At 34.1% G+C, this 72089-nt stretch overlaps 3 protein-coding genes across 3 annotated transcripts; 1 reads left to right on the top strand and 2 right to left on the bottom strand.

Annotated features, from left to right (window-relative positions):
* Nucleotides 1-9713: 9713 nt before the first annotated feature.
* LOC131625722 (peroxidase A2-like) lies at nucleotides 9714-11160 on the bottom strand. The gene is made up of 4 exons (XM_058896564.1): nucleotides 10911-11160; nucleotides 10634-10825; nucleotides 10392-10557; nucleotides 9714-10314 (listed from the first exon to the last, which is right to left on the bottom strand). Exons 1-4 carry the CDS (start codon nucleotides 11145-11147, stop codon nucleotides 9827-9829), a joined length of 1083 nt encoding a protein of 360 aa, XP_058752547.1. The 5' UTR covers nucleotides 11148-11160; the 3' UTR covers nucleotides 9714-9826.
* A 39753-nt stretch (nucleotides 11161-50913) lies between these two features.
* Nucleotides 50914-52487, bottom strand: LOC131625723 (peroxidase E5-like). The gene is made up of 4 exons (XM_058896565.1): nucleotides 52207-52487; nucleotides 51936-52127; nucleotides 51687-51852; nucleotides 50914-51563 (listed from the first exon to the last, which is right to left on the bottom strand). The coding sequence occupies exons 1-4, from the start codon at nucleotides 52426-52428 to the stop codon at nucleotides 51070-51072; spliced, it is 1074 nt and encodes a 357-aa protein (XP_058752548.1). The 5' UTR covers nucleotides 52429-52487; the 3' UTR covers nucleotides 50914-51069.
* A 17494-nt stretch (nucleotides 52488-69981) lies between these two features.
* LOC131625695 (zinc finger CCCH domain-containing protein 62-like) lies at nucleotides 69982-70867 on the top strand. Its single transcript, XM_058896533.1, has 3 exons — nucleotides 69982-70177; nucleotides 70323-70442; nucleotides 70578-70867. Exons 1-3 carry the CDS (start codon nucleotides 70142-70144, stop codon nucleotides 70686-70688), a joined length of 267 nt encoding a protein of 88 aa, XP_058752516.1. The 5' UTR covers nucleotides 69982-70141; the 3' UTR covers nucleotides 70689-70867.
* Nucleotides 70868-72089: the final 1222 nt, after the last annotated feature.

Here is a 72089-nt window from a genome sequence, read left to right as displayed (position 1 = left end):
GATTTTCATATCGGCTTGTAGAGTGAGGATTGCCCCCACTTATAAGGACATGTTTAGGCTATATATTGTCCGATGTGGGACTCTTAACACACCCCCTCACGCCCAGGACTAGACAATTGGAGTGTGGAAATAAATGGTGGGTGGGTGGCCCGCTAGCGGAAATCCCCCTCACGCCCAGGACTAGACAACTGGAGTGTGGAAATAAATGGTGGATGGGTGGCCCGCTAGCGGAAATCATAGAAGGTGACCCACCGGATCTTAAACGAGGCTCTGATACCATGTTAAGAAATGTGGTTTGGCCTAACTCAACCCTACAAAACCGGCTTGTAGAGTGAGGATTGCCCCCATTTATAAGGACATGTTTAGGCCATATATTGTCCGATGTGGAACTCTTAACAGTTATCCAATGTGTTGTAAATTGTAATTTATCAGCTTCAAACGAGTTAGATAGATTAGGCACGTATCCTTTTGCTATTGGCTGGTCAAAAGTAGGGTCTCAAATAAGGAAAGGAATTGAACTTATTTATGAGTTTCAGATGGCTGTTCAACGAGATAATCACCAAAGTGGTTTGTAGTAAAAAACACGATAGAATAGGTGAAAGATCAGGTCTGTGCACATGACTTTTTAGACGTGCACAGTGGAAAAACGTTAGGTTTTGCTTTGAAAGGATAGTTTCTTGCAAAGTTGGGGCGAGCTGTCCAAATCCTTTAGCTTTCTTTCCTATTTGTGTGCAACCAAGTAACTATAGGTTCACATAATTCTAAACCAAAGTCTAGTTAAGTTGCCATGCAACCTAGTTACTCTATTGTACCCTTGACAAAAGAGTGAGAGAGGGTCGCTTTTATGTAGGAAAGATCGGAAAATACATAGAAAGAATCATAGCATATAAATTTACACACAATTAATCACAATTTTTTTATTAATAAAATATTAAAAATAATTTTTTTTCTCTTTTTCGTTATCAAAACCATCACATATTACCAATTAAAAACGAAATTAAATTTTAAATACGTTCCTTTATACTGTTCGATATCTCACCCCTTCTGTTTGAATGTTACCCATAAGTTGGTAACGTGCAGGTAATTAGAAATGAAGACTAAGTACCTTTGGTAGTTCGAGTCGGTGTCGTTGTTCTGATACGTAATACCCGGGGGGATGAACGCTAAACGTTTTTCTATTTATCTTATTGTTGGATTTCTAAATTGTCGTTGAAGTATTTTCACGACTTGATGCCGATTATGTTGGATTAAGATGTTATGATGTTTTAAAAGTTGAATCATGATGAATTCCGCTGCCTAATTAAAGTTGTTTTTAAAAAATTAATTATGTTGTATTCGGTTCATCAAAGTTAATAGTGTTAGGTATCTATTTGTTCAAAAATGTGAGCACTTGTATGATGTTGTTTTGAATGTAGCATCCCATTTGATGTTGTTTGATATTTAATTACTTTGATTGTTTATTTAAATATAACAATGGGAAAATAGGGTGTTACAATTGGTATCAGAGCAGGTTGTTCCGTTCAGCCAAGTTGTCGAGTCAGTAGAGTAGTGTGACAGTTGAATACTGTCGATGTGTTGTTTCTTAGTACGCGACAAGTGTGTGACGAAACACTGTCGGTGCTTTCATGTCGTTCTAATCACTTGTTTGCAGGAGTGCGATTGAAACAAGTGGGGGAGAAGTTCGTGCTTCTCTGAGGTGGTTCATGTAATAGCCCGGGCCCATCGCAAGGCAATCCCGACACTGCCACCTCACGATCTTCTTTACCCCCTCTCTAGTAAATTTTTTACCTTTCTTGGGAATCGAAATCTGTACCCTGGGGTTCAAGTACATGTTCAATCCATTTCCACTACCAATTGAGCTAGTAGTGGGAAAAATAAGCAATCTACATAATAATAAACTCAGGGTACTTTTCACAACAGTTATCTTCTCTAACTGTGGTGAAATGTTAATTTATATTCCAAATAAATTACTACGACTGAGTTTCGAACCCATGACCTAAATATATATCACAACGGTTCTATTATACAACCATTGTGATAAGTAGAACACTACCTATCTTTCCACCACGTTCGCACAACCGTGATAATAAACGTTATGCATACAACCACCCCTTACCTCACAATGATTGGTAAGCATTGTAGTATGACTTTTCCGTGGTAGTGAGTGCACTAGAATAAATGTATATTATTATTAGCTCCATATCATTTTTCTAATATCTTCATCACGTTTGTATCCTTCATGCATATATTAATGTCTGTTTAGAGTTTTAGTTGGTTAATCTCTTTCTATAGTTTTCTTTTGGTTTTCTTTAGTGCTTTAACTCGTCAATTATGGTTCTTAGAGGAGAACCTAACGATATTACCTCATTTTATATCACTAATGAAAATGCTTCAGATCAGTGCATTTATTTAAATACCAGTGGAATCGATTTTATAATCTTAGAGTTGTATGTTGACAATATCCTTCTGGTTAGCAGTTGTATTAATCTTTTGAATGAGGCAAGATTGATGTTAAGGAACCACTTTGATATGAAGAATCTAGGCGATGCTTCCGTTGTTTTAGGAATCCAAATTACGTGATAGGTCACATGGTCTTTTTGGTTTGTCTAAAAATGATATATGGGTTAAATATACGATTGCCCTCTGCCATTAGGGCGAGTTTTGGTTTTTCCCCCCCTGAAGTTTTTTTTTTTTGTGATCCGCCCCCTATAAAACAAAGATTCTGTTTTCAAAAGCCCCTATTCCTTGTTTGGCTGACTAGGCGTGAGAAATCTGCATAGGTGGCGTCCAGTTGGATTTTTCATTTATTTTTTATTGAATTTTTAAATTCCACGTTAATTTAAAATTTTTTTTATTATAAATTTATTTTTTGTGAATTATTATTTTAAATTAACCAAAATATTACATTTGGGCTTAAACCCACTTTTAGTTAGTTTAATCCATATGGCCTATTCAGTCTCAACCCACTTTCAATTCAATATTATTATATTTGTGTTTGGTATATAAAGAGTGTTATTGTGTCTATAATAATCGATGTGGGACTCCAAACCAAAACCCAAAACCAAAATCAAAACCAAACCTTTCTCTCTCAATCACTCCTTTCGTCTTTGAGTTCGTGATTACTCTTGCTGAAGCTAGGGAGCGTGCTCCTGGTATGACGAGGAAGATGCCACAGTTTATTAGCAGGTTTTTTGTTATTCTTATGAAGATGCTTATGAATATTGAAGATGATCCAGCTTGGCACACTGCGGAGACTGAAGACGAGGATGCATGTGAAACTAGCAATTATAGTGTTATTCTTATGAAGATGCTTAACTTTTGGTGAAGCTTCTTATTTCTTTGGAGAAATAAATAAGATCCTAACTTCAAAATGACTTCTCTCTAAAGTATGTGTACATGATATTTTTGAGGAACAGTATGGTGAGTACATGATTTTCCAATTGGAAATGTATCAAATTTCTTTGGCATTATTGATCTAGTTTGCACAAAAATCATGCAAATAAAATTCAACAGAGCAATAAACAAACAAATGATAGTTACTCTGTTTTGATTCATAAAACAAACAATGTGTCTATGACTTCGAACGAAGACTTTGATTTATCAAAAGGAAAACAACAACAATCACTAGAGATGAGATGATAACAAGAGCCAACACAGGTTTGGAGTAGTTATCTGAGGGAAAACACCGCTACCATATTTAATCACACTAGCTCCACCAAAAGAACCCACCACTAGTTTTGCCACATACACTAAATCCTCCTATTTTACATCAGTCAAACAAAAAGTACTATTAGTAGTTGCATTGCAGAAGAAAGAAAATTAATAGTAAATTAAAAAAGGTTGATTGAATTTACTTTAGCTGAAGAAGTAGTAGAGTTTTGTTCTCCTGTTTTGGGATCCAGAGCTCGAGTAACAACACTAGACAATCTCGTTGTAGTTGTTGCAGGGAAGAGCAGTAATGTTAAAGGCGTGTTTGGTGAAGTAGCAATTGTAGTGTTTGGAGCAAGTGGTGGCTATGGTATTGAAGTTGAGTATTAGCTTAATTTCACCTTTCTCAGTAGGCTTATTCTTTAGCTATATCAATATTTGACTATTAGCTTAATTGAACAGACCACTGGACTATTACAAAATCTTACATGTTATGTTGAACCATGTGCATGTGATCTTCATTGGCACCTGTCTTTGTATTATTGCATAACTATCTCTTGGAATTGTTAGCAGCATAAACATTCCCTCCATCCAAACTAGGTGTTGCTCTTTAGTTTTCAGGTTCTGGAATGTACAAAGAGTCCCACATCGAAATATCAATAAGAATGATAAGTGTTTATAAAGCTCTTTGCAACCATTAATATCAAAAATTTAGATAATGGGCTGCTATATGATGGGAACTTACAAAATCTTTATTTTATAGGGGGCGGATCACAAAAAAAAAAACTTCAGGGGGGCAAAACCAAAACTCGCCCTAATGGCAGGGGGCAGTCGTATATTTAACCCATGATATATTGAAAGGATCTTCAAACAGTTTAATATGCAGTCTTGCATTTTGTGTATTATTTCAGTTAGGAGTGGAAATATGTCAGATCAACTAATATTTAAGGACATACGACTTAGCCTACACAAGCTCAAATCATACCAGACTTTTTTAAAATAGAAAAGACTTAAACTTTTTATAAGCCTATTTAGTTATAGCTAGAGACTAGGCCACATACCATAAAAAAAGTCTTTTAAGCCTAATATTAGATTCAAACCTAATACGATAAAATGAGCATATTCTCAATATCCAAGTTGTTTTCACGACTATGCCAACTCCTGGGATAAGGTTTTACAAAATGAGTATAAGCACTACAAAAAAAAGCTCTGCAGCGACGTGGATACCACATCGCAACATTAAAAAGCACGTCACAACCAAACAATAGCGACGTGTGCTGCTATGTCGCAGGAGCACGTGTGACAACTCGGTAGCGACGTGGACACCACGTCAGAACGTAGCGACGTGACTCCTACGTCGCAATAAAGTTATATGGGAAACATCTCCCTGCACGCAGAGCAGGTGTGGCAGGTGTGGGGAAGTGTGCTTTTGACTTTTATAGCGACGTGGGCCACGTCGCTACTTTGAATATTATGTTTTTTTAAAAATTAAATAACGCAGGATTAATTGTATTTTTATATAATAAATTAATTAATTTATATAATAAAATTTAAATAATAAAATTTATATATAATAAAAAATATATAATAAAACTTATATATAATAAAATTTATATAATAAAATCTATAAAATATAATTTATATAATAAAATTTATATAATAAAATTTTATAAAATAAATTCATATAATTAATAAAATTAATTCTATATTGAACTGGTCCACCAAGAAAATCTTCATATGCAAGATGCACAGGTAAATGTTCCATGGAGTCAAAGAAACCAGGCGGAAATACTTTTTCCAACTTACACAGAATGATTGCAATGTTTTGGTCCAACTTCATGATGTCTTCCACTTTTAAAGCTGACGCACAAATATCTCTAAAAAACTGACTAATTTCAGTTAGTGGATCAAGAACATGTTTGGGTAGCGAGCCAAATGCAATTGGTAGCAATTGTTCCATAAAAATGTGACAATCGTGACTTTTCATTCCATGCAACTTCCCAATGTTAGGGTCAGCACACCTTGATAAATTTGATGAATACCCATCGGGCATTCTCAAATCTTTTAGCCATCGACAAACAGCTTTAGCTTCTTGGGAAGTCAGAGTGAAACAAGTCTTGGGTTTTAATAACTTCCCATTGGGTGGAGGCTTCAACTCCAACTCTCTTCTGTTACACCATTGTTCCATGTCTTGTCTGGCCTTCTCATTATCTTTTGTTTTGCCTTTCACATCCATCACTGTGTTAAATACATCAAAAAAATTCTTCTCAATATGCATAACATCTAGATTATGGCGCAACAAGTTATCTTTCCAATACGGGAGGTCCCAAAATATACTTCTTTTTGTCCAATTGTGCGTGACTCCGTATCCTTCAATTCGTCATGCTCTGCCAATATCTATAAATTTCGGTAGCTCACTAACTTGTTCCCATATAGCCCATGGTGGTAATCGAGGCGGAGGCAAATCTTTCACTCGTACATCTTTTTTAAAGTTTGTCATGTTTCTTATATAGGAGTGATTTCGTGGTAGGAATCTACGGTGACAGTCAAACCAAGAGCTTTTCCCACCTTCAGCCAACGTGAACCCTTTGTTGTTTCCCATGCAATGCGGATAACCCATTTTGCCATGCGTACCCCAACCAGACAACATGCCATATGCTGGAAAGTCGTTGATGGTCCACATCAAGGAAGCTCGCATTATAAAGTTTTGTTTACGTGATACATCATAAGTCCATTCTCCAATCCACAATCTCTTCAAATCATCAATTAAAGATTGTAAATACACATCAATTCCTGCTTTTGGACTCGAAGGTCCTAGAATGACGCACGTCAATAACATGTATGGTTTTGTCATGCACATCTCAGGAGGGAGGTTGTAAGGGGTTACAATAACTGGCCAACAAGAATACATACTTCCCGACGCTTGAACATAAGGAGTAAAACCATCTGAGCATAATCCAAGCCTGGCATTTCTAGGTTCTGCGGAAAAATCAGGATGTATTCGATCAAAGTGCTTCCATGCCTCGCCATCAGATGGATGCCGCATAGTGGCTGGACTTGTTTTATTTGTGTGATGCCATGTCATTTGACTTGCACTGTGCATTGAAGCAAACATTCTTTTTAACCTTGGTATTATCTGAAGATAAAACATGGACTTTACTGCTACACGGTCTTGATTAGTGTTAACGGCTCTACTGCAAACTTTATATCTTGAACTCATACAAAACTTACATTCCTCCAACAATCCATCTTGAGTACCAAACTCATTGTCGTAAAACAACATACAACCATTAATGCAACAATCAATCTTTCTTACTCTTAAGCCCAACTTCGACACCAACTTTTTTGCTTCATAAAATGTTGTAGGCAAGTTGTCTTTCATTGCAGTTGAGTCCAACATCATTTTTACGAAAAATTCCAAACACTGATCAGGAACATTCCAATTTGACTTGGCGGCCAATAATCTCACACACATTGATAACTTTGAGTCAGACGATCCATCAAACAACGGCGTATTCATCTCATTCAACAACTGATAAAATTTCTGCGATTCCTCATTCGGCAACTCTTCCCCACCAAAATCTTCAGGTTGATCATAGGTCACGTTCACACCAAAAGCATCCTCAACCATGTCACCAATCAGATTAAAGTTTTCCTCATATTCCATAGGCGGCCGACTACTTGACGCATGCGCGTTGCTAGTCTCTAGTACGTTACTAGGAAGTTCTTCACCGTTAAACGTCCAAACCCAATAATTTGCAATGAAACCCCTTCTATGCAAATGAGATGTTATTTCCTATGGGTCACTAATTATTGGTCTACATTCACATTTAAGACAGGGACACCTAACTCCTCCTTTGCTTCGACATAATTCCTGAGCAAACGCCCAACTGATAAACCCTTCAACTCCTACTATAAAATTGGGTTTAACTCCCATTCTTCCTGGAAATGTTCTATCATACATCCAACTACGATAATACCGATAAGATTCCATACTGCATATTTATACAATCATTGTCATTTTGAGTTAGTAATATTAATCAACTTAATATTATTCTTAGACGTATACTAGTTAATATTTACTATTCTTAAAAATATTATTTAATAACAATACTACTAATATTTTTAACTACACATGTTATATTGAACATATTTAACCATAAAGTTATTATTTTTTTAACTACACATTTTAAACTACACATATTGGAAATATTATTTAATAAAAATACTACTATTATGTTTTTGTTACATATATAGTAATAAAAATAAGAAATAAGAAATATTACTATATATAATAGATTTAAAACTGAATTTATATATATATATATATATATATATATATATATATAAATTCCTTTTAAAATATATAAATATAATATATATTCTGTTTTTTTTAAATATAGTATAATATTACTCATTATAATAAATAATATATATAATAAAAATTAAAAATGAAAACTTTATAATATATATAACTATTATATTAGTTTTGAATATATTAAATTTGTTTAAGTTATAATAATCTATTTTTTAAAGTGAGAACTTTATAATATATATCTATATTATATTCTTAAAAATGAAAACTTTATAATATATATAATTATTATATTCGTTTTAAAATATTATTAATATTTATAATAAGCTATTTTATATATTGTAAAATATTAAACAAAAAATTCGTTTTAATAATATTAATATGTAATAATTTTAATGATAGTTTTAATATATCAGTTTTTTTCTAATAGTTTTAAAAATATTAATAAAAAATATATTTAATTTTCGTTTTTATTTTATTTACTATATTCTGTTTTATTTTTTAAGTTTTTATAAATAATTATTTAATTTATAATTTCGTTTTTATTTATAAAATAACCTAATTAAAAAATAACCTAATAAATCTATTAATCTATACAAAAAACAAAAATCTATTAAAAATATCCTAATAAATCTATTAAAAAAAATCACATTATAATCTACACAATAAAACTTATCTCTTTAAAATCTATACAAAAATAACCTAATAAATCTATTAAAAATATAATACATTAGAAAAAAAATAACTTACCTCTTCTTCAATCTACTACTCCTTCTTCAATCTACTCCACCTTCTTCAATCTACTAAATCTATACAAAAAAAATCAAAAATTAAAAACAGAATATAGAATGAAATTATAAGACAATCCTAATGTAACCTTAATTACCTTTGATATAAGAAAAATATTTGGATTGAATTAGTATTGCAATTGGATTTTGGGAGAGAAGGTTTGTATTTTTGGTTTTGTGAGAGAAGGTTCTGGTTTTGCAGAATTGAAACGAAAATGAATTGTTTTGTTGTTCTGATGAATGGTGGTGGAGTGAAGTCAATTGCTTACATAAATATACAATGTAGCGACGTGAACATAACCTCGCTATTTGCCACGTGATAAACACGTCGCAACATGAAAACGGTAACATTTAATTAATGTCTCTGTCATAAATGTTGTCACCTAGTCATTCAGTGTAACGTTGTGTTTTCCTTTTAAATGTTGCGACGTGTTTGTAATGTCACAACTGAATTTTTTAAAATTTGAATCTTCCCCCCATGTGAACGTTATAGTTTTTTAAATTTTAATTTATAAATTTAATGTAGCGACGTGTATCCCACGTTGCAACTTTATTCACGTAACCCAATGCCTGACTTTTGATTATTTTATGGCTATAAAGTTATTTAAAATTTAAAAACACGTTGCGAAGTGTATTTCACGTCGCTACAGGTAATAATGAGCCACATGTTTTTCACGTCGCTAAAATATGTCGCTGGGGAGATGATTTCTTGTAGTGAAGTAACCTAGTGTTAATACGAGGGTTTAATGACTTAATGTTTTGTTGCTATCATGATATGATAAGTAGCGTTTAATGTTTAGTATTTGGGTGACAAGAATCTGTTAGTGGAAGTCAATATGGCTGACTATGTTAGATTTGGAGGCCGTAGAAATATCTATGTGGTTTGGGATTACTAATTCATACGAGTCTTGCAAACGCATATAGAAAGAAATTAAAGGATATTATTATGAACGTTATATGAAACACACAAAGCACGTAGTACACAACTAACATGGCATTAATGTACTTAGCTATCACTTATTTATTTATTAGTAAATGCCAATCACCACATTTAAAGTAAAGCAACACCCATTCATTAGATCGAAATCACTAAATCCTCATCTAACGATTCTGTGGAGGTCACAGTGTCAAGATCCAATTCAGAAGATTCCTTGTTAACAAAATTGCATTGTGTTCTAATTTCACCTCTCTTTCCCGTAAGCACACCCATATTTCCCATTTTAATCATTGACTTCTTAAAATTCTCAAAGAAAACAATTTGGTTATTGGCAAAACTGTTGACAATGGCAGTAGTATCTGCACCTGGTGTTGAGAACAATTCTTGATCACTTTGAAGCAAACCTTTTTTACCTTGAAGATTGTTGTAGTAGTTCTTGTCCAATATATCCGGAGTCGTTGGATCCAAATCGACACGGTTAGTTCCAGTTCCATTCTCAGGACACTCTTTCTGCAATTCTTTCAAGTATGTCGTATCAAGAGTTGGATCCGGTTTTCCAGTATTATTGAAGTTGTATAATCGATCGACAAATTTTGAGCAATGTGCTCTTCCAAATGTATGAGCACCTGCAATTGAAGCACATACGTAAATCATATAACTATATTGTCACTAAATGGTTGCATTGCATGTATATTATATATACCTGAGAGTGCTACTAGATCATTGGTGTTGAGGCCTTGAACAGCGAAAGAAGATTTAAGTTGACTTAGATTGAAGGAAGCAGATGGAAGATTTTGATTTGCAAGAGTTTGATTTGCTGTTAAACTATCCCTTCTTCCTAATGGAACAATCCAACACGGACCTCGAGTCTGTGATCATATATAATAAAGATTATATAGAAATAAAAGACAAACAGACAGCAAACTTCAGCGCTACCATATTTACCAGAATAGATGATACTCCAGCAGCAAGTGCGAGAATATCAGCACAAGAAACTGTATTAGGGCAAGCATTTTCGACTGCAGTTTTGATTCGATTGACAACATCTAAACCTCTTAACGAGTTGGTATTCGGAAAAGCTCCTTGTTCGCTCACGATGGTATCAGTGGTGTTCAGTAAAACTGATGCATCACAACCCTATATTAACATTAGCACAAAATCTTAGAAACATTCATAGATGATGTTGAGTTCGAGAAAATTATTCGATATAAATATTACATACTTGCACAAAACAGTCATGAAAGTGAAGCCTAATGAGACTCGCAGGCATGCGTGGATCCGTCTTAGAAACATTTCGTAAAATTTGATATACAATAAAAGGCAGTTGAGGACATGTTTCACTGTAAAACAATGGATCAAGCTGTGGTTCTGAGAAGAATGATGGTACTGGTAGTCCTCTTAACACAACCGCAACAAAGCAAAGAGCTATTGCTATGAGAAGACAGAAGTTCATTTTCATATCTGAGTGATATTAGAGCTATTGGTTGTTTGAAGTTGTGCTTAATATGAGCCACTATTTATATGGCAATAACATGACTATGTGTATGTGAAACGGCTTGCTTTTGCTAAGAATGTTACTAGTAATTGCTAAGAATATAACATGCATGCATCCATACTTAAGATTAAGACACACTTGTAGGTTAGTGATCATATTTCAAAAGATTAACAATTAAGTCTTTGAAAAATAACTTGTCAAAGAGGTTTCAAAAAACTAATAAATAAATCATAATCTTGTTCAAAGTATTTCTATCAATTTAGGGTGATGTTACTAGTTAGTAATATATAGTTGAAAAAGAGGGATATAGACTTAATATCGAAGAAGATAAAACATTGAATAAAAATGAAAATTGGGACCACATCGTTTGGAATCTTCACGTTTTAAATGTAGTATAATTCCTCCTCTCTATTTCTACTTTGTTGTGAAAAACGATACCAATAACAAAGTATAATAGGGAATTATAGGGAGATAAGAAGAACACGAGAATTGGTTATAACTGCTATTCTTTTACTTTCTCTTAAAACAAGATTACAAGTTTACAAGAATAACAAATAACCTCTCTCACCCCAAATTAGGATTTGCAGCTTAGCAATGATGAGAGACTAGTATGCTATTTATAATAAAACCTAACATACTAACTAATGGGCTTTTTCCACAAGGCCCATTACACAAGTCAACTTAATAAACAAGCTAACTTAACAAATTAGGGTTTAAACACTAAAACCTAATTTAACATGCTAACAACCCTAGCATCTTCGACACAAGCATGTGAACAACCTTCGACTTCATGCTTAACCCTGTCGAACCAAGAAGCTACCCTTCGGCCATACTAGAGTTCGATCCAAAATCTCACAAATCTCCACCTTGGATCTAACTCTACAACATCAAGGGAACAAACTAGCTTTCTTCATGCAGCTTTATCAACTGCATACAGTGGAAAAACTTGCAACTCGGCAATGTCTTGGTGATCATATCAGCAACATTGTCTTCAGTCGAAACCTTCAGCACTTGGACTTCTCCACGCTCGATTACTCCTCTAATGAAATACAGCCTCACATCAATGTGCTTAGTTCGCTCATGATAGGCTGAATTCTTCGACAGGTGTATTGCACTTTGACTATCACATTTAACAGTGATACCTCGACCTTGAAGTTTCAGCTCCTTCGCAAAACCTTCAAGCCACAATGCTTCTTTCACAGCTTCAGTTAGGGCAATATACTCCGCTTCAGTGGTTGATAGAGCAACAACCTTCTGAAGTGTTGCTTTCCAACTAATTGCAGTGCCAAACATAGTGAAAACATATCCAGAAATAGATTTTCTGGAATCCATACAACCTGCATAATCAGAGTCGACATATCCTTCTATTACTGCTTTACTATCTTCACCCAAGGCTCCACCATAAATTAGGACTCTATTCAGAGACCCATTTATGTACCTTAAAATCCACTTCAATGCTTGCCAGTGAGCCTTTCCAGGATTCGCCATGTACCTGCTTACAAGACTTACTACGTATGCTATGTCGGGTCTAGTACAGACCATAACATACATCAAAGAACCAACTATATTAGCATATGGGATGCTATTCATATAGGCTCTTTCGACATCAGTACTGGGACACTGATCAATACTCAGCTTGAATTGAGGGTTTGTTGGAGTCACAACTGGCTTCGAATTCGACATACCAAACTTTTCAAGAATCTTCCGTAGATATGCCTCTTGAGATAGGCATAACTTCGACTTCTTTCTATCTCTTCGAATGTCAATTCCAAGAATCCTGGAAGCAGCTCCCAGATCCTTCATATCGAACTCCTTATTGAGTTCAGCCTTCACCCTCATCACATCTTCAACGCTGTTGCTTGCTATGAGAATATCATCCACATAAAGCAACAAAATAACAAATGAATTACCAGGTCGAAATCTGAAGTAAACGCAGTGGTCGAACTGACTTCTAATGAAACTTATGCGTGCCATGAACTTGTCGAATCTCCTATTCCACTGTCGAGGAGATTGTTTCAGCCCATACAAAGATCTCTTTAACTTGCACACATAATCTTCCTTCCCATTTTCGACATACCCTTCAGGTTGCCTCATTAGGATCGTTTCATCTAAATCACCATATAAGAACGCAGTCTTCACATCCATCTGTTCCAGTTCAAGATCGAACTGTGCCACCATGGCAAGCAACATTCGAATGGACCTATGCTTCACAACAGGAGAAAACACATCATTGAAGTCGACACCTTCTTTCTGAGTGAAACCCCTTGCAACTAACCTTGCCTTGTATCTTTTCGACGTCACTCCTTCAATTCCTTCCTTAACTTTGAAAATCCATTTACAGCTGACTAACCTTGCCCCAACAAGTTTCTTGATCAGTTCCCAGGTATGATTATCATGAAGAGATTTCATCTCATCATCCATGGCCTTCAGCCATTCAGTCTTATTTCGACTCCTCATAACTTCCTTATAGTCTCTAGGTTCTTCGTCTAGAACCTCACTTGCAGAGATTAAGGCATAAGCTATAAGATCTGCATATCCAAGTCTCTGAGGTGGCTTGATGACTCTTCTCGACCTATCTCTCGACAATAGGTAGTCATTGTCAGTTTCCTCAACTTCAGCATCTTCTGCTTCTTCTTCGACTTCATTTGGGATATGCAATTCAGCATCAACATGCTCCACCTCAACAGGAATCTCTACCTGTTCCAGCTCTTCGTCAGATGTTTCTGTACTTCGACCAACATCATCAGTTTTCTTAAAAGCCATTTCAGCTTCATTGAAAACTACATCTCGACTGGTGATACACCTCCTGTGACTTGGCTCTAGGCACCATAGCCTATAAGCTTTGACTCCTTCAGGGTATCCCATGAACATGCATTTCAGAGCTCTAGGTTCGACCTTGTCTTGCCTAATGTGAGCATAGGCTACGCAGCCAAATACTCTCAGTTTGTCGGATCTGGTGGATGTCCCGACCAAACTTCTTCAGGTGTCTTCATATCTAACGCTGTCGAAGGACATCTGTTTATCAGATATGTTGCTGTCGAAACAGCCTCAGCCCAGAACACCTTTGTTAACCCCGCACTAGTCAACATGCATCTGACTCTCTCCAAAATAGTTCGATTAAACCTTTCAGCCAAACCATTTTGCTGTGGAGTACCTGCAGTAGTTCTATGCCTTGCAATACCAGAGGCAGCACAAAAACTGTCGAATGCCTCATTGCAAAATTCAAGGCCATTGTCGGTTCTCAACCTCTTGACCTTTCTGCCAGTCTGATTTTCAACCAGAGTCTTCCAACTTTTGAAATTCTCAAAAGTTTCATCCTTAGTCTTCTGGATGAATACCCATAATTTTCTGGAATAATCATCTACTATGGATAGAAAATACCTTGCTCCTGAATGTGATGAACACCTTGCAGGCCCCCAAAGATCAGCATGGATGTAATCAAGGGATCCATGTGTTCTTTGTTTGCCTTTGTTGAACTTCACTCTGCAAGATTTTCCAAATACACAGGGTTCACAAAACTTCAGCTTTTCGACTTTGTCTCCACCAAGCAGATTTTGTTTCCCTAATTCGACCAGACCCCTTTCACTGACATGGCCTAATCTCATGTGCCAGATTTCTGTTTTCGACAAAGGTTTCGTGGATGCAACATTTGTCGAACCACTTACAACTTCAGCCTCAAGGGTATACAAGCCTTGTTTCTTCACGCCTCTCAAGACTTCCTTTGAACCCTTCATGACTCTTAGGATACTTTTCTCTCCTTGGAAAACATATCCTTTCTTGTCGAATTCACCAAGAGAAAGCAGATTTCTCTTCAAATCAGGAACATACCTGACTTCAGTCAACAACCTTATTGACTCATCATGGAGCTTGAATCTCACAGATCCAACACCTGCAATCTTGCAAGCCTTGTTGTTTCCCAGCAATACTGATCCACCATCTTGATCACATAATTCCTCGAACAAGTCTTTGTTTGGAGTCATGTGCCAAGTGCAACCTGAATCCATAATCCACTCCTTCTTAGAGTCACTGCTTGAAACCACAAGAACATCAGATGATTCGAAATCATCTTGAACAATGGCAGCGTTGCCATTATCCTTACCTCCATGATATTTCAAGCGTTCAGGGCACACCTTTCTTGTGTGACCCTCCTTCTTACAATGGTAGCATCGAATGCCAGATGCTTCGCCACTGTAAGTCTTCGACTGGCTTTTGCCTTTCTTCTTGTCGAACTTACCATCCTTTCGTAAGAGTTTTCCTTTAACGGCCAAACCTTCGCCAACAGTCGAAGGTTTATGCTCCTTTCGTTCATTCAAGTCTTTAGAGTACAAGGCTGATTGAACTTCTTCAAACGTCAGGGACTCCCTTCCATACAAGAGAGTTTCTTTGAAGTGAGCATGTGATCGAGGCAAAGAACACAATAGTAACAGCGCTTGATCTTCATCATCGATCTTCACATCAATATTTTCAAGATCAAGAATCAGCTTGTTGAACATATCCAACTGCTCAGCCAATACTTTGTCTTCAATCATCTTGAATGAATACAAAGCTTGCTTCAGGTAGAGTCGATTTACCAGCGATTTGGTCATATACAAACTTTCAAGTTTCACCCATAACCCTGATGCTGTCGTCTCCTTTGATACCTGCCAGAGAACCTTATCACCAAGGCTCAGCAAAATTGCGCTGTGTGCTTTCTCGATCATATTCGTCTTCTCCGCTGCCGTCAATTCTGCATTCATGGCTGCCTCTCCCTTCAACGCTTCCAAACAACCCTGCTGAACCAGTAGAGCTTTCATCTTCAAGCGCCACAGACCGAAATCATTCACTCCGGTGAACTTTTCAATCTCATACTTTGTTGAAGGCATCTTCTCCACGCTCACCGCACCAATTTGTTGTGAATTCAATACCAAGAACAAAGTATAATCCAAGGGAAGAATAAAGGACAAGGAAGAAGAGGAACACAAGAATTGGTTATAACTGCTATTCTTTTACTTTCTCTTAAAACAAGATTACAAGTTTACAAGAATAACAAATAACCTCTCTCACCCCAAATTAGGATTTGCAGCTTAGCAATGAAGAGAGACTAGTATGCTATTTATAATAAAACCTAACATACTAACTAATGGGCTTTTTCCACAAGGCCCATTACACAAGTCAACTTAATAAACAAGCTAACTTAACAAATTAGGGTTTAAACACTAAAACCTAATTTAACATGCTAACAACCCTAGCATCTTCGACACAAGCATGTGAACAACCTTCGACTTCATGCTTAACCCTGTCGAACCAAGAAGCTACCATTCGGCCATACTAGAGTTCGATCCAAAATCTCACATACTTGCTAATAAAAACAATTAGATTTTGAGAAAAATCATTAGGTTGTTTATAAAAAGTCCTAAACATTCTTCTTCAACAATCTTCAACTAGCAATAAATATGAATGAACTTTAAAATAATTACGAGTTTGCACTTTAACAACACATGGATATAATATTTCTAAGCAATAAATATGAATGAACTAGCAAATATTCATTTAGTTGGGATAATGAAGACATATAATCTTAGTTTCATTAAATGAGATTACATTATATATATATCAAGTAATTTGGATATCTTTGTTTTTAATTATGTTTGATTTCCCTTACCTTTTTATTTTCTCAAACTAGAGACATATTATTTTTAACGTTACGAATGAGAAGTCCTTTATTCCTTAGAATACATTTTGTTTTGTTTATGTACCAAGAAAATTCATGGTTTCCGACGATGCTATATGATTGAATATGTATTTATATTTGTATATAAGTTTTACATCGATTATAAAATGTAATGTACTATAAATCTCTATATATAAAAACAGTCTTTGTAGTACTATTCTCATACGGTTGATCTCAATATCTTACATGATATCAGTTGAGGATAAGATCCAAACCTAATCTAAATTGTCGCCGCAGTAGCTCCTCCCTGAGCGCTGTTACCACCGCCACTTCTCATCAAAAGCTACTGCCGTCACAGTAGCTCATCCTCCACTACCGCCGTCGTCGTAACTCTTCTTCCAACAACGACGCTTATCCCATAGCTTATCCTCCAGCATTGTCCTCGCCTCCATAGCTACTTTTCCAACACCGCTGCCGCCATAGCTCCTCTTCCAACACCGCTGCCGCCACAGCTCCTCCTCCTGCACTATCGTCGCTTCCGTTGCGCCTCCAACACCACGTCTTCCTCTTCCGGTGATGATTCTGAGCATATTTCTACCAAGGTCGACAACCCTACCAAGTCATTCTCTTCTCACAATAGACAAGAGTTCCACGTAGCCCTTGCTGTCACTAACATAATAAACAACATTCCCTTTATTCTATAGATAGAGAAAGATCACTACATCATGTGGGATGAACTATTTAAAGTTCACACTCGTGCACACAAAGTGTACCATCACATCATTCTGCAACTAGGAAAAGAAAAACCTGCCTCCATTGATGTTGATTTTGAAATGGGGACAACCCTTGATTCCACTGTGCTCCAATGAATTTATTCTACCATCTCCCTTGATCTCTTTACCACTATTTTGGAAAAGGGATCCACCGCCATGGCTTCCTGGCAGCGTTTAGCTGATACTTCTTAGGACAGTCAAAACTCACGTGTCGTTTCTCTTGAGCAACACTTCCTATCCACCCGCATGGAGGCTTTTTCTAATGTCTACCTATTGCCAACGTCTCAAGCAAATTTCTATTTAGTTCAAGAACGTTGGAGCACCTGTTAGCAATCACTGTTTAGTTATTCAACTGGTGTCTGGTCTTTCTGGGCCGTATCGTGGGGTTGCTACCCTAATCCTCCAAAGCAATTCACTGCCATCGTTCTTCCAGGCTCGCTCTATGCTCAGGTTGGAGGATTTCGGTTTGGAGAAAATGCACAACACTAGTTCTCACCGAACATACTCGGATCACAAGCATCAGTATCCTCAAACATCATCATGAATTACTTTTCCTTGTATATTTAGAGGTATACATCTTGCTTTGCATAACTTCATTTAATATGCATTAAGGCTTCATTAAAGCTGCAAAGTAATCCTGCCAAATAAATTAGGTTTTCACCACTAGTACTCAAATCTTATTAGGTCCTGGTGCATTAGTAGCTCTGAGAGGTCTAGGATTTTACCTCCATACCTTCCATGTTTATCATAAAAAATGGATCTATATAGCAAATCTTATCACAAAACAAGAATTTATAAATAAGAGATTTAATTTATTCCCAATTAGGCTTTTACTATGTGATCGACTCGATTTAAAATCTGATCCAATTTTATTCAAGGAAGGCCTTTGAATTGATAGATTCAAATCTAGTTTTTCTTCCCCCTTAGTAAATTTACTTAAGTTTCCTGCATATCTTTCACATCCCTTTTCATCGAGATACTAGTCTCACATTTACTAGCTTAATTTCTAAGATTAGTCATTTCATATCTTAATGATTCATTGCTATTTGCTAGAAACTCAATATAATCGTTAAGATCTAATTTTTTTCTTTTCAATCTTATCATGATCCTGAATCAACTCAGTATTCAATGTAAATTGTTGCTTGTATAAATGTTTTTTACCTTACAATTATCTTCTTCATTTGAGAATTATAAGAAAACTTTTTCATCTGATGAAGGGTCTTTGAAGATTCTACCAGAGTTTGATTCTTCAAGATTTCTACTTAATGTTGATTATTAAACTGTATTCCTTGCTGTGACTCCTTTTTTGTTTTTTTCCAAAGATTCCACTGGATGAAACTGCTTTATATTTTTTGTATGTTCTCTTTGATGAAGTTTTTCTATTTTTAGACGTTGAATCATCCAAGGACCGTTCGTCCACCGAGATTTTTCTTTCAAATGAAAATGCCAAAGTTGAATTTTATTCTTCTTCAAAAGAGCTCTTTGACGAAGTTACTAAAGATTCCTTTAGAATTTTTGAAGTCGTTCATTCATATTTTAATAGTTGAATCAACTAGCAAAGTTTCTCAACGATTTCCTCCTTTTTGGATTTATCTTAAAAGTTGCAAATATTTATGTCTCTTGATTTAAAGATTGGATCATATTTCTAATTCCAATTCTTAATTCTCATACATGTGTTAGTTGTGAAGGTTTAAACATGGTTTCCAATATTTAGAATGGTTGAACATTATATGTAAAGATAACATTCACATTCAACTAATGTTTCAACTTTTATACCTCTTGTGTTCATTCCCTCTTGTTAGATACTTAGAGAGACTTCATATATTATTTCTAGAGTGTCTCACATTTCCTTGACATGGTTACATTTAGGGACATAAAGAAATTTATTTTAACTTAAAAGAGATAACCAAAAATTTTCCAGCTTTAAAATCAAATTCAAACTTTCTCTTATCTTCTTTAGTTCAAAGGAAATCAGGTTTATCTATTACTTCATCATTTAAATAGGGAGTAGTGATAAACAGACCATTGGTTATTGTTTCCCATGATTTAAGATTAATAATTTGAATGAAAATTTTAATTCTAGCTTTCCACGAGTCAAACTTATTACCATTAGACGGTAGACGTGCGTTTAGGAAAATCCTCTTGTTATAAGAAGTGTTGAAAGTCATTTTTCTCCTGAGACGATTAATCTTTAAATAGGAGTTATACTCTGATACCACTCATTAGAAATGTGAATCCATACACAAGAGGGAGTGAATTGTGAAGGGTTTTAAATACTTTGGTTTAAAAAAATCATTTGGAAAATCAACTTTTAAAAACATTTTAAACAAGTGATTGAATAAGGTAGTGGAAAACCAAAGAAAAGACTACACAATAAAGAGATAAGGGATAGAGAGAAACACCATATATTTATACATTTTCGGGCTTAAATAACATTTTTTTCTATAAAAATTATTCTTAAAAGTAACCAATAAACTTGAGAGCTTTAAGAAGGATATGCCCACAAACCTCCTTATATAAGAAAAAGAGATTTTAAGACTAATTTCACACCAAACAATAAACAAGGCTTAAAGTGGTTATCCTCTAAATCAAACAAATATTTTCCACAAGCTGATCCTTAAATCAAGATGGAGTTTTGAGTTGGCTAGCCTTCGAACTGAAATAGAGTTTTGCATAGGCTAACCACGAACCAATTGAGATTTTAACCAGATTAATCCCGAACTAATAAAGTTTTTAACCGGGATGAGTTCAAGAACCATTACGGATATTTTAATGGCTAACTTTCATGAATCAAAATAGAGTTTTTCTTTTTGGCGAAACTCACGAACCAAACGAAGACTTCCTAAGACAATCCCCAAATCAAACAAGAGTTTTTACTAGTTTATAGTAACCAAAATAACTTTCTACAAAAAATGTAGTCAAGAGATAATACAATATTGATAAATTACAATTAAACCCTCGTCAAGAACAGAGATCCTCAACTAGATACTCTCAAAGCACTATGGCTAAATATATGTGAGAAAAACAAGAGATTTTTTAAGTAAAAATAATGAGAAATTAAAATAAAAGTGAGACCAAACCTCAATTTATGAATGTGAAAAACTGATAAAAAAGCTCTCTATTTATAGGATAAGGTGTAATATGAATTTGGAAACATTTCATAGGGAAAATCAATGTCATAATCGATTAGGTCAATTGATTATCGACCTCCAAGAATCGATTGTTCAAACCACAAATGGCAGGTTTTAATATTTAGATGTTACCAAATATCATTAAGAGAATGTCCCAATTGATTTTAGACTCAAATTAGAGAAAATAATCTATCATGACACAGGTCTAATTAATTATTAATTTAAAAAAAGTTTTCCAATCAACCAGATACTCCCATAATCAATTGGCTAGGCATTAAAAATATTTTTAAGTGGTTTATATAAAATATGAGAGACTTTTCAAAAATATCCTTGTGTCTTTACAAGACACTATAACTCTAAAATACACTATCAAACTAGAGTTTAGTGTCATAAGAATTGTGAATCTAGGTTTATGTTATTTTCATGTTGATTATCTTCATCTAAGAGTTGGAGGTTAAACAAGATGAATTCCTCGAAACAGAAGTGTTTATTTGAATGTCGTTTGATTAAAGTGTTGATTTCAAAGAGATGTTTTGATCTTTAAGAGTATCTTCAAGAGAATAACTTGATTTAAGAGGATAGCTAAATCAACAATCTTGAGCATCTTCAACTGCTTGAGTTATCTTCAACAAACCCTGATTTTACTGGATATTGTTTGATATTAAATGTTGTCATCATCAAAACTATACAACAACTCAATTAATTTGTAACTTTGCCATCATAAATTTCATAATCTTAAATCATCTTGATAATAGGTGAAGCACGTGGATCCATATTTTTATTATAATTTTTTTTTTGAAGTGTAATATATAGAGATGGTTTATGGTTGAATTGTGTGGTTTAGTTAGCGTGAAAAAAGAACAAGAATGTCATTTTAATTTCTTTGTTAAGATTTGATTGTATTGTTTGAGTTTAGGAGCTCAAATCTATAAACTTTTTACTCCAATTATGTTAAAAACAAAGTCACACGTTTAAAACCTGATCATTCGTTTTGAAATCATTGACTCCGCAAAACACATAGAGGGATCACCTTATCATCGATATGTATCATAGTGAAAAGGACCAATACGCCTCATTGGCATCAATTTCATAATTCGAATCATTTCTCACTAGTACTATTATGAGTGCAATGATGCACTCGTCACGAGAGTTATAGTTTCTGCTTTTTCTTTTTCACTTATGATAAATCCAAGAATATTACATGAATAAGGAAATCTTATTTTACTCCATCGATTCTCCGTTTGAAAGTTGTCATCATCGATTTTGTTTTGTATGCCCTACTACTTAACTTTTTGGTTGACCGTAAATAAAGATGACGAGACATGTTTTCTATGTTTTGTTTTCTTCCATATTGTAAAGAAACATGGGAGATGATAAACTTCAACTAGGTTTGGCACATCATATCATTTGTAGACTTTAAAGAATGAATAAAATAACAGGGAGTTTGGGGTTTTAAAAAGCATATATATCATTTGTAGATTTTAAAGAATGAATAAAATAACAAGGGAGTTTAGGGTTTTAATAAGCAATCGGCAATCTCGAAAACGGTATCTGTTAGTCTACATTTCTTACAATTCTTTAAGAGTGTGTTTGGATGAAGCATTTTAATGAGGTAATGTAATATTTTGAGGGAATTTAAAATGATTTGCACAAAATTTATTGTTTGGATACAAAAATAAAGAATTGTTAAAATGATGAAATTTAATGGAATATTTTATCTAAGTTAAATTTAATCATTTTGAAATGGCACCAAAAATTAAAGAATTTGAAATTTCTCCCTTACTCCATAGAATGTATTTGTTACTATTATTTCTTCAGATTTTACAAATTGGTCCTCATATTTTCCAAAATTACAAAATTAAACCCTAAAAATTTCAAAAAATTGCTAATTGGTCCTTAATAATTTTTAAAAATTACAATTTGGTCCTTCAAATTTTAAAAAATTGCAAATTGGTCCTTACTTTTCAATTTTTTAATTTGGTCCAAATTTTTTAAATTTTATAAAAAATTACCCAAAAGTCTAACAATGAATTATCTTAATACTTCATCCAAACAAAATAATTTTAAAATGAATAAATTTCAATTGAATCATTTGAATTACTTTGAATTTTAAATTCCTTTAGAATTTCCAATTACCTCATCCAAACACACTCTAAATAAATTTTCGTACGATTTAGCATTGCTGATATTAGAAACAAGGATTAGCATCTTGGATTAGCATTACTCAGTTGGCAGGTATTTTATATATTTTATATGTGGTTGTTGCCAATTTGGCATTAACGAAATTGATTTAACATATCAACGTTCCAATACCAAGATTAATTTGAAAAAATTCCTTTAAGTCATACCAAGGTTAATTGGAAAAAATTTCTTAACCCTACATTGTTTAGATTAAATGCTTTAACTTACTTTATTATATAAAGAGAACAAACATTTTCTTAAATTCTCTTAAGAGAATTATTTAAAAAATTTATATATTTAAAAATTATTAAGTGTTTTTATATTTCTCTTTGGAGAATTATTTGAATTTCTCATTGCTTGAGAAATTATAAAGTTTTTAATTCTCTTTAGAGAATTATTTGAATTTCCTTCATTTGAGAAATTATTACGATTGGTCTTTATATCAGACATTACAATGATATTTATATCTTATTCAACTAGTCTTTGTACCATCATATGGTGTATTTCTATACTTATTATCTACCGTGCAAGTAGTAATTGTACAATATATAATAAGACTGTTTTATCCTAGAGGTGCCGTGATTGATTGACTGTTTTACATAATTTTCGATAGTACCGTAAAACATCTTAAAGAGATCGACATAGTTAGCGACTTGACTCAGTAATTTCTTTAGTGGCAATTTATCAAAAATGTAAAACAACAATTTTAAGACGTTTTCAACCTGTCATGGCTACCAAAAAAATTATTGCCAGTTCTACAGCAGCTCTATCTGGGTCAATTATTGGCAGTTCTACAGCAGCACTACAAACGCTGACAACAAAAAATTAGATTTTTCTTAACCCTAAAGAACGTTACCAACGTTCTGACCGAAGACATTCCTGTTGCTCCTCCTAGGTCAATTGAATAAACTAACGACAAGAAATTTTTGGATTTAGATGGAATTGTTAATTTTACCAAAGCTCAATCTACTGCACAAATTAAAGCAAACCAGTTACAGCTCATGAAAGAAATTTTCCTATGGAAAAAGAATGATTATCTCTGCAAAAATTACATTCTAAATGGACTTGCAGTTGATATGTATGATTATTACACTAACTACGATACTCCAAAATATGTTTGAAGGCGTTGAAAAAGTATGACACCGAAGAAATTGGAGCAAAAAAGTAGGCTATTAGTTGCTACCTCAAGTATCAGATGGTAGATGAAAGATTTGTGGAAGATAAATATCACAAATTTCAAAAAGTAGTTCACGAGATCATCACAGAAGGTATATCTTTAGTTGAACAATTTCAAATTGCTTTTATTACTGACTAACTACCCCCCTGGTTTGAAATTTTGTAAAAGTTATGCTTTGCCACAAAGCAAAAGAATTTTGAATTGAGAGTCTAATTATTTGCCTTTGAATTAGAGAAGAATCTCAGAGACAAGATCAAAAAGAAAAATTCTTGGTAGTTTTAAACAACAAAATGAAATCTGGTGCGGTTCTAAAACCATTTGGAAAACCATTAAGGACTCATAACCACAATGTTGTGAACCGGATTAAGAATGATAATTCTTCAAGGGCCCCGATTACTCCAATCGATAGGAAACAACCACAACCACTAAGAAATGACACTGGTGTTTTCTCTTGCTTAAATTGTGGAAAACTAGCTAATGTGGTTAAGAAATGTAAGACTGGGCCTAAACCTTGTGTTGCCCCTAATGCACATGTCAACCCGACTAATGGGAAATTTATTGCATTAATCATTGAAATCAACATGGTTGGTGGATCTAATTGTTGGTGAACAGACACCGCCTCCCCTCGTTGTGTCTATTATGATCGTGCAATATTTAGAATATGCATGAATACTGAAAACAATAAGAAAGTGTTATTGGGGGTTGTCCACACCTATAGTGTTGTCGATACTGGAGAAGTGGAGTTTAAGTCCATCTCCAAAAAGGTTTTAATCTTGAAGAATGTCATGCATACTCGTGAAATTATAAAGAATATTATTTCTAGTTTTCTTCTAAATAAGGAAGGGTTTAGACCGTCTATTGGGGTAGATTTGTACATCATCACTAATAATGATATTTTTGTGAATGAAAATGATATGCTTAAGAATTTAGTGAATGACAATGAAAATAATTTAGTAAGAAAACTAAGAGTTTCATAGTGATAGGGGAATTGGGCATGATTCTAGTTTATTTAATGAATTTTATAAACAAAATGAAATTCTTCATGAAACCACTATATCATATTCTCCTGATGAATTGTTGAAGAAAGAATAGAAGTCTTATTGAATTAGTTATTGCTATTATGTTGAATTTTGGTGTTGCTCCTCACTAGTGGGAGAAATTTTTATTGACTATTTGCTATGTCCTAAATAGAGTTCTCAATTCTAAAAATAAGATATCTCCTTATGAGATATTGAAGAAAAGAAATCCAAACTTGTCTTAAATTAGAACTTGGGTTTTCTAGCTTATGTCAGGATTACGGATCTGGAGTGTGTTAAACTAGCTAATAGAGCCTATGAACGTGTATTCATTGAGTATGCAACAAACAATAAGGCATATAGATTTTATGACCTAAATTTTAAAGTGATCATATAATCAAATGGTCTTGAATTCTATGAAGAAAAATTTCCTTTCAAAGAAATAATGGGGGCACATAATCAAATAACATTCTTGAGATCAGAAACATAAAAAGCAACGATGAAGTAGAAACAAAACTTTTAAGAAGTAATAAAGTAAGATTTTCTAAAGACTATGCGCCCGATTATGTGGTTTATACATTATAATAAGATCTAACAAATGTTCATAAAGTATTGTAATCACTGGATGCAAATTTGTAGCAAGAAACTATTAATAATGAGATAGATTCTCTATAGTCTAACAATACTTGCCATTAAGTATACTTGCCTCTTGGTTGTAAACCAAACCGTTGTAAATAGATTTTAAAAAAGAATCTAAAACCCGATGATGACATTATTGATAAATACAAGGCTCTCCTTGTGAACTCATGTTTTAGGCAGAGAGATAATATACAATTCTATGATACTTTTTCTCTAATCACTAGTATTACATCCATTAGGTTACTAGTTTCAATCATTGCTATTCGTAACTTAATATTACACTAAATATGTTAAAATGACCTTTTTAAATAGTGACTTAGAATAAGAAATTTATAATGACCAACCAGAAGGATTTGTGATTCCTGCGTAAGAAAACAAGATATTTAAGTTAGATAAGTTTATGTAAGATCTAAAATAATACTTCAGGTGTACAACTATTTAAGAAAATTGGTGATAATGTTAGACAAAACGAGTATATGAGCATCATTGGTAGTCATTGGTATGCCAGTGATAATACTTCTGACATTGCATATTTTGTAAGATTGTTGTGCAGGTTTAATAGTAAATTGAGTAATGAGCATTGACATCTATTGAACGAGTCATGTGATACCTTATAAAGACCATGAATCTTGGTCTACTTTATTAGATATTTACTATTATACTTGAACGATACAGTGATGCAGATTGAAATACATTATCGGATAATTCTAAAGCAACTAGTGGATATATATTCAGTATAGCTCGAGGAGATGTATCTTGGAAATAAAAGAAATAGACTATCGTGACTCAATCCATGATGGAGTCTGAAATGATAGCATTAGCAACTACTAGAGAAGAAGCGATGTGGTTAATATGCTTGCTAGATAAGATCCATTTGTGGAGAAAAACATATGCCAGTTATGTTGATCCGCTGCGATAGTACCGTTGTTATTATAAAAATTAGAGACCATTATTATAATGATAAGAGACGTAAAATAAGGTAAAAGAACTGTATCCTTAGAGATTGTATCTCTAAAAGAGCTATAAGAGTAGATCATGTATACAGTGATGAAAATTTAGCCGATCCTTTGACGAAAACATTAGCTTGAGAGAAAGTCCATAATACATCCAATAAGATGGTACTAATGGCTAAAGTGAGTTTCTCATGATGGTTACCCGACCTAATAGACTAGAGATTTCAAGAAATATTTTCAAAGGGTAATAAAATTGTGATTAATATAAGATGACCATGCTAGTACAAATAAGAGATGCATGAATTCGAAAGCTATAAGAGGATGAGATGATATAAAATATCAATAAGATATATACTCTATATGAGGGAGTGCAATGCTATAGGAGTACTCTATAGAATCACTTGTGTGATTGTGGAACTTAGGATAATTCGTATGGAATTTCAAGACATAATTCCTAGAGCCTTCACTAAACTGGGATAGAAGTGCAGGACCATTAAAACACGAGCTTATTAAAATAAACCTTAAGAAAAGGTTGTGTGCGATTTTGATATTTGAGATAGAGTTTAAGACAATTTTGTCACTCTTATTGAATCACAATCCTACTTGTTACGCAAAGATTTAAGTCGTATGTACACCTTTATTGATGCAAAATCTTAGAAAGGTTTGACATTACTTTTGAAACATTTTTTAAATTCAAGTGGAGGAGTGTTAGAACATGACGATGTTCTAATATAGAGATGAATTTAAAAAAATCCTTAAGTCCAACATTATTCAAAAAATAGGTGTGTTTGGGTGTTAATTGAAAAAACTCCTTAGTTCTATATTACTTAGATTAAATATATCGGCTAGCTTAGTTTGTTATAAAAGAAAAACACATGTTTCTTTCCAAAACACACAAAAAGTTTCTTTTTAGTTTTTCCTTCTTCACTCTCACTACTCTGGTGTTTTTCGAGTTGTCGAAGTGCCAATTTCTCCCTCTTTCTTTCTACTCGTTGAATTTTTCGAGTATTTTTTTGATTTCTCTTTAGAAAACTATTTGAATTTCTCATTGTTTTAGAAATTATCAAGTATTTTTAGTTTTCTTTGGAGAATTATTTGAATTTATCCTTAAAACTCATTTTTATGGGAACTGTCGCAACCTATGTGTCGTAAAACTCATTTTTTCTTGTAGTGCTTGTTTGAGAAATTATTTTGAGTGGTCAAATGATCATTATTGAATTCTCTTTGGAGAATTATGTGAATTTCTCATCGTTTGCGAAATTATTATGACTGGTCTTTATACCAAACACAACGAGAGATATTTATATCTTTTTCGAGTGGTCATTGTACCATCAAAGGGTATATTTCTAGACCATTTATCTACTGTACAAGTTATGATTATACAATATATAACTGAAATATTTTATCCTTGAGGCATTTTGGTTGATTGAATGCTTTGCACAATTTTAAGAAATATTGTGAAACGTCTTAAAGAGAGCGACCTAGTCTGCAATTCGGTCATGTTATTTCTTTAGTGGCAATTTCCAAAATATCAAATAACAATTAATTAAGGTTGAAAGTATACTAGTTTTGAAGTGGTTGTGAAATTCCTAGTTGGATCTCAATTGTTATGGATGAATGTTTTTATTGATTTTAAAAGATAATTTAATAAACCTCGTTTCCTTAAGTGGAAGATGTAAAAACTAGAGTCATAAAAAAATTTAGCTATGTATTTTATTGAAAATAGAATTGCAATAAAGAGAAGTTAGTTATAGTTAGAAGATTGTTGTAATAATTTGTTTTCTTATAGAAAATGATAATTTCATGTTTTTTATGTAGAAAATGGGTCGTAGTTGAATGTATGACAAAGTAAACTCCAATAGGTTTGTTTTGAAAGATGTATTTGCTAGTGGAGTTGAAGATTTTGTCAATGAAGATATGAAACGACCATAATTTTAAATAAGGGAGGGATGAGGCACCCGTGTGTAAAATGTGTTTGCATTGGCTTGAAGAAGTATAGTGAGGTCAAACATCACTTGTACCAACATAGTTTTTTTTGCCAAACTATTATATATAGACTGAACATGGACAAAAGAATTGGAATATGGACCCTGATATGATTAATCTAATAGTGGTTGGAATGCTGGTGGCGATACTTTGGGTGACGAAGAACAATTTGATGAAATGAATGAAATGGTATATAATGTTATTATGCCATTTGTCAATAAAGTGGTGAAGACTTGAAGTGGCGAAGGTAAATTAGGAATATGAGCTCCCACACTTCTTTTATGCATATCGAACCACACCTCATACAACAATCGGAGATAATCATTTTCAAGTGGCTTACAAGACTAAAGTCATCATCCCTGTCAAAGTAGAAAAGCTTAGGTGGAGAAAGATGCACCTCTTGTCAGAAAATGATAATGCCAAAGCAATCAAAGATGAGTTATACTTCCTAGAAGAGAGAAAGACATCCACGTCTCTCATGAGAGTCGTTATCAAGCAGACAACTCCATCCAAATACAACTAGCAAGTCTGACCCCAAAAATTTAAACTTGAGGATATTGCATTAAGAAAGGAAGAATTCAGAGGAAATAATGTTAGAGACGGGAAACTCACACCCAATTAGGAAGGTTCGTATAAGATTAAGACCAACACAGGAAGTAGAGCCTACACTCTAGAGACTTTAATCGGGGAACCAATCCCATGAATGTGAAATGCTGTAAAACACAAACGATATTTTAGCTAAGTATTCTAATGTTTACCTAGGCCTAGTTATGTAATATTTTGATATGAGTAACACAATGTTATTTGTTGAAATTTTGTTAATTTCTATTAAGTAAATCAAAGTAAGAAGTTATTATGGCGCACTAAGCCACATTTGGCGCACACCCCTTTTGGTAACTAGTCACTCCATATCATAGGTAGTGGAGCCCAATATACGTTGACCTTAAATCGAGCTTAAACCTGTGGCCAGGGAAGGGGTGAGATCTTTGTTTAGGCATAGTCCCTAGCGATGTCAAATCTTACGCTAGTTCCCAACAATGGAATGGGTAAGGAAGAGACACAACCATAAAAAAGTAGATATACAATGAAACAAAGTTATAGACGGGTAAATGGTGAAACAAAATCGTATATGTATAAACAATGAAACAATAACGTAGGTGTATAAACAAAGAAACACAATCGTATGTGGATAAATGATGAAACAAAATTGTAGGCGGATAAGAGATGAAATAAAATTGTAGATGGATAAATAATGGAACAAAATCGTAGGCAAAAAAGAGATGAAACAAAATCATGGGCGATCAAAATGGTGAAATTAGAGAATGAACCTAAAGCACCAAACAATAAAAGTAAATAAATTACCAAGGAAAGAAAAATCATGTTCAAAGAAAAATCATTACAAAGCCTCAACGACACTAAATGCACAATTACGCAATCAAAATACTACAAATTTATATCCCAATTTCTTTAATATCACTAACAATATATCTTACAATAACCACCTTCTAAAGGGCTCATCTTCTCTCAAGGAACCTGAATACTCGATCCTAACACCTCTAACTAGTCAGAAGCGCTCTTAAAGGCGTCATAGATAGCCTTGAGGCTTTCATCAATGGCTTCATCGTGTTTTATCTTCAATGCCTCCATCTCCCCCTAATGGGACTCCAACTCCTCAGACCATGGTTCCTTTATATTTTTCAAGGTTTCCTTAGTTTCAGTTACATGGAAGGACAACATCATCGTGGAAGTCATTTCTTTTTAAAGAGCATTTTCTTTAACCTCTAAAGACAATTATGGAGACGCCACCTTAGCAGCCATTTCAAAAGGAGATACATGGATGTCCACCTCCTTTTAAAATTGGACGACCTCTTCACTTCCTTTTAAAGCTCAAAAACTCTCCCTTGAAGTTGGGTTCATTCATAGGAAACAATGTCATACTTACCCTTCCATTTCCCTATCTCTTTAGAATGGTTGTTCAGGGAAAGCGCTACTCCACAAACAACAGCTGGAAAAGCTGTCAAAGAAGCACCTCAAAACATATGGAAGGTCTTTTATACAATCATCTCTAACTTACTCGTGTTATATAGGCTATAATAAGCAAGATCTAGTTCAGATATGTACCTATGTACTTCTTAGGAGGTGAAAAGTACCCAGTATGAGTGAGTGGTGACAAAATTGGAAGGAGAACGAGTATTTTTGGTGTCAGGAAGGACGATTAGTGTGGAGGTAGGACAAAAGGGCTTAGACCTTTTTCCTCACATTTCTTCATAGATGGGACCTTTGTCCTGATCTAGATTGTTGTTATCCCCGAGCATATAAGTAGACCGATCATTGGATTTTTTTTCTCTTCTTTTCGAATGACAATTGGTCTTGCTCAAGGTAAGCTAGTAGGGTTTGGGAAGCAAGTGAGACCCTAATATTAACTGGGAGATTTTACATCACCACACCCTCCTGAGTTGGGAGAGTAGGTGTTTGAAGTACGTCTATCGCCCTTATGGCCTTCTTCCTCGTGAAAGGATTCCTACAGACAGCATCTTATCTGTAGAAAAGAGCAAGGATAATATCATTAAGAAACTATAAGAAAAACAAAAAAATATTCCATAAAATTAAAGTTTATCTCCTCACAAATGTGTTTCCCATTTCCTGCACAGTAGTCGCCACCATAACTTCCTAAGTATCGATATACTGTCAGTTTCTCATCGAGAGGAACACGTTAAAAGTGCTAGATTCTTCACCATAGCTCAAGCGCTCCCAGTAGGCCATCAAATCTCCTTTCATCAACTCTTCCTTTTAGGTCACCAAATTAGAAGGAACAATATGAGTGTTTGAATCTTGACTGGAGAGGTTTTGGACTTGACATTTTTGGATCCTATCCTAGCAAATTGCCGGCTCAAAAATAAGGGACGAGTGGAGAAGGCTTAATGATTATTCAGAACATCGAATGAGCACCTAGGGTCAAGGGGGTCACTAGAAAGTAAAGATCCTTAAAAAAATTCCAACTACCAAGATAAATGTGGAGTACTATTTTTTAATTGACACAACGAGCACTACAACAAATAATACTTTTCATGACAAAGCTTTCACGTCGTCCTGAAAAAAACGAGGTTATATATATATGACACCTCCCAGCTAATGCACTTTATGTTTTTATTTATTAACAACTATAAAGTAAATGAGTTAACCCTTCGATTTCTTTGATAAACTGATGAATAAAATAATTAGATTTTACTATAAAAGACTCGCTGAACAGATTTTACCTTAATACTATCTTATTTGTAGCCGCCCCACCGTCGAATACATCATTTTTTAGGATGAATTGCAAAACTGAAAAAAATGTTCTTTTACCTTGAACAAAATATTTTTCCAGCTTTGGAAATCCATCTCAAACAATGGTGTTGTTGTTGTTATTGCTTTTTAAGATTTTAAACCACTATGATTTATTCCTAAAAGTCTTTACTAATGGATTGCAAGTGCTGAAAAAACATTTTCCTTTCTATGATGCACACACCTGATTAGCAATTGGATGCATTCCAAGTATGCATCAACAATCTTGGTGAAGGCATGTCTGGCATTTAAGACGGATCTCCACCACCTTGTGTGGGACTTGGACATGCTGCATTTTTGATATTCTCGATAAACAATCTTGATGTTTTATGAAGTTTTGTTGCATACAATGTATTTTTGATATTCTGGGTAAACAACGTAACCATTTAAAAAAATACTCTAACCCCTCGATTTGGTTTAAAATCGAGGGGTTAGAGTGAAATAAAAAAAATCAAAAAATGGTTACATTGTTTACCCATAATATTACAAATACATTGTATGCAACAAATATTTTATGCGACCTGCTCATGTTGTAATTTTAATATTATGGGTACACAATTTGATATTTTGCGAAGATTTATTTCATACAATGTATTTTTAATATTCTGGATAAATAATGTAACCATTTTTGGAAAAAAAATTATTTTACTCTAACCCCTCGATTTTATTGAAAACCGAGATGATAGTTAAGTGTTTCTTTCACTATTTTTATTCAACAACCTTAAACAAATCTTTGACGTCCATATAAAGGTTATCAATGCTCAAGAATCCACCATTATTGATCTCCGTGAAACCTAAGAGACATCCATTATATAAGTTCTCTTATGATATTGGAAATCTAAATGAAACATATGAAGCGCTTGAAACATAAGGAAACTAGAAAAAGTTCTCTTCGTTGGATTGCAAGAGCAGAAAATCAACTGGATTTAAGGTTTTTTCTATTAAATTTTTATTTATACCGAAAATATTTTTGATTATTGATATTAATTATCTTACCCAATTTTTTCACCAGAAACAAATTCATGCAAGATCCATAAAGAAGATCCTTTAACAAACTCTTTTGTTTTGTTTTGAGAAAAGAGGTTCCCAGTATTTGATCGTGCCCAGAATATCAAGGAATTGAAGATCCAACAGATGATCTTCATAAACAATAATTGTAATATTCTTTGTAAACACTGTAACGTGTTTTATTAAAAAAAACTAATGACCCCTCAATTTTTATGATAAATGAGATAAAAAAGGCATTAGTTTTTGTAAATAATAAAAGTGCAGAAACTGGGGTTCGAATCCATGCCATAATAAACTTTTACCTCGGTGTTTTAAAAACTGAGGTGTTAAGTCATTACTTTTCATTACGCCCTTCGTTACCTCGATTCTTTTGCAGAGGTAAAATGTATTCCGCGTCCGAAGTTAGAAGCACTTTTGTAGTAGTGGAGACCAGAAGTACGGTTATCCACTCATTAATCATTTTTAGTAGACTCGTATGCACTCTAGTTGAAGAGTTACTAAAGGGTTTTTGACCGTCTTCAACATAACCCACACCGGACCCAAAACTATCGCTAAGCACGATAAGATTGGGACCGGATCAATTAACCTATATTAGGCCTTCATTTGGAATATTTGGGTTTTCAATCCTAGTGGTTGATGAAGAGACACTACCATCAAGTTTGTTTATCATGTTTGCAAGTATATACCCCATGTTAGCCATTATAAGAATGAAGGAGTAAAAAAAACAACAAAGTACAAGAAAAAGGATGAGAAATGGTACTCGAGTAACCTAAGGGAACCGCCACGTCCTAGCCTATGAATCTAGGGTCACGTGTAAAGAAATCATGTGAAACGTCTCAATGACGAGACTAGAATTTAATACACATGTTCCATAAAACTCTTCTACTTTTCTACGTAAATATACTGACGTAGAGGACTCGACCCAATTTTCCGAAAGCCTTTTTGTACTTTACGCCATGACAAGCTTTGGAGGAAATTGTTCTAAGTCGGTCAGAGACCCAATACTGCACAAGCTCAATCACTATCCACTATATATAAACTACCACATATGAAACCTACTCATTTTCATTCACTTAGTAACTTAGAAGTTGAAGTGTTATTCGTTGGATCCTTGAAGTAGCTTTCAAATGACGTATAAGCTACAATGTAGGCTTAGAGAATGTTCATTTGCTGAGATATTGGGCCCGTTTGTTTTGACTTTTTTTTAAAATGATTTTTATAGTGTTATAAATTTTGTGAAAAATTTTTTTACAAAGAAACTTTTTATAAAAGCTTCAAATAAAAATTTTGTTTAAATAGTTAATCTTAAAATGTGATTTTAGGTGTTTCATCTATTTATGGGAAAAAAATTGAATATCAAAATTTCAAAAAATCACTTAATTTTGAAGCTATTTCAAATAGATTTTCATAAAAATCATTTTTGAAATACAACTTTTTGAAAAAATTATGATTTTGACTAAGTTTTGGTCTTCAATTATGTATGTTTATGTTATAGGATGTCAAATTAAGTGTTTCATTTTAGAAAAAACGAATATAACAATACTTGTAATATTTTGAAAAACGGTTTTAGAAAATCTATTTTCAGAAATACAAAGAAAAATAATAATTTTTTTAAAGCTGAAACAAACTGGTCCATTGTATACTTACCGAAAGAAAGGAATTGTAAGTAAGAAAAGGAATAATTTTCATGGATTGGCTTCCACCAATTGAAGTTTCATTTATTTTGTAAGTGAGAGCACATAAAAATTACTCTAATCTTCATGTTAATCTTGCAGGTCCACTTATGCACTACCTTATTGCAATCCACACCAACACATTAAGATTCTATCTTATCAATTCACCAATAATTTTAGTTTTCTAACGGAATAGTATAAAAGTGGAAAAATTCAATTGAACCCTCACCTTAAAAAAAATTAACAACTAATTAAATTATTACAATATTAATTAATTAAATATATTTTTATTTAACTGATATGATAGAAACTAACCTTGTTGCTAGCAAAAGTATACTTTTACTTTTTTTATTTAACTAGTATTGTAGAAATATTATTGCATTATTAATTAATTGATTAAATGTTGTTATTTATCTAATAGAATAATGTTATAAATATCGTAATATAAAAATAGATATCAATTAAAATGTTTTTATGAATAAAAAATAAGATATGTTTGAGTAATATAGATATTATAAAATAAAATTAATAATAAATTAAAATTAATATATACTGTTAAGAGTCTCACATCTGATAATATATGGTCTAAACATGTGTTTATAAGTAGGAGGCAATCCTAACCCTACAAGCTGGGATCTAGAGTCTACTAAGAGGAAATTTTTCGCCGTGTTTTACCCGGTTGACCTACTATCTTCCGGTGAGAATTTTCCTTCTGCAAACTGTGTCATCATTCCTGTTAGTCTATTTTTTTCCGGCGAGTACCTTGTTACTATTCACCAGCGCGTCACTGTTCACTATGCAGTCATTGATCATCGCCAAACTGTTCATCGCTGACGTTACTGTTCACAAAAACAAAAATTTTCCACTCGGTTTTGTCCCCTGATCACAGCTCCGGTCTTTGTTTTTTCTACCGACTCACGAAAATCTGCCCTTCATTTCAAACAGCCTCATTCTTGTTAACTTGAAGATATGGGAGACGCTAATTCTGTCTTGTTTACTAAAGTTCCTCTCATCCCATGTAAAAAACTAACAGGATCAACCAACTATAATATATGGGCTCGTGCTGTCGATTTGTGGTTTCGCGGTCAGGGATATGAAGAGCACCTAACCATAAAATTGACTGTCGTTGCAGCCGACAAACTCGCTAAATGGAAGAAAACTAATGCCTCTTTGTGTACCGTGTTGAGGTTTTCCATAGCACCTAACCTCCAAGCACAATATCAAGCCTTCTCCACTTGTTACTAGGTATGAGAAAAGGCCAATAAAGTCTTTTCCAACGATGTTCACTCTTTATACAGTGTCATCCACAAACTCAACACACTAAAGTTGGAAAATATGGATGTGCAAGCTTATTTGAGTAAGCTTGATGCCTTGAAAGCAAGTTACGCAACCCTCGTGCCAAAGAATAGAGTAAATATTTCATGGTCATGGCACTTAAAGAACTAGCATCTGAACTCGAATTCGTCCGTAACCATATTTTATCAGGTACTACTGTTCCTAACTATGATACAGTTAGTAAACAACTGTTGCGCTTGGCTACACCTCATGCGTTTGGCCCGGTTTCCCCTCCATCAATTATTGCTCCAACACCAGGTGACACTGTTGCCCTTACATCTCTTGGAAACAATCAAAATCTCATTCGGGGAAGGTCATCTAACTCCAAACCTCGTCCCAAGTGTGACCATTGTAACCGGCTTGGGCACACTATCGATCGTTGTTGGAAGTTGTATGGAAGACCTCCACGCCAGGTAAAAGCAACTCAAATTGATTATCTAGATACTATGCGGACTTCACCTTCACTTCATAATCTTACGCCAAGCTACGTCGATTTTCTCAAGTGGTGTAAAACTAATCAAATCTCTGGTTCCACGGCTTCGGTTGCACACACTGGTAATTCATCTATTTTCTTCTCTCCATCATCTCCTTTTGGTCCTTGGGTCCTCAATTCTGGAGCGTCTGATTATGTTTCCGGTAATAAAGGTGTTATCTCTTCCCTATTTACATCTTGTCCTTATACACCCCAACAAAATGGGGTAGCCGGACCTAAAAATTGGAATCTCGTAGAAACCACTCGGACCCTACTTCTCCATGATAATGTTTCTCTCCAGTTTTTGGGGGATGCGTGAAGGATAGAAAAACACTTAGAAAGGGGGGGTTTGAATAAGTGTAGTCTTAAAAACTTGAACGATAAAAACAAATTGCGCAGTTATTTTTATCCTGGTTCGTTGTTAACTAAACTACTCCAGTCCACCCCCACGGAGTGATTTACCTCACCTGAGGATTTAATCTACTAATCGCAACAGATTACAATGGTTTTCCACTTAGCCCACGACTAAGTCTTCTAGAGTATCCTGATCACAACTTGATCACTCCAGGAACAAATGCTTAGACACAAGCTAAGACTTTCTTAGAGTATCCTGACCATCACGTGATCACTCTAATTACAACTGCTTAGACACAAGCTAAGACTTCCTAGAGTATCCTGATCAACACTTGATCACTCTAGTTACTTACAAATTAATGTAATCAAATCTAAGAGTATTACAAATGCTTCTGAAAAGCTATAATCACAACAGTGATATTTCTCTTAACGTTTAAGCTTAATCTCACTAATATATTACAACAACAATGTAGTGAGCTTTGATGAAGATGAAGTTTCTGAGCTTTTGATTTGAACAGCGTTTCAGCAAGTTTTTCAGAATAATTTCGTTCAGGATCGTTAACGTTGCTTCTCATCAGAACTTCATATTTATAGGCACTTGAGAAGATGACTGTTGGGAGCATTTAATGCTTTGCGTGTTCCGTACAGCATTGCATTTAATGTTTCACGCTTTTGTCAACTACCTCGAGCCTTGTTCACGCTGTGTCTACTGACGTTTCCTTTAATAGCTTCCAACGTTCCTTTTGTCAGTCAGCGTAGCCTGCCACCTGTACTTTCGTCTGATCTGATGTTTGTTAATACAACGTTTGAATATCATCAGAGTCAAACAACTTGGTGCATAGCATCTTCTTGTCTTCTGACCTTGAAGTGCTTCTGAGCGTGATACCATGAGAACTTCAGTGCTTCTGCTTCTGATCTCAAGTTCTTCTGATGCTTCCATAGACCCATGTTCTGATTCTGCCTTGACCATCTTCTGATGTCTTGCCAGACCATGTTCTGATGTTGCATGCTGAACCTTCTGAGACAAAGCTTCTGAGCGCTGATTTGTGCATACTCTTTATATATTTCCTGAAAGGGAAATTGCATAGGATTAGAGTACCACATTAACTTGAGCAAAATTCATATACATTGTTATCATCAAAACTAAGAATATTGATCAGAACAAATCTTGTTCTAACAATCTCCCCCTTTTTGATGATGACAAAAACATATATAAATGATATGAATTTGCGATCAGAAAGAGCAGACGGCTAAAGACAATTACACAGCTATAGCATAAGCATGTGAATATGTCTCCCCCTGAGATTAACAATCTCCCCCTGAGATGAATAATCTCCCCCTGAAATTAATACTAGAAGAATTTTAATGATAAAAGACTTCCCTGAGTATTTCAGTAGAGACGTTCACAGTGCTTGATCTTCAGAACATTCATGACTTCTGATTTCTGCTTCCATAGGACAGCTTCAGAACATTGAATTTCTTTAGATCCTCAGAACATTCACAACTTCTGATTCCTGCTTCCATCGGACAGCTTCAAAACTTGAATTTCTTTGATCTTCAGAACATTCACAGCTTCTGACTTCTGCTTCCATCGGACAGCTTCAGAACTTGAATTTCTTTAGATCTTCAGAACATCCACAGCTTTTGATTCTTGCTTCCATTTGGACAGCTTCAGAGCTTGAATTTCTTCTTTCATCACTTCATGCTAGATTGTATCAGAACATTGTTGAATGTACCAGAGCATCATCAGAGCATCTCTACATCCTGAAATGTTACAGAACAAAACTAAACGACAAAAGTCAGCATGAATGAGTCAGAACATAGAATATGTTTCATAACACATAATATGTATCAGAGCCATATGGTATGTGTCAGAACACATAGACATAATGTTTCAGATCATATTCTATCATCAGAATATCTGAACATTCTTCCTTCTTGCTTCTGCTTCTGCTTCTAAAGCTTCATAGCACTCAGCTTGCTTCAAGAATCCAAGAGCTTGATTCATCTTGTTGCTTCTTATGTTGATCTTTAAAGAGGATCTTCAATTCCTGCAACAACACAACTTGAAGCATAGAACTTTGCAAGTTCTATTAGTAATGTGGGGCCTTTTTACCCGGTAACTGATAATATTAATCAGATCATTTATCATATATTTTCTCCCCCTTTTTGTCATAACATCAAAAACATAAAAGATTCAGATGAAAAACAAAAAGAAACACATGGAAGAAAAAGATAATTTTCATTGAAGTTTTAAGCAGACAAAAGTACAGAAGTACAAGAAGATAAGGAAGAGAAGGAAGACCAGATGCACAAAAACAGATGCAGCAAAAGCAAAAACAAAAAACAACTAAGACTCAATCTAAGATGACCCTAGCCTTGACAAGATCTTGGCCAACATCTCTTGAACCCCATTGTTGTGCTCATTCTGCTTCTCTATGAAAGCTCTAAACTCAGCATTGACTGAGCTTTGCTCATCCTGGTTCTTCTAAAGAACTTCCAGAGTCCTTGCAAGACGGGAAGGTTCATCAGAAGAAGCTTCATAGCTTCTATCCAACGGGATGGCATTGTGATCTGTAGCTTCCATTGATAGATCATTTGCAGGGATTTCCTCAACAGGAACTGATTCAGCAACATGATCTTCTACATCTGCTTCTTGCATAGAAGCATCTTCATATTTTGCAGCCGGAATCTCAGAATCTCCATTCTCAAGTGCCTGAAGAATGGCAGCTAGATTCCTAGGGGCAGAAGGACCTTCAACTTCTGGTGGGTCAACAACTTCCGGAATGACCAAGCTTGGGTCTTTCTTAGAAGGGTTTTCCCTCAGAAAGTCAAAGAGAGTCTTGAAATCCCCAAGTAGAACAGGATATTGAGGTATCCAGACCACAATCTCCCTGCAAGGGTTAGCTTCCAATGCAGCAGCTAGTCTTGCTTCTTCCAATTCATCCACAAACTGCTTCTCCTTAGCAGCAACACAATTTCTGAGAGGATGGTAGTATATACCATTATCACCCTCCAGAAGGTAACCAGGGTAACCTGGGGCAGCAGCCACTAGTCTTTTCTGTACTCCCATAGCTTCTACTTGAAAATCCTTGCGAAAGCTTTTCCCAAGATTTCTTGTAGAAACATCATCCAGACCATTTAGAAAGGCATCCTTCAGAAGGTCTAGACTGCTAATCACCTCATGTCTGAATAGTTCCAAGTAGGTATAGGGTTCAGGTTCAGGCGGATTGAAGGTGAATTTGTAGTCAGGGTAGAGAAGACAGTAGGGTTTGGATTCTCTGGTAGGTAAGGGATGGGATATAGAAGGTGGAGGTGCGGTGGATGAGGAAGAGGGGATATCTGAGAGAATGATTGATGAGGATGGGATATCAGAAAGGATAGATTGAGAAGAGGATGGAGTATTTGTAAAGGGAATTGGTGAGAAAGATTTATCTAAAGAAGTTGGGGGAAGAATACTTAGAGGTGTGGGGTTTAGAATGGGAGAGGAAAAAGATGATGGAGAAGGATTTGGTAAAGTGAAGTTTACTTTAGGTTCAGATGGGGGTGATTGGAGAGATGGTTTAGGGACAGAAGGAGGTGGAGTAAAAACCTGCCTGGAGATTTGTACAGAAGAAGCATGTGAAGATCTGGTTCTGTGAAAGGAATCTCTGATCCTTTTCTCCCTTCGTTCTTCAGAGTCCACCTTGTCAGGATCATAGGTGACCCTGAACTTCTTGGCTTTCATAACCTCATCTTCTCCGGCCTTTCTTTTTAGCCTAGCCTTTTGTTCCTTCTGATCCTTCTTCAGAAGATCAGCCTTGGACGGAAGTACTCTGCCACGGATCCAAGCAGGATCAATATCTGATTGCTTCCTAACACAATCTTCTAGGTAAAGCTTGACAACCTGATGCAGTTCTTTATGAAATAAAGAGGCAAAGCCTTCAACAGCAACTCTTCTTGACAGAATGTCAGGAAAGCTTGTGCACACAGAAGGTACATTTTGAATGAGTTCCAGTCTGAACAAATCCACACCATTGAAGATGGGACCTTGAACTACTCCAAGAAAATGAGATGCATTGAGTTTTCTGATGGAGTCCAGCACTTTGCTTTCAATCAGAATGTCTGAAATCATTCTTCCGAACGGAATAGTCGTTCTTGGAATATGAGGGTACTTCGCCCTTTCATCTTCTCTTGACTCAAAGATAGAAGTCTTCAGATTCTCAAACAGAATATGCGAGATGTTGATCTCAGTCTTTTAGGCAATGCAGAAAAGAGTATACTTGTGATCCGGACTGATGTAGGAGGAGGAGAGCATCCTCTTTCTATGGTGAAGGGAACCCAGAATAATCTCAGCCCATGCTTTATAAAATGGCCTTAAGGTGCCCGTGTTATGAGAATCAATTCCAAAAGCCAGAGAGATTTGTTTTTCAACTTTAGACCAGTCAACTGTTGCATGACGAAGACCAGACCAACCTTCTTCATCATTCAGATTGTACAGCTTCCTGATTAGCTTTTCAGTGATAACCACTTCATGCCCTAACACGAATGAAATGATGGCAGTTGGAGTAACCGTTGCATGTACCCAGAAATCCTTCACAAGTTCAGGATAAATTGGACCAACCAATCTATCAAGATATTTAGATCATCCTTGCTCAAAGATTCTTGCATCACACTTAAAGCCATTTGCTTTAAGGTTGTTGATGTCCACAGCAGATTCACATAGAACTTCCAGTTCTTCCGTGGGTATTAAGCATGTTTCCAATGGAGCATACTCATATTTGCGTAGAAGGATCTGTGTAGAAGTGAGTCTTTCTTTTGCATTTGATGAACATGAAGATGAGTTCATGATGATTATGCTTTGAGATCAAATCAAAAACTAGGGTTTGAAAACAGATGCAACGAAAGGGATGCACAAAAGAGAGAGAGAGAAAAGAAGGAGTGAAGGTGAAGCGGGTTATTTAAAAGATTTGAAAATAACGAAATCATTATGCATTTAATGAGAAATGACATTAGGAGAGAGAACATGGTAAATGAAATGATTTAACACAGTTACCTAGATCGGCGTCTTTTCAACTGCACGCTTTTTACTAACCGTACAGACATGCGTTCACCATCCAAAAATAGATGACAGCTGTATTTTTCTGAATAGACTTTACGCCTACTGATTCTGATCACTGCTTCTGATTGTCACTCTTTAGGAATGATCTTGTTCTGATAGGATCATCTTTCTTTCCAAGGATCACATCTTCTGAATGAGCTGAAGCAAGTCTAGGTGATCTTCTGACAGTTGGCTCTTCAGAAATCCTGAGATTCTCTAAAGATGCAGCAACTTGATCTTCTGATCCATTGCTTCTGAGACTGCCAGCTTCTGCAGAATTGCTTCTTGGTTCTACAGCTTCTGATATATCAATATCTACATCTGCAAAATTCTCAAGCTGCTTTGGTTTTTCAAGACCAAGCTTATCATCAAACCTGATATTGATTGATTCTTCTACAATCAATGTTTCAGTATTGTATACTCTGTAGCCTTTAGAGCGTTCAGAATATCCAAGAAGGAAACACTTTTGTGCTTTAGAATCAAACTTACCAAGATGATCTTTAGTATTCAGAATAAAACATACACATCCAAAAGGATGGAAATATGAAATGTTGGGCTTTCTGTTCTTCCACAATTCATAAGGAGTCTTATTTAGAATAGGTCTGATAGAGATTATATTCTGAATATAACACGCAGTGTTTATTGCTTCTGCCCAGAAATGCTTAGCCATATTGGTTTCATTGATCATGGTTCTGGCCATTTCTTGTAGAGTCCTATTCTTTCGCTCTACAACTCCATTTTGCTGTGGAGTTCTAGGACAAGAGAAATCATGGGCAATACCATTTTCTTTGAAGAACTCCTCAAAGAATTTGTTCTCAAATTCACCACCATGATCACTTCTGACCTTTATGATTTTGCACTCCTTCTCAGATTGGATCTGAGTGCAGAATTCAAAGAACACTGAATGAGACTCATCCTTGTGTTTCAAGAACTTTACCCATGTCCAGCGGCTATAATCATCTACGATGACTAATCCATATTTCTTCCCTCTGACAGATGCTGTTTTGACTGGGCCAAACAGATCAATGTGCAAGAGTTCTAACGGCCTTGAGGAAGAAACAACATTCTTAGACTTGAATGCAGGTCTGGAGAACTTGCCCTTCTGACATGCTTCACAAAGAGCATCTGATTTGTATTTCAGATTTGGGAGTCCTCTGACCAGATTTAGTTTGTTAATCTGAGAAATCTTTCTCAAACTAGCATGCCCTAATCTTCTGTGCCAGACCCATTGCTCTTCAGAAACAGACATAAGGCAAGTCACCTTCTGCTTCTCAAGATCAGAAAGATCAATCTTATAAATGTTGTTCTTTCTCTTGCCTGTAAATAGGATTGAGCCATCCTTCTGACTTACAGCCTTGCAAGACTTTTGATTGAAGATTATATCATAACCATTGTCACTTAATTGACTTATGGACAATAAGTTATGCGTTAATCCTTCTACAAGAAGTACATTAGTTATGGAAGGAGAGTTACCAAGACTTATGGTTCCAGAGCCAATGATTTTGCCCTTCTGATCTCCTCCAAACTTGACTTCTCCTCCTGGTTTAAGCACCAGGTCTTGGAATGTAGACCTTCTTCCCGTCATGTGTCGCGAGCACCTAGAGTCCAGGTACCATGACATTTTGCTTTTTGTCCTCTTTGCCGCCAAGGATATCTGCAACAGAAATTATCTTCTCCTTAGGTACCCACAATTTCTTGGGTCCTTTCTTGTTAGTTCTCCTCAAGTTGTGATTGAACTTGGGTTTAGCAAAATATTTAACAGGAGGAACAGCATGATATTCTTTAGGTTTGTCAGCATGATATTTCTTAGGATGTGTCACATACTTCTTGGTGTGAACAGTGTTAAACTTCTGTGCATGTGAAGTGAGCCTAATATCATGTGAGTGGCCATACTTGAACTGATCATACAATGGCTTGTATGTGATTTTCATATCATCCACAGGTTCAAGTTTGTATGGGGTTTCACCCTCAAAACCAATGCCAACTCTTTTGTTTCCAGACACAGCATATATCATAGAAGCTAGCTGACTTCTGCCAATACTTCTAGATAAGAACTTCCTGAAACTTAAATCATATTCTTTCAGAATATGGTTCAGACTGGGAGTGGATTTTTCTGAATCAGAAGGAGATCCAACATTATTGGATAATTTTAAAACTTTTTATTTTAATTCAGAATTTTCCAACTCAAGCTTCTTAGTTTCAAATTCAAATTGCTTTTTCAGCTTTTTGTATTTGATACTAAGATGAGCTTTTAATTCAAGAAGCTCTGTTAGACTGGAAACTAACTCATCTCTAGATAGTTCAGAAAATACCTCTTCAGAATCTGATTCTGATGTAGATTCTGATCCGTCATCTTCTGTAGCCATCAGCGCGAAGTTGGCCTGCTCTCCTTCAGAGTCTGATTCTGATTCTGATTCAGAATCATCCCATGTTGCCATAAGACCTTTCTTCTTATGAAACTTCTTCTTGGGATTCTCCTTCTGAAGTTTTGGACACTCGTTCTTGTAATGTCCAGGCTCATTGCACTCATAGCAGACAGCCTTCTTCTTGTCAGATCTTCTGTCACCAGAAGATTCTCCTCGTTCAAATCTCTTTGAACTTCTGAAGCCTCTGAACTTCCTTTGCTTGCTCTTCCAGAGTTGGTTTACCCTTCTGGAGATCATGGACAGTTCATCTTCTTCTTCAGATTCTGATTCTTCAGGATCTTCTTCTCTAGCCTGAAAAGCGTTAGTGCATTTTTTAACATTAGATTTTAATGCAATAGACTTACCTTTCTTCTGAGGCTCGTTTGCATCCAGCTCTATTTCATGGCTTCTCAAGGCACTGATAAGCTCTTCCAACGAAACTTCATTCAGATTCTTGGAGATCTTGAAAGCAGTCACCATTGGACCCCATCTTCTGGGTAAGCTTCTGATGATCTTCTTTACATGATCAGCCTTGGTGTAGCCTTTATCCAGAACTCTCAATCCAGCAGTTAGCGTTTGAAATCTTGAGAACATCTTCTCAATGTTTTCATCATCCTCCATCTTGAAGGCTTCATATTTCTGGATTAGAGCAAGAGCTATAGTCTCCTTGACTTGAGCATTTCCCTCATGGGTCATTTTCAATGACTCATATATATCATAGGTCGTTTCCCTGTTAGATATCTTCTCATACTCAGCATGAGAGATAGCATTCAGCAAAACAGTCCTGCATTTGTGATGATTTTTGAAATCTTTCTTTTGATCATCAGTCATTTCGCTTCTCGTGAGCCTTACACCAGTAGCTTTAACAGGATGTTTGTAACCATCCAACAGAAGATCCCATAGGTCAGCATCCAGACCAAGAAAGTAACTTTCCAGTTTATCTTTCCAATATTCAAAGTTTTCACCATCGAATATTGGTGGTCTAGTGTAACCATTGTTACCATTGTATTGCTCAGCAGAGCCAGATGTAGATGCAGATGTATTTGTTTGAGTTTCACTAGCCATCTTTTACTGAAGCGTTTTTCTCTTCCTGAATCTTTTCTAAACACGGTTAAGTGTTTGCACCTTAGAACCGGCGCTCTGATACCAATTGAAGGATAGAAAAACACTTAGAAAGGGGGGTTTGAATAAGTGTAGTCTTAAAAACTTGAACGATAAAAACAAATTGCACAGTTATTTTTATCCTGGTTCGTTGTTAACTAAACTACTCCAGTCCACCCCCACGGATTGATTTACCTCACCTGAGGATTTAATCCACTAATCGCAACAGATTACAATGGTTTTCCACTTAGCCCACGACTAAGTCTTCTAGAGTATCCTGATCACAACTTGATCACTCCAGGAACAAATGCTTAGACACAAGCTAAGACTTTCTTAGAGTATCCTGACCACCACGTGATCACTCTAATTACAACTGCTTAGACACAAGCTAAGACTTCCTAGAGTATCCTGATCAACACTTGATCACTCTAGTTACTTACAAATTAATGTAATCAAATCTAAGAGTATTACAAATGCTTCTGAAAAGCTATAATCACAACAGTGATATTTCTCTTAACGTTTAAGCTTAATCTCACTAATATATTACAACAGCAATGTAGTGAGCTTTGATGAAGATGAAGTTTCTGAGCTTTTGATTTGAACAGCGTTTCAGCAAGTTTTTCAGAATAATTTCGTTCAGGATCGTTAACGTTGCTTCTCATCAGAACTTCATATTTATAGGCACTTGAGAAGATGACCGTTGGGAGCATTTAATGCTTTGCATGTTCCGTACAGCATTGCATTTAATGTTTCACGCTTTTGTCAACTACCTCGAGCCTTGTTCACGCTGTGTCTACTGACGTTGCCTTTAATAGCTTCCAACGTTCCTTTTGTCAGTCAGCGTAGCCTGCCACCTGTACTTTCGTCTGATCTGATGTTTGTTAATACAACGTTTGAATATCATCAGAGTCAAACAGCTTGGTGCATAGCATCTTCTTGTCTTCTGACCTTGAAGTGCTTCTGAGCGTGATACCATGAGAACTTCAGTGCTTCTGCTTCTGATCTCAAGTTCTTCTGATGCTTCCATAGACCCATGTTTTGATTCTGCCTTGACCATCTTCTGATGTCTTGCTAGACCATGTTCTGATGTTGCATGCTGAACCTTCTGAGACAAAGCTTCTGAGCGCTGATTTGTGCATACTCTTTATATATTTCCTGAAAGGGAAATTGCATAGGATTAGAGTACCACATTAACTTGAGCAAAATTCATATACATTGTTATCATATAAACTAAGAATATTGATCAGAACAAATCTTGTTCTAACAATGCGTTGCTCACGGCATGTTACCTCATTAATGGCATGCCCTCATCTGTCCTTGATAATAAAATCCCTCACTCAATCCGGTTTCCAAACTCTCCTCTTTACCCAATTCCTCCTCGAGTTTTCAAGTCTATGTGTTTTGTACACAATCTCTCCCTTGGTATTAATAAACTATCATCTCGATCACTAAAGTGTATCTTTGTTGGTTATCATCGATCCCAAAAGGGTTATCGTTGCTACTCACATACTGTACAATGGTACCTCGTATCGGCCGCCGTTACCTTCTTCGAGTCTGTTCCATGCTTCGAATCCAACCAAGTTACTCCAGAACCCCTTCAAGAAAGTACTTATACACCTTTTCTGGAAGTCCCATTTCCCACTATCCCTCATCATTCTAGTATTACAGTTGACCCTCCCAATACTCTCCCACTTCAAACATATCAGCGTCACCAACCCACTTCTGTCGTACCTATTCACGAGGCAATACATGTCCTTGAGGTCATTGCAGACTCTCCTCCGACGCCTTTGCCATCACCGGATCTGATCCCGCAACCTAAGTATGATCTTTCGATTGCCCTTCGAAAAGGTATACGTCAAACACAAAATTCTTCTCCATATTATATTGATTTATGTTATCATCGTCTTTCCCCTTTGAAGTATACTTGTTTGTCCTCTTTGTCTTCTATTTCTATACCTAACACTCCAAGTGAAGCATTATCTCACCCTGAGTGGAGGCAAGCAATGGTTGACAAAATATGTGCTCTTCAAAGAAATGGTACTTGGGAACTGGTTCCTCTACCCCCTGTGAAATATTTGGTAGGTTATCGTTGGCTTTATATAGTGAAGGTTGGTCTTGATGGTAAGACCAATTATTTTAAAGCTCGTTTGGTAGCCAAAGGATACACTTGGATTTTTGGGTTGGATTATAGTGATACCTTCTCGCCTGTAGCCAAGATGGCATCTGTTAGACTTCTTCTAGTCATTGCACCCATTCGACATTGACCTCTTCATCAACTTGACATCAAAAATGCCTTTTTACATGGTGATCTCGAAGAGGAAGTATATCTAGAGCAACCACCTAGGTTTGTTGCTCAGGAGAAGTCCTCACATATGGTTAGTAGGCTACACAAGTCTCTTTATGGTCTAAAGAAATCTCCGAGAGCTTGGTTTGGCAGATTCAACATTGTAGTACAACAGTTTAGTATGGTCCGTAGTGAAGCTGGCCATTCTTTATTTTATCGTCACTCTACCCAAGGGTGTATCTATCTTATTGTATATGTGGATGATATTGTGATAACTAGCAGTGATCAGCAGGGAATACTCCTGTTGAAACAACATCTCTCGAATTAATTTCAGACAAAAGATCTTAGTAAACTCCGCTACTTCTTGGGAATTTAGGTGGCCCAATCTATAGATGGCTTTATGATTTCCCAGCGGAAATATGCTATGGATATTTTGGAAGAAACATGGTTGTTGAATGCTAAACTAGTTGATACTCCTATCGATCCAAGTGTCAAACTGCTAACCAATAAGGGGGACCCTCTATCTAATCGAGGAAGGTATAGGAGATTGGTTTGAAAGTCGAATTATCTCATAATCACCCATCCAGACATCTCTTTTGTAGTTAGTGTGGTAAGCCAATTCTTAAATTCTCCTTGCCAGGAACACATGGATGTTATTGTCCGGATTCTAAGATAAATCAAGTGTGCTCCAGGAAAAGGTCTTGTGTATGAAGACAAAGGACATACTCAGATAATTAGATACTCTGATGCTGATTGAGCAGGGTCACACATTGATAGATGATCCACCACTGGGTATTGTGTACTTGTTGGAGGAAATCTTATATCTTGGAAAAGCAAGAAACACAATGTAATTGCAAGATCAAGCGTCAAGGCAGAGTATATGACCATGGCGATGGTAACGTGTGAACTTATTTGGTTAAAACAGTTGCTCAAGGAACTTCATATTGAAGAAGCAAGACCAATGACACTTATTTGTGATAATCAAGCTGCATTGCACATTGCTTCAAATTCGGTCTTCCATGAAAGGACCAAACATATTGAGATAGATCGTCACTTTATCAGAGAGAAGATCGAGTCAGACGACATCGCCACTAACTTTGTCAACTCGAATGATCAATTGGCAGATGTGTTTACAAAATCTCTTTGAAGCCCCAAAACCAATTATATATGTAACAAGTTTGGTGCATTTGACTTATATGCTCAAGCTTGAGAGGGAGTATTGATATTTGTATATAGAATAAGAATATTTTCTAAAATATTCCTCAGTATATTCCTTAGTATATTCTAGAATAGGATAGAATCAGTATGTAATTAATACTATTGATTTGTATTTTTCTCTAAATATATCATTTTTCTGCTGTGTTATTCAACACAGTTTATTCAAATGCCTCTTAGTCTTTTGTATCTTGACATAGTATTAGAGCATCATTTAAGATCAGGTATGCCACCTATTATAGTTTCCGCTATCGGGACACCCGCCATTTATTTTTTACGCTCCAATTGTCTATTTCTGGACGTGAGGAAGTGTGTTAAGAGTCCCACATCGGACTATATATGATCTAAACATGTGTTTATAATTGAAGACAGTCCTTACCCTACAAGTCGGTTTTGTAGGGTTGAGTTAGATTCAGCTACATTTCTTAACCTATACTATAAATATATACAGTATGTTGTATGCTCTAGACATAAATATATTTGTTTTTCGTTAATTCATATTAAAAATGTAATATTTTAGTAGACTAAATAATCAATTCATTTTTATTTTATTTATTAATAAATTTTTGAATTTTTTTTGTAAGATATTATTTATTTAGTTTTTATTTCTTTGAAAAGATTCAATTTAATTTCTATCTTAAACCTCTCGGTAGGGGTGTTTACAATGTGGTTTGAGTGGTTTTCACGTTAAAAGTCACTTAAACAGCGAGAGAAAAAACTTGAGGTTTGGTTTCATTCAGTTGGCTTTTAGAAATAAAAACGAATCAAATTAATGTAATTTGGAATGGTCGGTTAGTTCAACTTTTTTTACAAATTTTTTTATTGAACCAACAAATATATAAGAACAAAATAATTTAGTGTTTAGTCATTCATCTATTATCATAAAATAAATTTATAATTTTTAAAATAAATTTATAATTTGATGAATAAATATAAATTGTAGGTTAATATACATAAAATTGTATTATTAAATAAATTTAAAATAAGATATTATGTTGTTATAAGTAAGTGCATACATGTGATTGCACTATTCTATTAAAACTATGATATTTTTTGTAGTTATCAATATTTTATGTATAAGAGATAAAAAAATAATATAAATTAAACTGTTTCTTTTAATCTTATCTTTACAACGTCAATAAATTAAAATAAAAACAAAAGTAAATATATAGAAATTCTATTTTAAATAAAAATAATACTAGTATATATAAATAAATAATATTTTTTTAATATAAAAAATAATTAAATATCATTCAAAGAATATAATAAAATATACAGATAATACTTGATAATTTCTCTAATAATTAAAAATATATAATAATTTCTTAGATTTTGTAATTTAATGCATTTTGATTTGGTTCAATTTAGTTTGCAAAATATAAATCGCAAATTAAAATGAACCGTGTGATTTTATAAAAAAATGACTGAAACACATTTAAACTAAATATCGTTTTTTTTTATATAATTTTCAATTTGATTCGGTTCAATTAACGGTCATCTATTGAGTCCGTTCGGTTTTGAAAAGTTCTGCCTACCTATAAGTATTCACCTGGGCTTCTCTATATTTTCTTTTCTCTCTTTTTGTTTAGGGAATCTTCAAATGTTTGTCGTTTTGTTTAGTGAACGTGGATGGTGGTGGCTTTGTTTATGTGATAATTTGGGAAAGATAAAGATTTGAATTAAATGAAAGTGTTGTGTGATTGGTTCAGACGGAAGAGAGTTGACTATAAAATAAGAACATAGTCCTATAAATTACTATAAATTATGCATGATGATACATCTCACATATATCTCTGTCTCGCTTTTATTTTTTAATAGTAATATTTAACTTTGATACTTCTTTTCTTACTAAAGTGTGTAAGGTCATAGAAGTCACATGTTTAATGCATTTTAGTCTCACTGTTTTACCTAATCTTAGACTATTATTTTCAATAATCATAATTTTACTTTCTATCAGTGCTAAGAAACAAGAGTTTGTAAGCTGTAATACAAAGAGTTGATATTATTTAAAAGATTAACATAAAAGAAGATTATCTTACACACACAAGGCACATAACACAAAGCTTATGGCACAGAAAAAGTACCTAGCTATCACTTCTTTATTTCAACTAAAGTAACCCTCAAAACACTTACATAGAACTAACCACACCCCCCTCAAATGATTCTGTAGAGGTCTCAGCAGTAATATCCAACTCAGATAATTTCTTCTTCTTGTTAACAAAATTACATTGTGTTCTAATTTCACCTTTCTTTCCAGTAAGCACACCAATATTTCCCATTCTAATCATCGAATTCGCAAAATTCTGAAAGAAAGCATTTTGGTTATTGGCAAAATTGTTGACAATGCCAATAGTATCAGCACCTGGTGTCGAGAACAATTCTTGATCACTTTGAAGCAAACCCTTCTTAACTTGAAGATTGTTGTAGTAGTTTTTGTCTAATGTATCAGGAGTCGTTGGATCAAAATTGACACGATTATCTCCAGGTCCATTCTGAGGACATTGTTTCTGCAATACTTTTAAGTATGCTGGATCAAGAGTTGGATCAGGTTTTCCAGTATTGTTGAAGTTGAATAATCGGTCAGAGAATAAAAAGCAACGTGATCTTCCAAATGAATGAGCACCTGAAATTATTATCGAAGTATATATATTATAAAAGTGTTTAATTTTCACGATTTCAGTAGGTACAGGTGTTGTAATATAATTTAACATAAAAATAGTTAATAACCGTATCTGTATCGACATACCAGAGAGTGATACTAGATCAAGTGTGGTGAGACCTTGATCAGCAAAAGCAGATTTCAGTTCAGTTAGACTGGAAGATGGGCCTGGAAGATTCTGATTAGCAAGGTCTTGATTTGCTGTTAAACTATCTCTTCTTCCTAATGGAACCAACCAACCTGGACCTCCGGTCTGTGAACATAAATTAGTTAATAAAAATGTTATGATTTTTTTTTGTGAAAACTTGTTTCTTGAAACTAAAAATTTATATTTACCACAACGGAAGATACTTCAGCAGAAAGTGTAACAATATCAGCACAAGAAACAGTGTTGGGACAAGCTTTCTCTACGGCTGTTTTGATCTGATTTATAACATCTAAACCTCTTAAGGAATTGATATTTGGTCCGGCTTCTTGTTCGGTCACAATAGTAGAAGTTTTGTTCAACAAAACGGATGCATCACAACCCTGTTATAAGAAAATAGTTAAAGTTTATTTTATAACTTATTAAGAAAAACACAGCACAGATATATGTATGTATACATACTTGAACGAAGCAATCATGAAAGAAGAGCCTAATGAGACTAGCAGGCATTCGGGGATCTTTCTTAGCAACTTTGGATAAGACTTTAAGTACTATAGGCTGCAACTGGGGACAAGTTTTAGCATAAAAATTTGGGTCAAGTTGTGCATCTGAGGAGAAAGTTAACCCTCCAAACACAATTGCAACACAGCACAGAGCTGTGGCTAAGAGACGAAGCGGGTTCATTTTTTTCCCTTACTGATATTAGAGCTTTATGTATTTCAAGTTGGTGCTTGACTAGGCAGAAAATGTGACTTTATTTATAGGCTCATGACATGACTAGGGGCTTGTGGTTGCCATGTGAATAATAGTACTAATGATATATTGCATCAATATTTAAGACACACTTGTAAATTTTTAATCACTTTTAGTTACTGCTTTCTTGATTTTCCAACAATTTTATTAAAACTTTAAATTAAAATAACTTTGTAAGGTGAGTGGGATTTTAACGCATATGTTGTTTAAGTCTAGTGCGTGTCTTTATCTAGTTAAAAGAAGCAATTAAACAAAAATAACATCTATAAGGTAGCAAAAATGAAAGGCAAAATAAAATTATAACATATATTGATATTGATAGTAGATTACACTTGTCTCTTTATAAATTGTTTTTTATTATAATGAGTAATTTATCTATTTTTGTCAAGGTAACCTAATAATAACCAGACTGCTAAATTGCAATTTTTCATAGGGACTAGTGCATTGGCGGAGACCTAGTAATTTATCTTCCAAAATATGCTCGTTCTGGTTTAAGTTTCAAGCCTTTCAAGCTGTCAGATAACCTAGAGTTTAATGTTTTGCAATTTGCCGATGATACCATCATTTTGAGTCACGCGTCTTGGGATAACATTTGGGATACTAAAGTTGTGTTACGAGGATTAAATCTTGATTCTGGTTTAGGTTTCAACTTCCATAAAAGCAAAATCTTGGGCTTTAACATTAAAACAAATTTCTTATTGGATGCATGTGATTTTTTTATCACTTGTAATTAGTTCATTCCCTTTTAATTTCTTGGGAGTTCCCATAGGGTGTAATCCTCGTAGATGAGCGTCATGGGATCCAATTCTTTCTAAACTCCACTTTATGCTTTCTTTGTGGAAAGCAAGTTTATTTCTCTGAGAGGTTGATTGGCACTTTTAAATTTTAATTTGATAGCTATCTCACTCTTCTTTTTGTCATTCTACAAAGGGTCGAAAATAGTGGTCTGGGAAATCACCAAAACTTAGCGTACTTTCTTGTGGAATGGGGTTGAAAATCAGAGGAGAGTTAATTGAGTCTCGTGGTCTACAATTTACATATCAAAGATTGAGGGTGGATTGGATGTTAAAGATTGTGAATCCTTCAATCGGGCCCTTTTGAGTAAATGAGAGTGGAATATTCACTCAGTCAAAGAAACATCATGGCTTTCTCTTCTACCATTCAACTATGGTGACATAAAGGGCTTAATTATTGATCCTCTGTGGTCAGTAAATTTCAAGAAGTGTTCAATCTGGTGGAGGGACATGCGTATTTCTCTGGTTAGTTTGAGGGAAAATCCTAACTTATTTAGAAATAACATCTCTTGTAAACTTGGTAATAGTCCAAACATCGACTTCTAGAGGAATAACTGGCTTGCTCTTGAATCTCTAAAGCTGCAATTTCCTTGTATGTTTAGTTTTGTGCAGGTCGATCGGTTTAAAGTTTGTGAGTTGGGACAATCGTTCAACCATATATGGACCTGGAACTTTGAATTCTTCTTTAACAGACCTCCAAATTCAACAGTAACTGATTGAGAAGCTTTACATAATATCCTTTTGAACATCAGTTGCATCGCTGCTATTAACGATTCTTTTGTGTGGTGGTGCCATGCAGGGGGGTTTTTCGATCAAATTTGCGTACTCCAAGTTGGACTCTCTAACTCACACAGGTTCTCTCATTAATCCTAACTTATCTTCTATTTTAATATGTATGTGGAAATCAAGCTTTCCTTTCAACATCCAAGTTTTTGCCTGGAGAGTGATGCTCAACTGGCTTCAAACTAGAGATGAATTGGAGAAATGTGGTATTCTTAGTGGTCCTCGTAACCTAGTTTTCCCCCTTTGTTTAGACCCTAAAAAAAGTCATACTCATCTCTTTCTTTTGGGTCTTGTGACGCTTGAAGTGTGGCATCAACCCTTCGCCTGGATTGATCTTAGCAGGAGGTTGAACGCTGGTAACATCCTTAATCAACTCATGGTTATGAATCCCATTTGAAAGGTAGAGTCAAGAAAAGTTTAAGGCTTATATTATGGCTTGCTACTGTTTGGTCGGTTAGGTTGATCATAAATGATATGCTCTTCAACGGAGAGTGCAAAGGTGTATCTAAATAGTTTTACTTCATAAATCTCTCTCTTGGGAATGAATTTGAGCTAGATAAAGGGTCCGTAGACGATATAGAACACAATGATTTCTTAATTTCTTAATTTATATTCTCTAATTTAAAATTGATTTCTTACTTTTAATTGTTTTCCTTTATATTAGGGTAGAGTACCTCTTCTACTCACATTAATACAAATCTTCTACTTATAAAAAAAATCTACTATCTATTCATTAATAATAGATTGACCAAATTGTCTAAATTACTCTTTCACCAAAATTTATTTGCACTAATAAAAGGTCATTTTTGTAACTAACAAATTAAGTATTCACTCTTTCAGCTTTATTGAATGGATGCCCCAAGTGTTAGCTTTTCATTGGTCCGAATTAAATAACATTTTTCCTACAACTTTATTGCATGAATGATGACATCACATGTAAGCCATGGATGATGGAAGTCATATTTAAATTTCTTTTACATTTCATTTTCCCACACTTTCTTACTTTCATTTTAATTTTTCTTAATTTATTTATTATCACAAAAAATATTAATAATCTATTTTTAAATTTTAATCTTACTAAAAATTTCAAATTTCTTTCACATTTCATTTTTCCATACTTTCATTTTAATTTTTCTACATTTATTTATTATCGCAAAAAATATTAATAATCGATCATTTAATTATTATTCCCAAAAATATTTAATTATTTCACGGGCCACTACCAACTCAATATTTAATTTTTTTTTAATCGATCATTACACATTTTCTCTATCTTAATTAAAATTTCAAATTTCTCTCACATTTTTTCACACTTTCTTACTTTCATTTTAATTTTTTCTCTATTTATTTATTTATTATCTCACGGGTCACTATCAACATAATGTCTATTTTATTTTAATCAATCACTGTCTTTATTTGAGAGATAATATCTTTATTTTTATTTTTTTCTCCATCTCACGATTTTTTATCATTATTTAATACAATTAAATTTCCATGATTATTGTTTATTTTACATTTGTTTTTAAATCTATTTTATATCGCATCAAATTATTTTTTTATTTCACGGGTCATTATCAACATAGTAGCTATTTTATTTTAATCAACAATTACTATTAATTGAGAGATAATTTTTATTTTTAAATGTTAATATTTCATTTTTATTTGCATTTGTTAAAACTTTATTTGCATTTGTTAAAATTTTATTTTTTTCTCCAACTCACATGTCCTTTTTTATATGGTTCTTTATTACACACAAAATTAGCACATGAGTACGATAATAATGTTTAATCTTAAGGGCCACTTTCAATACAATGCCTATTTTATTTTAAACAATAATGACTTTTATTTGAAAACTAAAGTATTTATTTTCAAATTTCAAAACGATTCCTATGGATATTCGGTTTTCAAAGAATTGGGAGTATAACAGAGCAATCAATAAAACTCTAACTCTATTCAAGTAAAACAATTCCTTTTAATTATGCATATTGCTTATAATTCCTTTTATTTATATTATTCATATCATTACAAAAATACTACACCAAAAAAAAAAATCACCCGTGCGGAAGCACGGGTCTCTGACTAGTATATAGTAAAAAACTTTGAAGGGTAAGTTTTTTTTACTACTATGTCTATTTTTTTAATTATATTGTTAAACAATTAATTATCAAATGAGAAAAAAGAGTATGTATTGACAGTGTAAAATAATTTTACATTGTCAACGGACTATATTCTGTAAAATTTCATTTTAATTTCAAAATATTAATATGACATTGTTGAATGTTACAATCCTATTGAATAATGACATAAAGCTAATTTATAACACACCTTTAATCTCTTACCAAAAACGTTGATATTTTTTATATTCTGAAATTAATACACATTATTAATTATAACTATAATCTTTGGGAAAATATTAAATTTGAATCCCAAGTATAACAATTACCATTCATCTGGTACAGTTAGTCTCACACATAAAATCCACATAAGAGCTAAGAAAATAAATTAACAAAAATCCTTACCGACATGAATTGGGTTCAGAAGATGCAAAATCTACTTTATGTCTTATAAAATACTCCCCTTACGTAATGTTTAAAGGCAGTAATAATGATTCTACCATAACAAAACACGTTGAACTAGTAATAATGAATCAACATTTAAATTGTGTGATTCTCTTTTAAAAGACTACATTTGGAAAATGTTAAAAATATGTCAGCAAAAGGAAAATGAAAATGAAAGCTATTTACAGATCAACACAAGTTGGGTTCAGAAGATGGAAAGCTGATGGCTGAAAGTGACCATTGAAAATAAAATTGGAAGCACTTGTTTTCTTAAAAATTTTAAATAAATCAATAACTAATATTATTTTATATTTCAAACTTTATTTACAAATGCAACAAATAAAAAGCAAGTACGTGGAAATAGTAGGATTATATTGAAGACTAAATGGTCAATAATATCTTGCCAAATCCCCACTAGGATTTGTTGTTGATAACATCGCGTATAGTCTTTACGTTGTTACCTGCCTTTTCATTTTATGGTGGGAATATTTTATATAGTGGTTTACTTTGACAGAAGAATCACATGGAGTTTGCTATTATTAATGTCCATTGTAATACTATTAATAAATTTTAGATCAAATAATTAATTGTTATATACTACAAATGGTACGTCTTGCATTATATTATAGGGAAATATGTGGCTTCCAACTTGGATTAATCCACATATAGATAATTTTTCTACTTATAAAATTTCTATTTATTATTAATTTATTCAAGTGGCCTTACATTTTAGGACAGCCTCCTAACAAGACTCTAGGTATTGAAGATTATGCTCGAGTCATTCTTTTATGAGTTGTTGTATGGTTGTGGTGGTTTGGAAGGAAATAGTCGAGTGGTTGGGTTTGAGTTTCGATAAGACGATAGATTTTAAAGAGAGTTTTGTGAAGTGGTGCTCTTCTTGTCGTAGATTGAATATTAAAAAAAGGAAAATATGGAGTGTTTGGTTGGCAATTGTTTGGAGTCTTTGATTGTGTATGAATGAGATTATTTTTAACAATAATAATTGGAATGATAGAGACGTGGTATGAGTTTGTAAAGCGTTAATTTGGAGGTGGTCCTTCACAGAGAAAATTACTCTATCCAATTGTAACTTCTATGAATTTAGCAAAAATTCTTTTCTATATTTAAGTTAGGTTTCATTTGGTTTGTAATTATGTTTTCTTTTGGCTCGCGGCAGCCTTCTTTTGTAATTGGTTCGTGGACTTTTGTTGCTTTCAAAATATATCTTATTAAAAAAAATACTTCATTTTAGAATTGGATTTGGATTTTTGTATCCTCTCATAAAATTATCTTCTATGGTTAAATTTAGTTTTGAAAACATTTTCAATTTATTTCAATTTATATGTTTTAAATTTCTAATTAAGATATTGATGAAGAATGAAGCAACAACTAGTGAAATTTAAAATAGTAAAAATTGAAAATAAATGATCTATAATCTCTTTGTTGCAATTATTTTATTTTTTTAATTGAAAATAAATGATCTATAATCTCTTTGTTGCAATTATTTTATTTTTTTAAGCAAGGATATTGGATTAGAAGAGTACTAGGAGTACTTTTTTAATTACTACAAAACTTTTTTTTAGAGAAAATTTGAAAAAAAAAAACAATTTCAAATCTTTACGAAACTCATAAAAATTATAATTGAAAAAATTTATATATATTCTACTATTTTTATTATTGAACAAAATTTAGGTACAGTTCTTTAGGTGTGGTTCTTACTATTTTTCAATGAAAATATGACAAGTATAGAATTTCCTCTTACACGTATGAAATTTTTTCCTATTTTCACACACTAAATGATATTTAAGTACATTTGTGATATTTTTATTGGAAAATAGTAAGAAGCACACCTAAAGAATTGTATCTAAGTTTTATCCTTTATTATTTTACAATATATTTAATTTTAGTTTGGTTAATTGCAACTTTGATCCCCTTATTTAGCATTTTTCTTGATTTTGATCCTTTCATTTTAAAAGCCACTATGTTAGTCTTTTTTTTAAGTTTTCTTTTGAATTTTGGTCCCCTTCAAATTTGAGAGTATTTGTTTAATGAGATAGCACTACTTTTGATTAAGTGTCGTTACCGACTCAATATTTAAATGTTTTTTTAATTACTTATCATTTTTAGAAAGAATTAAACTTAAATAGAGAATCAAATTAATATAGCAGGAATTAAACTTAATACGAAAAACTTTTGTACATTAAAATAAACTACTAATAGAAAATAAAATAAAAACGTATTTGCAATTGCAATTGCAATGAATAATAATAAAAATAGATATTTTTACCTTAACTAAAAATGAAAAATTATTTGTAGGAATTTAATACAGATTTAAACTTAAATATCATGAAAAATCCAAATATCATATAGTAATTTATATAGGATACTACGGATATTCCTAGGCATTAGAATAGGGTTTGAAGTTTGTATTCCACTACCTTATCTTGTTCTCACTAAGATCAGCATGCTGCATTCATACATACATCATAATATTTATTCATGACGCACTATCTACACTTGATAAACCTTTGAAAATTTTACTTAGCTAAGCAAGAAGACAAATATAAATGGTTATAAGAGTTGTTAAACTGCTATGACATATATAATATAATATAATAGAACTTAATTTAATAATTTCCCGCGCAAATAGCTCGTTCTCTTTTCCTTTCAAGATCTTATCGCAAATAGTTCGTTCTCTTGTCCTTTATAGATCCCATCTACTGCATCTCTTTTAAAGTCTGTACGGTGTTGAGAAAAAGTTAGAAAAGAGAGAATGAAATGAGAAAGAAGTTATAAGAGAGAAATACATGAGAAATATGATGGATTTGTAGTATTGTTTGTAACCGATAAATAAATGAGAAATATGAAATAGAGAAGTAGAATGATTGAATTAATTGACAAGAATGTCCGTTCATGGGTAATAAATTTACTTGGTTCAATTTGGATGAGAGTGTTTGTAGTAGGTTGGACTGTTTTTTTATTTCCGATTCTTTACTTGATCTTTGGAAAGTTATGGGGATTATGGTGGGTGAGAGGTCGTTGTCGGATCATTGTCCTATTTGGTTAGCGGGTAATTTTGTGGATTAGAACCTGAAACCGTTTAAGTTGTTTAAGTATTGGTTTGACAATGAGGAGTTTCTTCCTTTTGTGGAGAAGGAGTGGAACAGGGAGGGAGCCAAGGCCCAGCTAGCCCGGACAGGCGCCCGGGCTCAACCCCTATTTTCGTTGTACTTCCCCCAATTTAATAGTCGATTTTTAAACAAAATCAGGGGCAAACTTAAGGACAAATTTAGTAAAAATAGAGTGTGAAAATTAAAACAGATGAATAATCAATGGTGTAAAGTTTTTGCCGAGGCTGCATAAAATTCATGGCTCCGCCACTAGAGTGGAAGGCGTTGTATATTTGTGTCAAACCGGGATTTATTCTCAAGGAGAAGCTTTGAATTCTTAAAGCTAAGTTGAAGTTGTGAAATAGGGAGGTTTTTGGTGTGCTTGATTTGAATGTTGATAAAGCCGTGAGTACTCTTAATGAACTGAATTTGTCTGTGGCTAATGCGGGGAGGAGGGATGCTTGGTGTGACAATTTGTCTTCTAATAGAATGAAGGCTTCGAAGGATGTGTGGGAAGCGATGTTAAGTAGAGAAAGTATTTTACGCCAAAATTCAAGATGTCGGTGGGTTCAACTTGGGGATGCTAATTCTAAATATTTTCATTCGTTTATGAGGAACAATATTGTAAGCTTAAATTCAGAAATTGGTATTTTATCGGATGTTGAAGCTATCAAAGGTGAGGTGTTTTGTCATTTTAAAAATAGGTTTTTTGAGCCTTGTTTGCTTAGACCAGTTTTGTTTTTAATGATTTATCCGTTGAGGAAAGTCATCTTCTTGAGGTGCCTTTTTCTTTGGAGGAAATCAAGAACAATGTTTGGCTTAGTGATTGTGATAAAATCCCGGGTCCTGACGGTCTTCTTTTGGGATTTTTTAAGAAATCGTGGTGCTTTGTCAAAGATGAGTTGTTAAGGTTTGTGCAAGAGTTTTATGATCGTACTCTTCACTACGCCAAAAAAGACCTAAGAAAGCGCTTTTTTGGGTCTTTAAAAGCGCTGTCGTAGGTGGCGCTGCTATAGATTTTAGCAGCACTTTTGTTTAGGCAAAAGCGCTGCCTTAGGTATACCTTAGCCAACGCTTTTTCCTAAAAAGCGTTTTCTAAAGTAGGCCTTTAGCAGCGCTTTTTACTAAAAAACGCTTTCTAAAGTAAGCCTATAGCAGCGCTTTTTTCTGGAAAAGTGCTTTCTAAATAATGCTTTTTATGCTTTCTGTAGGAATCTTTAGGCAGCGTTTTTTCAAAGAGAAGCGTTGCTAAAGGCCTACTTTAGAAAGCGTTTTTTAGGGAAAAGCGCTGCCTTATGTATACTTTAGGCACGCTTTTCCAGAAAAAGCACTTTCTAAAGTGTCTACAGGGAGCATTTTTGGGTCTATATTTTGGTTTAAACCTAGAATAATAACACGGTCAATAAATAACCTGTAAACCTGGAATATTCAATTGTAATCCCATAAACCTGTTATATACAATTATAATCCATTGTAATCCAAAATATATGCCTTTATAATGCCATTACATTATATACCATTGTAATCGAAAATATATGTACACCATTATAATTCAATTCACACATTTCTAACAGAACCAAATCAGCCTTAACAATAACAAAGTCATCCTTAACAATAACTAAATCAACCCTAACTAAAGCTTCCATAACAAAATCAACCCTAACAAAATCAGCCCTAGCAACAACTAAATCAGCCCTAATTAATAAAATATGTCCGAAATCGCCAAAATTCAACGAGCGGACAGTCCTGGTCCTGCAAGGTATGAACATAATAACACGGTCAATAATGTATTCACACAATAATGTATTCATAACACTTTTCACACAATAATGTATTCATACCTTATATGATTCTTTGCGCAATAAATTATTGACACAATTCCTCTTTGATTTCTTCCAACTGAAGTTTCGTGTAATGAGCACACTTGACTTCATCAAAGTACTACATAACAAAAACATAATATGCATGATTTAGTTAAAAGTAATAAATTATAAGAAATATGCGATAAATAATATAACAAATCCTAAGTTATAAATCCATACCGTGATTGGAATCTCTATTCGATTCATTTGAAGGATTTCTTTGATAAACCTCAAAACGAAGTATCCGCAATCTATACCGTTTCTCTGTTGAGCACACTACATAGAAAAACAAATAAGAATGTATAGTTGTCTTGTTTTATCAAGTAGCATAACTATTATAAGCAAAATTGTGAAAACTAATGTACCTGCACTTTGATCCAAGTAATGTTGCTTGATTTAGTCCGTGATACTCAAGCTTCTCTTTGACTTCGGAATACTTGTATTGCTCTAACAAAATAAAAACATATATGTAAAACAATCTCATAGAAAGAATTAAATATATAAATATACACGAATATTTAGAACAATATCACTTACGTATCAACCATTAACTTCATAATCGGATACATTTCAAGTTCACACAAAGTAATAACTATTTCTTTTTGCAATGTTTGTAAGATCGCAAGATCGATCACCTTACTGCAAATTGACTTGAAGAAAAAATACAGTTTAGTTATTACGCTTCTTACTTTTTCTGGCAGAATAGAACGTATACCTATTGGTAGAAAATGTTCCATTATAACATGGCAATCATGCGTCTTTAAACTCTTTAACTTGAGGTTTTTCATAGACACAAGTCTTCTAATATCTGATGAGTAGCCTTCTGGAACTTTAACTTCACCGAAAAACTTACACAATTTTTTTTCTCCCAATTCGGTTCTCATTCACATGTTTACTATGTCCTCCCTTACTTTAACGCCATCCTTAGACTTTCCTTGTATATTGAGTAACTTACCAATAACATTTTCAAATACATTTTTTTCAATATGCATAACATCGAGAAAATGTCTTACATACAATGACTTCCTATATGGCAGTTCAAAAAAAATGACCTCTTCTTTCACCAACTCTTGACAAGTGTATGTGCAAAAGGCTTGCCAAACTGAGTACTCACATCTTTCACCTTTTCAAAAATTTGATCACCTGTCAATATAGGTGGAGCTCTACGTTCTTCTGCCTTTCCATTGAATGCCTTTCTCCACCCACGATAGTGATGATTAGAATTTAAGAATATACGATGACCGAGAAAGACATTCTTCTAACAAAGGTCCAATTGTGTCGTATCGGTTCCATCTTCACAAACAGGACACGATTTTTGACTATTATTGTTGTACCCTAATAGATTTCCATATGCTGGAAAATCATTAATTGTTCCAAACAAAATCGCCTTCAACTTGAAACTTTATTTCCTGTACCCATCATAAACCTCCACACCGTTCTCCCACAAAAACTTTAAATCTTTGATTAAGGGTGTCAAGTATACGTCTATGTCATTCCCTGGTTGTTTAGGCCCAGAAATTAACATAGATAACATCATGTACTTACGCTTCATACATAGCCACGGAGGTAGGTTATAGATCAAAAGAATCACAGGCCATGTGCTATGCGAGATACTTTGAATACCGTGTGGGTTCATTCCATCACTAGACAATGCCAAGCGAAGGTTTCTTGCTTCTTTTCCAAATTCAGGATACTCATTATCAATTTTCATCCACTGTGGTGAATCTTCCGGATGTCGTAACTTTCCATCAATAATTCTTTCATCTGCATGCCAAGTCAGATGTCTTGAATCAGTTTCACTACGATACATGCGTCTAAATCTCGGAATTATAGGAAAATACCGTAAGACTTTTGCTGGAGACAACTTTTTCTTATATCGAGAGACACCGCATTTAGGACACTCATTTAACGATGCATACTCATTTCGAAAGAAAATGCAATTGTTTGGACAGGCATGTATCTTATCATAGCTCATGCCAATAAAGCACAACATCTTTTTGGCCTCATATGTTCGATTGAGAAGAACATTATCCTCTGGTAGCATATCTTTCATAAGGGCTAATAACTTTGTGAAACTTTTATCCGACCATCCATTTCCCGCCTTTAAGTTGTACAACTTTAATACCACAGACAATCTTGTGAATTTTCAACAACCATTATACAATGATTTCTCTACATCGCTTACCAACCTCTCAAACTTTTTGGGACAATCCTTGAGATCTTCTTCAAGTGCTTCTGCAATCTCTTCGACTCGATCATAATTGTATGTATATGTGCCATTGTCGTTTGAAGCATAGGTCGTATTATCCCCTGATTCAACATTCTCGTTACTTTTCTCACCATGCAAATTCCAACATGTATAACTTCTATCAATTCCATGCCTCTTTAAATGCGATGCCAACTGAACCGCGTCAACCCGACAGCCATAACAGCAACCAAAGTAAGGACATGTCATTCGACTGGGGTCTTTGGCGTACACAACAGCAAACTTAACGAATTCCGATACTCCATCCTCGTACTCTTTTGACAATCGATTGGTAGACATCCATTTTTTATCCATCGGTTTACTTCTAAGTAAGCTAAACAAAAACACTAATTAGTCACGCAACTATAGCAAAAGAATAACTAAGTACCTTTAGAGAAATTCAGAAACTTCTGGAACCACACACCGTAAGATAATCTGATGTCTCTAGTGACGTTCTCTTAAAAAATCTTTAATATCCCCTGAAAAACACAGTTTAGAACCATTAGCCTTTACCAAACTGTACAACTTCCAATTTAATTTACCAAATTGTTTTAGATTTGGAATAAGAATTAGTATTGTTATTATGTACTTTAGACTTGGATATTTGCTCTATATTTTGGAATTGGATATATTATGGAAAAGACACTTTTTTTAGAACTGTAGTACTTATATTTGAAATTGTAATGGAAAAATAATAACACCAACATATACTTCTTGAAAAGTTATGTTATATGTTTATATCAATATAAATTGGTATCAATATATAAATATTTTGGTATAAGTCTTATTAGTCTATGACAGCAAGTCTTAAAAATTAGAATTGTAATGAAAACAAGAATCTTCTATTAATTTATTCAATGTTTATGTTGGCATTGGTCCTATTAAGTCCATGTGAAGAAGTTCCAACACTTTGGAGGTAGTCTGATGTTGTAACATTGGGTGTGACATTATGGTTTTCTTCTTTAATTCACACTAATTACAGACTTTCTTTTCTTCAATTTTGAGCCATGGAATTTCTCTAATGACTCCTTTAAGTCTGATGTCCTTCATTCTTTTGAATTGAAGGTGTGCAAGTTTCTGGTGTCATAGTTTTAGTTCATCCTTATTGGTTGTTGAACATGTGCAAGTTATTTGAGATTCCCACAAATAACAATTGTCTTTACACTAGTGCAAAATGAACAATATAATTTTAAAATTTACACCCGATATACTAAAAATGGGTGTAAATAAGAAAAAGAGTGGCACTTTTGTAAATAAAGTGTAAGTTTATGATTAATCATGTGAAAATATACACCCTATTTTTTAAAAACGGGTGTAAATTAAAAATATTATTATATTTAAATCTCAATTACTCCCGTTAAATTAAAAATCGGGCGTAAATTTAAGTAGACTAAAAAAACATTTATTTTTATAACTCAAAATATTATTCTTAATAAGTAGTTAAGTGAATATTATGAATATTATCAAATTAATGTATATGCAGGCCATTAATATACATAAAAGTCAAATTAATTGTGGGATAATAAATTAATGTGTTTAGTCATTTTTCACAAAACCCGTTTTTCAACTCAGTGCATGCATTTCACGAACTCAGCGAATGGTTCAAATCCTTTCACGAACTAGCAATGGTGACGACAACGAAGCTCAACGAACTCTCAGTTTGATTCATCGCTCATTCGCTCAACTCCTGTGACGACAACGAAGCTGAGAAACGAAGCTGAGAAACGAAGCTGAGAAACGAAGCTCTCTTCTTCTCCAACACCGCACCGCTCATTTGCTCACAGTGACGATATTGGTAAGGAAGAATTAGGGGTTTTATACTTTGAGCGACATTGGTAGCTGAAGAATTAGGGTTTTATATTTTGTTGATTGGTAAGGTTGATTTTGTTGATTTTGAAAGTGTAGACTTAGGTTTTGTTGATTTTGAGCGACATTGGTAGCTGAAGAATGGATAGTTGATTTTGTTGTGCTATATTTCAGGTTGATTTTGTTTATTTTGTTGATTTCAGGTTGATTTTGTTGATTTTGTTGTGCTATAATTCAGGTTGATTTTGTTGATTTTGAAAGTGTAGACTCAGAAGGGGTTTACTCAAGCATCATTCATTTAGTTGATTTTGTTGTGCTATATTTCGGGAGGCAGGTCTAATTCTCTCTTCACGCTTCATTATAATTATATTTCAGTATTAATATGGCTGAGCTTATTGTTTTTCATGAAGCCCTAAGGATTTTTAGAGTGAATGTCTTCTGGTCTTATTTGATGCATAAGTTGTCATTTTTATATAGTAATATAAGTGTCTTGTTTGTTTGGTTTTTTAGTTTTATCTTTGTCCTAAGTTCTCAAGTTGTAGTGTTATTTGCTATAAAGAGTAATAGTTTGATTATGAAGTATGGACAATGATTGGATTCTCTGTAGTATAGATATGTTTGGTTGTATGTGTTTTTGGTTTGGGATGCTAATGTTGTTTGTTTGTTTAGATCTTCAATTTGGAAAGTTGGAGATAAGCGTCCAGGTAAGCCCTCTGCTGTTGTTAGCTGGTTATCAAAATTATCATGTCTCTTTACCTCTAATTTTGTGTGACTTTTTTTTTCTGGGGTGTTTTTTTAGGTTATAATGCAAGTGATTCTGACGAATCGGATGAGGACTCTTAATCAGACTAAATTTGGTTCCATCCCTAAATTCTGAAAGGTGAGTTTATCCCATTCTTTTGAACAGTCTTTGTGTTGTTACTCATTAATGACTTGTTTTTTGTGTCACATTACCTAATGGAAAAACTTTAGCCTTGAGCTTTAAGATGTGATTTATTTTGATGTGTTTTGTATCAGGTATTACAAATTTATTTCTAATTTGGAAATGTTATTTCTTTTTGAGATTTCAGCTCTAGTGTATCTTTTAAGCAACATGTGATTGATGAAATTTATGTTCTTAGATTCAGAGATTTTTTCTGCAATGAAGCATGTGATTTGACTTAATATAAAAATTCATAAGTTTCTGTTGAATCTAGTAGTTGGGAAGTTGTTTCAGGAATTATAGATGTCATAATTTTCTTTATTTTTACGTAGTAACCTTTGGAGTTGAATTTGAAAGCTTAATATAGCCGATAAGTTCTCTTTTAGTTTGTTAGTTGTTCCATACAGCCTTACCATAGTCTCATGCATGATAATTGATATGTAATTGCAACATCAAAAAAATGAGACACAGCAAAGAATGTCAAGATGCTAAGCTTTTCCTTATTACTTTGAATCCTCAAAATAATTAATTCTTTCGCTGGTGAATATATTGAAATATGATATGAAAATATTTAATGGTGATTCTACCATTTGGAAATGTAACATACACTATTGTGAAATAGTGGGTACAACATAACAGAATTTGAACAAATTGCTAATGTTCCGCAATAGGCTACTTAGTACAAAGTGTTCCCAAATAGTGGCGGCCATAGCGTAGAGAAATAGAGGAATTTGAATAAATTGTTATTTTCTGAGATCTATGATTAATAACATTGTTAAAGGGGGCAGTAGGATAGATAAAGGGGGTTACGCGAAATGAACTAAATCATCATGACTGTGTTGAATATGTTAGATTAGAAAAATAAAATAGGTTTAATGCAACAATTCTATGCTTTCGAATGAAACCAAACCTTTTTTGAACTGAAAACAGAACTGCACTTTCCGAACCATGTGAACTGAATTGCAGGCGATACGGTACAGTATCTCCACCTTCATCGTTGTACTGGTTTCTTCAGCCTCTGAACCACAAACTGCACTAGGTGTATCCAGTGGTGAAAGAGGGGTCAGCTTGTATATGAGCAAGAGCTCTACCAGTGTCTGTGATCTGTCTCCAACCACAAAAACACTCAGGTTCAATAGTTTTTGAGGTTGGGGTGGTTCAGTTTAGCACAAATACAACTAGTTTGCAATCTACCATAGCCGATATTTGGCTATTGTAGATAATTAACATGATTTTTTCTTTGTGGACACTCAGAATATTGACATGAATACATCTTATCAAAATCAACCTCAAAATCAAAATCAAACTCACTCTTCCTCTTCTCATTCAAAACATGTGTAACAACACTACTAGAGCAAAGTCTTGGACTGAGTCACTAGCCTTCTAACTTTATCAACATCAGGAGACAAGTGTTTGATGATTGCAGCCAGCACAGAAACCTTCCAACCCTTTTTCAAATCATGAGGCTTTCTATAAGGTGGTGGACCTTGTTAAGGAATTAAGTTCAACAAGGATATAAGCTATCTAACTTGGTAAGGAACGCCTGAGCTTTAAAATAAAATTCTAAAACGTTTAAACAACCTAATTCTTAGTTCATATATGACCCAAGGTCTAGTCTTTCATAAAGTATAAACTCTATGTCTATATTCATATTACCCTTACGTTTTTACCTATATTAAGAAAAGTTGGTATTCTAATTAATGTGTACATTTTGTATGGGCTATGTATGAAGGTATTGGAGACAATTGGCCCAGAGTTCTATCATGTCCACGAAGGAAAAAGTCCCAATTCTTCCCTTCAACCATTTTGCTATGGTGTGTAGGAATGATGATAATGATAGAGTGTCAATATGCCCACATCAGATAGTGGCACCAACAGAAATAATAATTTAGGTGTTGTAGTGACTCTGGGTATGCGGAGAGTTGCTAAAACAAACTTTACAAAGCTTGCTCACTATGATGCAAACGCCGGACAATATTTTGATATCAAAGCTTGACGAACGTATGAAGGTATTCGAGACAATTGGCCCAGAGTTCTATCATGTCCACGGAGGAGAAGGTCTGAATTCTTCCTTTCAACCATTTCCTTCCCCTGTGTATATCAAATTTCACAAGACTCCAATTTTGCTTTTCCTAATCTTAGAACTCTAGAATCACACAATTATCCTGAACATAAAGGACACAAACCTAGCCATCTTTCTTCCCAAGAATAATTTGAATAGAAGGTTGTGCTCATCTGTTGGAAACACCACCTACTTTGCATTGGCTGACACAATTACTTATCCATGAAGGAGGTTGAAGATTTGGTGCCATCACTCAAATAGTTGTGTGTGTGTGTGTGTGTGTGTCATTGCTATCAGAGATTTGGTGCAAATGCAGTATGTAGATCTCTCCTCCACTAAAGTAAAAAGCTTTTCTGATGCAGTATGTAAACTTAACAATTTTTAAACCTTCATTTTAGCTATTGATTGTCAGGCATAACTGTTGGAGATATTGGAGTGAAATTTAGAAATGCAGCATATAACAGCATGGATAACGGAGTTCTAAGTTTTGATCACGTACGAATTCCAAGGAATCAAATGTTAATGAGGTAGTTCAATTTTACTTATTTGCCTGCTATAGAAAACCATCCTTCTGTTGCGTTTGTGTTTGTTCACTTAGCTGATTTGTATCATAGGACAGGGAAGCTTCGAGAATCCAGGTCGAGGAACTTCTGCTGTATTCCCACGAGGAACTTCTGCTATTGAGATTTATGTTTTGAATTGATTAATCACAATAAATGGAATTTAGATAGCGTGACACCACATTCAAAATATTTAGATTTATGTTTTGAATTGATTAATCACAATAATAAAAATTTATCATACACAGAGACAACGTATTTAGTCTTAGGCAGTATCATATCTCGAGCTCAGTTAAATTAGTGAAAATGTTATATGGGGAGACTCTAGTGTTAAAAGACTTGTGTTAAATGATACAGCGTCCAATTTTATATTGTTTTGTAGGTTCAATGTTTTGAATTGAAAAAGAAACTCCTTCTCTTCAAAACCCATCTAAGGGTTCTTGAAGTGAACTTCCGTGTTTTTTAATGACATAACTCTAATCATTCTGCCATGACTCCCTTTTTAATAGATTATTATGTTCATAAAATAAGTCTTGCAAAATATAAATCACCACCCATACTATTTAATACCCAGTTCATACTATGACATCTATTCGGTACAAATTCATCAGTACATTTTTCTCTCTTACAATGAAGTGTTGTTTTACTGACTCTCATTTACCATAATACTTTTCAGAAAGTAAATTCTCTCTAATCAATGAAGAATTCCTAGCATATGCACAGTATGGAATTCCTGTAAATCTTAATGTTTTGTTCTCTTACTTTTGTAATAATTCATTTCTGTTATCTATCAATTTATGTTGAGTTAGATTATTTAAATCGCATGATGGTGTAATTTTTGCATGGAGAGGCAGTTCTAAATCCAATTCCCCTTTTGAACTGGTTGCATCACTACGCGGACACACTAAATCTGTTGTTTGCCTGGCTGTTGGATGTAACAAGATGTTGTACTCAGGATCCAAGGATCAAAGCATCAAGGTATATTTTGATTGTTTGGCAATAAAGAGTCTTTCTGAATCTTCAGTGGTTTTTTGCTTTTCTATGTTAGCTCTACACAATTGCTTGTTGCTTAATATATGTTTTGTTTGATAAATTGATAATGATTTCTTATTGTTTTGTTCAGGTTTGGGACCTAGACAAATTTGAGTGTAAAATGACACTCAATGCACATACAGGAGAAGTCACATCCCTTATTTGTTGGGACAAATTCTTGCTATCCGGTTCATCAGACTGCACTATTAAGGTCTGGTATAAAACCGTCGAGGATACTTTGGAAGTTGCATATTCACACAATGTAGAAAACATTTTTTAACATTTTTTAAGAAATTAGAGGTTTGTTCTGTGGCTCTGAATTGCTATATAATGAATAATTTTGTAGACTTTGCTTGAGAAGATGAAGTCGGTGTACACGAATGTAGAAGGTCTTCCTCCGGATCGAATTGTGGAAAGCAATTGCTTCTCCAGGGCGTGGTATTTTGGCCATGGATGAATCCAATGCTACATGTGGAAAGCGGTTGGATTCAATTGGACTAGAGAACACCGAAGCTAACCGTCAAGTATGGCGTAAAATTATATATGAAGAAAGTGTTATGACTTGGTTAAAATATAATTTTTATGTGTATGATTTTATAGTACTTGAAATATTATGAATGCACATGATTTTGTATACTTTTTGGTTAATATTAAAAATATTTTGACTTAGTTAAAATATGATTTTTATGTGTATGATTTTATAGTATTTGCAATATTATGACTGAAAAAGAAATATAACTAAATGGTGTATATGAAATAGGGTGTAAATAGATTTAAATATAATATAATTGTTCATTCATAAATGACGTATTTACACCCGATTTTTATTAAAATAGAGTGTAATTAAGAAGGTATCTACACCCGATTTTAATTAAAACAGGGTGTAATTAAAACGTAATTATGCCCAATTAAACCCGATTTTTATTAAAATAGGGTGTAATTAAAACGTAGTTACGCCCAATTACACCCGATTTTTATTAAAACAGGGTGTAATTAAACGTAGTTACGCTCAATTACACCCGATTTTTATTAAAACAGGGTGTAATTAAAAACGTAATTACGCCGAATTACACCCGATTTTTATTAAAACAGGGTGTAATTAAAAACGTAATTACACCTGATTTTTATTAAAATAGGGTGTAATTAAAAACGTAATTACGCCCAATTACACCCAATTTTTGTTAAAATAGGGTGTAACGTAGAACATATTTACACCCGATATTCTTAAAATAGGGAGTAATTACGAACGTATTTACACCCGTTTTACACCTGTTTTAAACGGGTGTAAATGCGTTAGACATTTCTCACCCTGTGGATATACACCCGATTTTTATTAAAAATAATGGGTGTAAATTTAATAAAAAACGGGTGTAAATTAACATTTTTGTACTAGTGTTAGACCTTATACTCTTCATAAGAACAACATCTTTCTCATCTTTGACAGAGCATTCTAATTTGGAGAAATTTACCAACAACCCTTGATCACATAGTTGACTGATGCTAATAAGATTAACTGATAGTCCTTTCACAAGAAGTACATCTTCTAAATTTGGAGATCCATCACCCATCAATTTTCCTACTCCCTTGATTTCACCTTTAAAGCCATCACCAAATCTGAAAGCACCTGAGGGGTGATACCTAATATCTACCAGTAATTTGCAAATGCCTATCATGTATTTAGAGCATCCATTGTCAAAGTACCAGACTTTTCTTTTTGTTCTTATCAAGGTGGTATGAGCTATTAGGTTGACATCTCTTTCTTTGACACTTCTCTTTTTGCTGACTTGACCAGCCTTAGAATGAGCTGAAGACTTTTATCTCCAAAAAATTTATAACAAAAAGGCTTAATGTGACCATA

The sequence above is a fragment of the Vicia villosa genome, unplaced genomic scaffold, assembly GCF_029867415.1.
Source record: "Vicia villosa cultivar HV-30 ecotype Madison, WI unplaced genomic scaffold, Vvil1.0 ctg.000233F_1_1, whole genome shotgun sequence".
NCBI classification, from domain to species: domain Eukaryota; kingdom Viridiplantae; phylum Streptophyta; class Magnoliopsida; order Fabales; family Fabaceae; genus Vicia; species Vicia villosa.
This window is presented reverse-complemented; position numbering and strand designations above follow the sequence as displayed.

What these genes read in the sequence shown, in the direction of transcription:
- LOC131625722 (XM_058896564.1), bottom strand. Translation starts at nt 11,147, where the DNA reads ATGAAAATGAACTTCTGTCTTCTCATAGCAATAGCTCTTTGCTTTGTT. An exon ending in TTCATGACTGTTTTGTGCAA is followed by an intron (nt 10,826 to 10,910) that starts GTATGTAATATT and finishes ATGTTAATATAG; the next exon opens with GGTTGTGATGCATCAGTTTT. An exon ending in TGATCTAGTAGCACTCTCAG is followed by an intron (nt 10,315 to 10,391) that starts GTATATATAATA and finishes CTTCAATTGCAG; the next exon opens with GTGCTCATACATTTGGAAGA.
- LOC131625723 (XM_058896565.1), bottom strand. Translation starts at nt 52,428, where the DNA reads ATGAACCCGCTTCGTCTCTTAGCCACAGCTCTGTGCTGTGTTGCAATT. An exon ending in CTGAAGTATCTTCCGTTGTG is followed by an intron (nt 51,853 to 51,935) that starts GTAAATATAAAT and finishes TTATGTTCACAG; the next exon opens with ACCGGAGGTCCAGGTTGGTT. An exon ending in TGATCTAGTATCACTCTCTG is followed by an intron (nt 51,564 to 51,686) that starts GTATGTCGATAC and finishes TAATAATTTCAG; the next exon opens with GTGCTCATTCATTTGGAAGA.
- LOC131625695 (XM_058896533.1), top strand. Translation starts at nt 70,142, where the DNA reads ATGTTGTACTCAGGATCCAAGGATCAAAGCATCAAG. An exon ending in CCAAGGATCAAAGCATCAAG is followed by an intron (nt 70,178 to 70,322) that starts GTATATTTTGAT and finishes TGTTTTGTTCAG; the next exon opens with GTTTGGGACCTAGACAAATT. An exon ending in CATCAGACTGCACTATTAAG is followed by an intron (nt 70,443 to 70,577) that starts GTCTGGTATAAA and finishes ATAATTTTGTAG; the next exon opens with ACTTTGCTTGAGAAGATGAA.